Consider the following 51,422-nt stretch of genomic DNA (forward strand, 5'->3'; position numbering starts at 1 on the left):
AGCACCTTCTAAAAAGGGGAAGAGATGGAAAAAGGAAAAGAGGGACAGGCCCCCCCAAAAGGGGAAGCCTAAGAAAGAAAGAAGGACTGAGAGGGAGAAAAAAATGGAAATAAAGGAGAGGAGTAGAAAGTTTGATGCCTGGAGGGCTGAGTGAAGCAGAGAATGGAAGGAAAGGTGGGGAGAAGGGAAGATTTGCTCAGGCAAGGGGTCCCTTTTTCCTTGGGCTGCTCCTCCACCTACCTGCCTGTTAGGAGGAAGGCCCCAGCAGCTCCTCTCTTCCCTCTAGGAAAGCATACCCTGAAGTGATTCCCACAACCCAGAATGTAGGAATGCTGGACAGAGCTAAGAAGGAATGAAAGAAGAACAGAGAAGAAGCGGGAGGCAGGGAAAGTAGTGTGTGGAAAATGAGGAAACCAGGCAAGGGGGCTGGGAAATGTAGGATAGGAATGGGGGGGGGGGCAGGAAGGCAAAGAGGAAACCAGGAGCAGCTTCAGAGGAAAAGGAGAAAATCTTTAGAAGATTGAGACGGGGGAGGGGGGGGGAAGTAAGGAAGAAAATAAATGAGTGAATGACAATATGGATGGAAGGAAGGAAGGGAGGGAGGAAGGAGTGAGAGAGGGAAGGAAGGAAGAAAGATTGAATGGAAAAAAGAAAACAGGGAGGGAAGAAATGAATAAAAAGACCAGATGGAAAAGAAAAAAGGAAGAAGGGAAGAAATTAGTGAAAAGACTTAATGGAAAGAAGGAAGAAAGGTAGGTAAAGGAAGAGACTGCAGGAAGGCGGCAAAAGTGAGAGAGACGAAAGAAGAAGAGGCCTCGGACGGCTGAGGGGGACCTGCAGAGCTGCGCCAGAAATGGAGCGGCATGCTGGCAGGATAGCGCGCAAGGAGGCTGCGAGGGTCCCCGCCGAGGTCACCACAGCTTTCGGCAGAGGGGATCCCGAGTGGGATAGGGACGGGGGAGGGGAGGGGGGAGAGCGCGAATTGAGGAAGGGAGCACAGCAGAGCAGAGGGGGCCAGACTGGCCGCCCAAAAAAAGACGGGTCGGAGGTGGCCGAGGGCGAAGGGTGCAGGTGGCGCGCTCGGAGTGGGTGGATGGAGGGGACAGGCGGGATGAAGGGGGAGAAATCCTGAGCCGCGGATGATGGGTGGGGGAGTTAGGGTGGCGGAGCAGCGTCCGCACTCACCTTCCCTGTCCCTTCCTTTCTCTCTTTTGCAGAGCCGGGCGCTGAGCCGCGGACTCCCTCCTCTCGCTTGCCCGCCCGCCCCGTCTAGAAAGAGCGGGAGCGGGAGGAGGAGGAGGAGGGGCCGCGATGACGCCTCGTCCCCTGATTTGACACCTGCCCAGCCTCGGGGGCGGCTCCCCCGCCGCCGGCCCGGCCCGGCCCGCGCCCCCGATGCTGAGCTCAGTGTGCGTCTCCTCTTTCCGCGGGCGCAAGTCTGGGAACAAGCCGCCGTCCAAGTCATGTTTGAAAGGGGAGATGGGCCGGAACGAAGACAACGACAAGATCGTCATCAACGTGGGCGGCATCCGGCATGAGACTTACCGCAGCACCCTCAAGACTCTGCCGGGCACGCGGTTGTCCTGGCTCACCGAGCCGGACGCCTGCAGCAACTTCGACTACGACCCCAAAGCCGACGAGTTCTTCTTCGACCGGCACCCGCAAGTCTTCGCCTACGTGCTCAACTACTACCGCACCGGGAAGCTCCACTGCCCCGCCGACGTCTGCGGACCGCTCTTCGAGGAAGAGCTGGCTTTCTGGGGCATCGACGAGACCGACGTGGAAGCCTGCTGCTGGATGAACTACCGGCAGCACCGCGACGCCGAGGAAGCCCTGGACAGCTTCGAGGCCCCGGAGAGCCAGGAAGATGAAGAGAGCGGAGACCTCAAGCGCCTCTGCCTGCAGGAGGACGGGCGCAAGCTGGGTTGGTGGTCCAGCTGGCAGCCTAAGGTCTGGGCGCTCTTCGAAGACCCCTACTCTTCCAAGATGGCCCGGGTGAGTCCGAAGGAGACGGGCGGGGTGGGGGTTTACCGTCCCCTCCAAGCGGGTCTTCTTAGAGGTCCTCTCCTCCCCACTGCCCCATCTAACAAGACTGCTTTAGAGGGTGGGATGGGGTGGGGGTTGGGGGTTGGAAGTATAACTGAATTCTAGCACATCTGAGGAATGTCCTGCTAGGAAAGTGTTCTCCTTCACATGCCTGGTCTTTCCCATCTGTGTTTCCTAAGATTTCTAATCCGCCCCCCCTTTTCATTCTTTAGTATCATTTAAGGGGAAATAGACATAGACGGTCTTGGGGCTGTTGCAATGAGCCTGATTCTGCCAATTTGTTGGCAAAGTAAATGAGCACCCCCGTAGGATTCTGCACTCATAAATGTAGACCTCAAAAGAGATAACCGGGTGCAAGAGAGGCTTGGAGGAGGAGACAGATGTGTTGGGTTATCTTTGGTGTAGCACATTCTAGAAGAAGATGTAGCACATTCTATAGGACCAGTGTCACAAAGAGGGACATGGGATTAATGGCAAGCTTGAGTTGTGTAATGGGTAAATGGGTAGAAATCCTAGTACTTCCTCCAAATAGAGTCTTAACTTGAATATAGTCCTAGCTCCAGGTAGCCCAAAAATGTCCATAGAGCAATAATAGTTCTGTAGGACAGCCTTCCCCAATCTGGTATTCTCTGGATGTGTTAAGACTTTAAGACCGCAGGTACCAGAATTGCACTGATGTGTTGACACCACAAAATCAACCCCAGAGGAATTCTTAGGTTGCAATCCTAACAGTGTTAGAGGATATCAAACTCGGGGAGGGTGCTGTAGAAGTTTCATGTAGGCAAGCACCAAACTCAAATCCCGTGCTCGTAATTTGGCACTGCCATGTAAAGTATACACTCTGCAACTAGCTCAGGTTCCGAAGTGAGCTGGAGAAATGGCCCATGAAAAAGGCAACAACTGTTGTTTGATTTTGTAATTGAATCTCGATTCCCTCCACAAGCGGGCCTCTCTGCTTGCAAATCCCGCCCCCTTCCCACAGCATCTTCCGCACTTGTCCTTGAATCTTGAAATTACAATCTTAGGAGAAGAAAGGGATGTGTGTGTGTGTTTGTGTGCGTGTCCGAAGAGGTGAGAAAAACAGAGGGGGCTATTTGGAGTAGGCATGCAGTGATTTACTAACTTCTTTCAAATGCCGATTGAGCAGTAAGCAACAGACAAAATACTCTCCTAAAGGTATAATCTATACATGCAGCATTTGATATGGATGAAAGGATGTGCCAGTTTGGAGGTGTGAGTGGCGCTGAGTTTTTTGGGGGGGGAGTTAAATCATTCTAGGGGGGGGGAGGATGCACCAGCTGTATCTCATGCACAAATTTGGACAAATAATGTGGAAAGGGCATGCCCAGAAAGTGAGCAATGGATCATGACACTCTTTTTTCAATCTGGAAGCCTTTAAAGAAATTGGGCCACAATTCCCATAACCCACGCAGCTTCATGAACATGCTGTCTGGGACAATGGGAACTGTAGTCTGAGCACATATGGAAGACATCAGGTTAGGGTAATGTGATATTGAATTGGGGAACCAAGCAGACATCTACCCCCTGCAGGGCCAACCAAGAAGAAATGGATTTGGCAGTGAAGATTACGCCAAAATCCTTCCCTCAAGGAAATAAGGTTGGAGCTTGGGGCTGGATGGTTGTGTGCCCTAGAGTGGAGAGTGAGAAGGTTATCTGAGTTTCGGAGAAAATGTGCAAAAGGCCAAGGGTGGGAAAGGGAGAAGTGTGTGTGTGTGAGTGTGTGTGAGTGAGTGTGAGTGTGAAGCACAGAGATAATGTGAGGATTAATGTGAGGCAGCAGAAATAGGTTGCCAAATATATGGTGGGGAAGGAAGACTCTAAGTTGAATGCCACAGTACATAAATGTGTGAATGAAAGTAGTAATGTGTAGCGGCAGGAGGGCCCTAATACGCATGCTCCAGAGTTATGACTAGCTTCTCAGTGTTAAGAGAGAATGTCTTCGTTCCCGGCAGGAGGTGCTGCTAGCTCGTTACAAACTCTTTCCTTCTTGTTCCCCACACTGAGGTTTCCTGTCCTCATTCGTGTTCTCTCTACCTCTTTCCCTCACCCATTGCTGTCCTATATACCTTCCCGTCTTAAAATCCTCCTGTCCCACACAAAAGTTTGGGCCCCTCGCTCTCATATACCCATTGCCCCAAGGCCAATCTCTCAGGTTTTTAAGTCTCTCTACACATGCAAATCCTTTACACAATGGAGGGGGGGAGAAACTCTAGCGTTCCTCAGCATTGCAGTTCTGGATTCACGCTCCCCCCAAACTGAAACAATGTCCCTCAAAGTGACCCCCCTTTCTATTTCCAAACACTGCAGTTCAGAATTCTTTGCTCTGCTTCCCTGGCTGGCTGGCTTCCTTGCTTCCTCTCTCTATGCAGTGAACACCCCCCCTCCCTCTTCAAACAGTTTTGCACAGGAACTCAAGTTGCTGCTGCTGACAAGGACCCTCACCTCCCCGGTCCCTCTTTTTCGTATATTAAAGCTTTGCTGTCTTCTGAACTGCAGAGACAGCAGGTTGAGCGGGGGGGGGGGGGAGGGGGCACCGCAGTGCAGTGTGGAAACCCCAGAGTTTGCAGTGCAAGGCAGGCATTTGGCAGCCTGTGGCAGCTTCCCTCCCTCTCCCCCCACCTCCTTCTCTCCCAGGCAGTGGGTCTCAAAGCTGCAAACTCTGTCAGATATCCCCCCCTCCCTCCTCCTTCCCCCACACAGTTGGGAGCACAGCCAGGAAAAGTTGCAGTGGGAAGGAAGATGAAGAGAGAAAGCAGGAGTTTTAGTACCAGGGAGGGGGCCACGGATGTGGATGGTAGGAGCCGAGATTATGAGCTGGTGCTGCATTGGGCGGGCATCAAGTCAGGAGTTTCCATAAATGGAGGAGAACAATTTGGGGGACTAGAAATCACCCTCCTTTGTACAATACTGTTCCCCCCCCTTGTTTGCATTTAAAAAAGATTTGATTTACAGTTTTAGTAGCCTCCCCCGCCCCAACTCACCCAACCAAGAAAAATAATGGGAATAAGATATTAATACTTACTGAAGACTGTGGAAGGAGACTTCATTGTCTAGCCTACTGTTTCTGAAATATATCAGCATGAAAAACCTACAGAAAAAGGCTGCAGAGATTACTTAAGTGGCCCAATTTTAGCATTTCTTCTGTCTTTCTCCCACCCACCACCTGCATCAACTTTCCGACATGGTAAAAAGAAAAGGAACAGAGGTGGGCTAGAAAGAACAGGTAGACAACTAGCTAGAAGAACAGAACAGAGGTTAGGTACATAGAACAAACTCTTCTGCAAAAGATCTCTCCAAAACCACATTTGCTGAGTTTCCATCTAAGAACCATGATGGATGAATTTACGGCAAAGGCAGGATGGAACTTCAAAACTGCATATTTGATAACGCTTATCGGATAGCTGCATCTAACAGCTGGAATATTGAAAAGTTGAGTGTGTACATGGAGAGAACTCCTAGGCAGCTCATGAAGACAGCATATCTATAGATGGATCCTTCATCCCCTCCAATTATCAAGTTTTTCATCTGTTTATGTAGTTTTGTTTACCTTTGTTTTACTTTGTTTCTTTGTGTCTTTCTTTCCTTCCTTCCTTCCTTCCTTCCTTTTTCTTTTCCTTCCTTCCTTCCTTCCTTCCTTCCTTCCAGACACTGTTCAATTCTCAAACTTTTAAAATTCCTTTAAAGAATAAAGACAAATTGTTATTTATATCACATGCATCCCAGAATTACTTCAGTAAATATATACTTCCAATAATGTGGATAAGGGAATAGATTATAGAGCATATTATGCCAGTTGAATTAATTCACAGGCTGTGTATTGCAAATATAAGCATGTTACTGGAAAATAAATCCCATCATACGCAGTAGGATTTTCTTCTCAGTAGAAAGTGGTTAGGGTTATCGTCAAAGTTTTCTTCTCCAGAATATAAATGTTTCCTTTCATACAATAAAGGCATATACTGTACATAGAAAAAAAAATTCCATGGCTTCAGAGACTGCATTTCCTCCACACTGTAGATGGACAACTCAGTATAGGATTGCATGGACCTCTCAAGTTATCTTTCCTTGCAGGTTCCACTTTAGTTTACCTCCCTTTTGAGGTGAAGAATGTATAGAAAATGTAGCATAAGCTTTTTCATACTGTTTAAAATAAACAGGAAATGTCAGGTGCAATCCAAATAATAATAATAAAACAACTGTGGCAAAAGAAAATGAAGATACCACTAACAGTAATAAGCACCTTGGGTGCAATTTCAAAACATCTGGAGCACCACTTGAATACCATCGAAATTGACAAAATCATCATCAGCTGATTACATCCTATGACAATACCTTTAATATTATTAAACAACAACATCTGCCTGTCCCAGATTCTTGGGAAAGACTGAATAGGTGGGCAAAAATGCCAAATGCGGTCTAAACATCTGGCTACTATGCTACCAATCGTCATAATATTAATACATTAAATTTGTATCCCACCCGATCTCAATTATTTATGGGGTTGTATATACTCTTACTTCTATAGTGATCTTGTACCCTTCCCGTTATTCATTAACTATAGCTGTTGTGTCCTCAAAAATTAATAACTGCGTTTACACTGCAGAACCATATTCTTAGTTATGGATGATTGATCATTTGAGAATCCAGTTTACCATCAAAATGTGCATAAGGTCATCTGTATCATTTCAGCAACAAAAACTTTTTAGGGTGTTCTGAAGACATTAAAGAAAGAGGGATGGTTCGTTGATGGTGGTAAAAAAACCAGAAACTGGTCATGTGCGAATAGAATGATAGTAAGAAAACAGTGAAAGAAGAAAACACAAATTAAATAGCCTTAAGATCCCCTTTAATATCTTCCCTTAACTCAATTTATCATGATCATCTTTAAGAGATTCTTCAGGATACGGTATGTGCCATTTTTTAAAACTTTATTAGAAATATATGCAAGAGGAAAAGAAAAGGGGGACAGAAATGGAGGATGAAAAATCAGAAAAAAATCTCAGAACAAATCTGTTTCCTGTTAAATGGGGGACTTGCTAAAAAAAGAAGAAGAAAAAGAAGAAGGTCATCCAATATGCCAGGAAATTTGCATGATGGAAAATAAATGCAGACAGTTATCTTTTCCTAATATTACAACTGTTGAATAGTGGGGTTCTTTTTTTACAGTAGATCTGCACTTTTGACTAAAATAAGGAAGCCAGCGCTAATTTTAGCATCATAAAAAAAATCTCAGTTATTTTTCCCTCTGCAGTACCTGGCTGACCTTGGCTGATCTCAAAGAAAATAAAGAGTCACCTAGTTATAGTATTTGGGTGGGAGACCACTAAGAAATTCCAGAGCGGCAGTTTGCACTGGAAAGTTCGAAAACAAATCAGGAAGATAGTAATAACAAGCTATATCCAAATCATTGCTAACTAGCTTGACTCAAAGCTGTCTTTCCCTTTAACATAACCCTGCAGTTAGAATTCATATCTGATATATTCCTCCCATATATTTGGTTCTGAAGTTGTACTCTGATCTAAGAGTAATTGAGTCACTCAAAATACTAATGCTAGTCCAGCAGAATAAGATCTACCGGAGTTAAAATTATATTTTAAACTAAATTTACTTCTGCTTCTCTACCTCATGTTCATTCACAATATCATACATTTTTAAAAAAAATCTCAAATCTGAAAGAAAAAGCAAATCTTTGGGGCCTTTAGGGGTGCCTCCAATCTCATGACCATGTATATCTCCCTTTTCTGTTTCTCAAATCCTGAACAACCCAACTGTGTACTCTTTTATATTAATTTTTCTATTGTAATCACCCTTGCATGATTAAACAGAGGTGCAGAATTTGTGGTTCAACTTCTTGGGGAATGTAAAGGAGGAACGATGTGAAAGGAGATAAATAAGAGGGTTTTAAAAAGGCTTTTAATGATGCTTGTGAATAATGACTGCAGAAAGGGAATAGATTCCAAACATTGGCAAGAACCAGTTATTCTTATTTATTGCAGTGAAGAGCTCAAGAGGCATTTTGGTTCTTCCAGCACATTAGCTATACACTTCCTCACTCAGTGAACCCACAAGTCTTGACACCCAACAGCCTTTGTCTGAATTTAGCAGTCTCCATTTTACTTCCACAACTTTCTGAATTCAGTTCGTGACCACCATTCTGACCTGCAAGACTGGCGTCCTTCCCAGTCCTCACTGCAAGCTCTCCATATTTTATTGTCCTACTATTCAAAATCGTTCCAAAAAAATCTGTCAGGATTTTAACTCATCCCTCAGACCACTTTATCCCACTTTCCCCAATTTAAAAGCCAGTCATATTAATTCACTTCTCCTAGTCCTTTCTCCCCAAATTCCAATTCCACTTCACAGTATAGTGCCTAACAATGTCATTCTTTTTTTTTTATCCATGATCCTTCTTTGCTACTTCATTAAAGACTCAAAAACAATTACCTTCCTCAAATTCAGAACCCTGCAACTCATTTCTTTCTGTTTTAAATCAACAAATATGTAGAATAGTTTAGATTTCAGTAAGATGATGTATTCTATTACAGATATTTACTTCTTGTCTTGCTTGAGAATCTCAACATATCTCATTAGGTTCTCCACTTTCCTGGAAGACTAGATGTAACTCCGCATTTCTGAAAGTTCAGAAGTCTTAATTTTGCATCATTTCTTGCATATCTTTCATCCCTAGTACAACCGACTAGCCTTTCATAATACCCTAGATCAGGCTAAAAGCTTTCATTGTTGCATAAAACCAACTATTTACCTTAGCATATTGTAGGAACAATTGCATAATGTTAACCATCTTAAACACTCTAATATGGGTTTGGAGACTGGTATAGTATGTGATTCCAGCCATACAGATACTTGGTTGACCTTAGATGGCTTTCACATATGTTTCAAGAACTTTGTACCACTCCCCTCTTCAATTTTATTTGATTGTCTTTTGTTCCAACTTCTTGTTGAAGGACTTACTAATTAGTGTCTGATCCCTTTATTCTAAGGCTTTCCATACCAAGCAAATATTTTCTTTTCTATCTCTCCTACTGCTGAAAATAGAAAAACCCTTTTTGTAGAGCTGAAATTGGGCTACTGCGGGTTTTAATCCAGACTTCTTTATGTTGCTCTCCGTGGTACTGAACTGCAGTATTGCATCCAGCAGTAGCAGCTGATGGAAAGAATGCACGCATAGGAACAAGAACAGAAGCAGAAATGTTCTCCTACTTCCAGACCTTGCTAACTGAGGTTACTCTATCATGCTTTGCATTAAAAATAAGATAACATTGAGGGTTTCGCATAAGGTGTCATATGAGGATGATAAATGCAATATCTCACTCAGCTATTACAGAGAAGAAGAATAGAAAAGAAATAAGGCCAGTGAAGTTCTGGAAAGCAATATTTGTGTGTTTTGTGTGTGTGTGTGTTGTGTGCATATGTGTTTAAAGCACTTGAAAAATGTGTAGTAATCATGGGACATTGTAATTTCAGCATAATTACTTTTTTCTGTATGAGTTTACAATTAAAATCATGGTTTAAAGAACAAAGATAGGACAATAGAGTGAAATCAAAGTGGATGATGGTGCACACGCGCACACACACACACACAAAAGGAGAATGACAAAAGAGGACTGACCTCATTCTTATCCCACTTTTCTAGCTCCTGAGTTCTTTCTTTTGTTATGGCAAAAGGACGGATGTGCAGATAGTCCTTGACTTACAACCACAACTGAGCCCAACATTTATGTTGCTATGTGAGAAATTTGTTGTGAGCCCTGCCCCATTTTATGACTTTTCTTGCCACATTTGTTAAATGAATCACTGCAGTTGTTAAGTTCATAACACGATTGTTAAGTGAATCTGGCTTCCCCATTGATTTTACTTGTCCGCAGGTTGCAAAGGGTTACATGATCCCATGACACTGCAACTGTCATAAATATGAACCAGTTTTAAAGCATCTGGATTTTGATCACGCAACCATGGGGATGCTGCAATGGTCATAAGTGTGGAAAATAATTATAGGTCCCTTTTTACAGTGCCTTTGTAACCTGGAATGGTCACTGAATGAACTGTTGTAAGTCAAGGACTACCTGTACAACAAACTTTGTGGAAAGAATGGGAAAGTCCTAGAGCATTTGGAGAGGTTATCTCTCATTCCTACCCAAATAAAAGTCACTCCGGTTCAGTAAGAAGAAAATGGTCCCTTGTTTATCTAGATCAGGATATGGGAGAAATGGCCCTTTTATGACTTGTGGACATGCATGGATGGCTCAGGAATTCTGGGAGTTGAAGTCCACAAGCCATAAAAGGGCCATCATTCCCCACATCTGATCTAGATCGAATATCCTATGTTTCCAAAGCTTGGTTTGCTACCTTTCACTTCATCTCCTTTTGCAGCATTGATCTTCTTATCAAGCCATAATAAATTAATTAGGTGCCACAAGGCTCTGGATGTTGTTTTTTTACAGCCACAAACAGACTATCCGGGGGTGGGGGTGGGGGATAGAGGCATTGCAAATAAATCACTGGAGAGGGATTATAGTTTAATTGCCGTCAAGATCCTTCATCTGCACTGCATTTGATGTTTACATATTTCGCTATCTTCCTCCCCCACCCCCACCCCACTCGTTTTATTCATCTATTTACTGTTTACTTTGTTTCCTATTTCCCCATTAAAATAGATCTTCTTGAAGAATGGAAAGTACAGCTTTCAGGATCACCCATTGCCTACAGTAGAGATTTAAAGTCATAACACTACTTGCTTATATTATTTCCAGTCATAAGCTATTATCCAAATTTACCTCAAAGTGGCTAGGGGGAGAGACTGTCTTTCCAAGCAATGTTACCTGCTCATCTCTGACAGGTCTGTGCTTATTTGCCTGTTTCAAGGAATCTTATAAGCCTTCCAATATGATCTATCCATCTGCATGCCCTTGTTGGTCTTTCTCTCCTCTGTAGAGAAACCATCCGCCCTAGGCTTCCCAAATCTGTCTTGTTCAGCCAAGATCAGTTCAGGTACTTATACATCCAGGCATCCAAGCTTAATGACCCAAATAGATTCTTCTCAAGCAGTCTGCAACACCTCTCAACCCTCAGTTAATCTCCAAGTAAACAGAGAGAAAGCTAAAAGGAGTGGTAATTTAGAGTGCGTTTCTGATTCCCTATCATCATAAGAAGGCTCCTCCATCTTAAATCTGAAAGCGAAGGATGCTTGAGTTGAAAGTCTGATGATTCAGGGATAAAAACAAACTCTGAATTGAACTTGGGCTCACAGATTTCTTTGGTTAATCTGGAGGATTCTAGCAAAATGATTCCTGAAACACCTGAGGCTTGCTACCCATCTTTTAATGAAACAGGTCCCAGACTTTTCCTGAATATTTAGGAATATTTATTTCCTATTTAGTCTATTTCAAACCTTTTCCTCCAACCGACTTATATTTTAAACCCAAGGAGAACAATCTAAGACAGTGTTGGCGAACCTGTTTGGCACCAAGTGCCGGAAACCGGAAGAGCAGCTCCCTAGCTTGCACATGCATGCTGATCACCTGGTCTTCTGGTATCTGGTGCTCCCGGAAGAGCAACAGGCAACGACGGAGAGATGTCTCTGCATGCCACTTCCAGCATGCATGCCATAGGTTCACTATCATGGATCTAAGACCACGGGCTGCCCAAAAAGCCTTAAGTACATTCATGAACTTCCAAACATGGTTAATTTAAATGTAAGTGACATCAAGGCAAATATATATTTTGGTCCTGGCCATTATTTTTTTGGAACATGCACCTACTCCACATCACATTTAAAGGCCAAGGGGGCCATTTAGCCTTATTCTTTCTCATTAGTTTCTCTTTTCTAGAAACCAAACAAATTGCACACACACGAAAAACTATACGTATCTATTTCAAGCTCCACACTCCGCATCCACTTGGAAAGAATCAAAAAGGCAGAAAAGAATTGTCTGGAGAAAGAGTTTCCATTTTGGTTCTCATATAAAAATGACTGACTGACCAGAGCTTACACCTTACCTAATACTCAAAGAATATCTCACCATATTCATTGGATCTATACTTAGGTTTTCCTCCACTCTCCCTCTCCGCACAAGTTGTAGAATGGAAGCTTTGAACAGCTAAATTAAAGTTAAGGTCATCTCAGGGAATAATGCCAGCTAAGTCAGGCTTTTTTTTCAGAGATTTCAGAATAAAGTTCTATTTTTTTGACCTTGTGCCCTATACCAAATGCACACACATATACGTTTATTTTTTCCTTTCCTTCTTTCCACCCCTGCTGGATCTTCCATCTGCTACTGCAATATGTTCCTTCATTTATTTCAAAAAAGGACTATTCCTGCACTGACAGAAGGGCAGTCATAGCCCTGGGAAAAGAGGGAAGGCGGGGGTTGGCTAGCCAAGGCAGCAGGGCCAATGACAGTCACAAGTGACAGGAATCCTGAGTTCCCTAGTAATGAGTTGGAGGGAATGCATAAGGCCAAAACTTGGGGAGTTCTCTGGAGGAAGAGAAGTTTAAAAAGGTGGTGATGAGTTGACAGTGTCTTTTTGTCTTCATGCCTTTGCTGTGTGACATTGTACTGGTCTCCTTCCTGCCTCACAAACACCTTCCGGGAACAGTTACATGAGTCATATCTATTCTCTTTCCCACGTACTCTGTTCCCAGCCATACCATGGTTCCCAAGAGACAGAAGTCATTATTTCCATCTGAATGATTTGGGACTCCCAGCGCTGCCTGAAGGAGGTCCCACATAGAACATTTCTCATTACTTTTTGCAAGGGCAATGAATGTAGACTACAGCATGTAGCATTGAGGGATGAGGGCACCATTCAGCCTGCTTCCCCAAACCTCCAGCAGCTGGAAAAGCTGCATGTGATATACCCAGCTCTGGAAGTGGGTCAGAACCACGAGATGGTTTCTGGGTAAAGCACTCCTTTGGGAATTCAAAAGATCTGTCCTTGTTTCCCTTCCTTCCGTGGAGAATGCCATTCTTAAAAACAAGATTCTACCCAAATAGTTTCTCCACAGTAGAAGCGTCAACCTAATCCTCGGTTTTCTCCTTCTCCTCAACTCCCTCCCTTCCCTTGAATTCCTTGGCTTTCCCCTTCATCTTTTCCTCCTCCTGCTCTCACCCCCCTCCAGTTCTTGGGCACCGCACTGCGCTTCAAAAAGGATTCTAGGATTTGTTTGTAGAAAGTGCTGACGGGACGGGAATTCTATGCAGTGCAGAGAGCAAGCAGCAAGATTTTTCCCTGCAAGAAAGGAGATGAGAGTAGAGAGTGAAAGAGAGTTTTGCACACAAGCGTAAACATGAATGGGGAATCTATGTACATAGTTGTATAAGCAAGGGCAATCATGCTTGCATTGTACTATGACATGCATACATCTGTGGTATGTGTAGCAAGCTCAAGTATGTGCGTAGCTTCGGAGAGAATTGTGCTGCCAAAGAAGATTTTGTTCTATGCATGTATAAAGGCATATTTGGTGCATAGCCTAGAGCTTTTCTGGGTGCATTAGAGCAAGCAGTGTATGGGAATATAAATTCATCTTTATATGAAATATAGTGTGTATATGTACATATGTGTGTACACACACACACACAAATATATATAAATATACTCTCAGAAAAAGTTTGAGTATACCAACAAACATTTTATATAGAATGTGCTAATATCAATGAAAGGGAGTGTGTAGTTGTATTTAAGTGCAGATATATGCGAAATTTTGTTTGCCTGTCAGTCTGCAGTTAAACCAACTTAAACTTAATTGAAATTGGTAAATAAAGTTCCATTCAACAATTACCTTATTTGTACTGTAAAGTAGATTGGGGCATGGTGGTGCATGTGTCAAACCGCAGAGAAATATGGGCAGGCAACGTGTTCTGTAATTTTCAAATTGAGTTATGGAAGGAATGAATAAATAGGTATAATCTCCCCAGAGCCCATATTCATATAGGGCCTATAAAATTGCATACTGTACTGAGATGAATATGTTAAATAGTGGTAGGCTGGCTATGGCTGGGAGAAACCTAATTTGTGGAAAGAGGGGATTTATGTGTGTGTTCGTGTGTGTGTATGCATGCATGCAGTTGAAGTTGAAGTGAGAAAATGATTTCTGCACACTTGTGCACATTAGCATTATTTCAAAGCCTGGGGGAAAGTAAGTTGAAGATTGCCTGAAAATATTTACTTGTACATAATTATACATGGGACATACCTCAGAGGACAGTGTCAGATCCCACGTGGTGACAAAGCATTTGGTAATGATGTAGCAGCTAAAACTCATGGACAATCAGAGTTTGTGTGAGTTGTGTGCATACCAATGGAGGGATGTGAATGAATGTGAAGTGTTCAGTATATGTGCAAGGGAGCACATGACTGTTTGCGTCATTGCTTGCTTTCACTGTTTTCTCAAGGGACTAAAATAGGAGAATGGTATAACAGAAGGCACATGAATGCCGAGCCTGAAATCTCAGCAGAATCCTTTCTGTTCTGGGCTCTTTATTCATTCATCCAAATTACTGATGTTAGGATAGTTAAAACATTCAAAATTCTGCTGAAAAAGAGCAGAAATTCAAGAGTGGGGGGAGGAGGAAAAGTTTTACCATCTCAAAATTCCCTTGTAACAAGGTTTTAAATCCCCAGCTTGCTCCCTAAATGGCACAATGGTTTATGGCCAAGTTGCAATGGTTCCTGTTCTTTTACAACCTATAATTCCCAGTGTGAAAATGCAACCAAAAAAATGGAACAAAGTTGACCTCAAAAGAGCTGTGACAGAATCACTGCAATTCTGCCCAAAAATAAACCAAAATTCACACCAAGGGAAGAGACCTGCAACCTGCATTCACTATGCAGATTAAAGAGCAGATACAGTCAGAAGGGTGGGAAATTTCCTTGTTTTTTTTTTTAATTCAGGCTCAGAGTCTCAAATCAAAATGTTGACTTTCGTGTCACCTAAGCAAATTATGTACCTGCATAATGCAACTGTCACTTGGTGAATGCTAAATAGGTATTATATTGTAATAATAGATTCCAGTTCCTCCAAGGAATAAAGCAAGTTCTTTTTGGTTCTTCCCTCCCCAGTCATTTATTACATCAGTTTTACAAGGTAGATTAGTCTGAAAAAAGAATAATTGACCCAAAATCATGGAATGAATTTCATAATTGAGCAGCTAATGGAATCCCTTTTTTTTTCTACTCCACCATCAGCTGAGAATTAATACAGAATGAATGGCTAGCCCAGAGGCGTCCAACCTTGTCAACTTTAAGACTCGTGCACTTCAACTCCCAGAATTCCCCACTCAGTCATGGCTGGGGAATTCTGGAAGTTGAAGTCCACAAGTCTTAAAGTTCTCAAGGTTAGATGCCTCTGGTTTAAAACCTTAGGCTATGACTGGGGAAGCATACTTATGAATCCTTTGTTTGCTATAAATTCTCAGAATGATCTTGATCATAGAGGAATATGAACTCACATCAGTCTCTTTGGAATAAAGATAAGACAAAAATGTAAAAAAAGAGGATATTGGGCAATAGTCGTATTATAGTTCCAGGAAAAACTTCCTTCAAGAAGGCTGCTTTAGAAGGTGGCCAGACAAACATTTGATTGATGGCTATTAAACATGGTGACCAACTATTACGAATTCAAGGAGGAGGCGTTGTTGAGAGTGGAGATTTGATGAAAACTCCACATCCAGTCAAATGGGAAGAAAACATTGGGAAAGACGTCCCACCAAGGAACCATGATCCCCAAAAATGGGCAGACACTAACAAGCTAAAACCTGTGTTGGGAAACAATCTGGATTTATTGGTAGACAGGCAATAGATTAGTTAGAGTTTTTGGCTTTTATGACAGCAAAAAGAAAGCATATGTATGCAACATACATACACAAACATGGTTAGCACCCCCATCCATAGTGAATCAGATGCAGATCAATCCATTTAATTGGTTATAGAATGTAATGAATGAAGTACAATAAGCAGATAAGCCACTATCTCAGGATACTACTTAAAATAGATCTCTGTAATGTAGGGGTTGATATACAACAATGCAGAAATGATAGGGGGGGGGGGAAATTACTCACTGCTACATCATTTTGGGCTTTTTTCTTCCAACAGTTTTTAGACCTGACTTAGATATATTAAGATGGCAGAAACGACTGCAGGGGATACCATTTTTAAATGCAGATCCCTCCATTTGCTAAAAAAAAACAAAACTTTTGCATAAGAAGAAAAGTAGGCTAACACATCAGTATCTAATCTAATTGTCTAGCTAAAGTATGAGGATTTTTTAAAAAGTGGGCTACAATTTAAAAGCGAAGTATGTCCTTCCCTCTTATCCCATACCTCAGTTTTCCCTCACTAACATTGGGATAAGTGGGGTATTTGCTGTCTCTTGGGATATACTTAATGGCTATTTGTTGAAGAGACAGTAGTTATTGGGAAGGGGCTGACTTTTGTAGGGTAGGTTGTTCCTTTTCTAGAAGAGTTTGTTCTTTTGCAATTATGAGTTAGCACTAATGTTTTCCTTCCCTGTCCTTTCCTGTCTGACATTCTCGCCTCCCTGCTGTTCCTCTTTGTCTGCTTCTTCCCCATACGTTTGTCCTTCTGCATCTCTCCAGTATGTGGCCTTTGCCTCCCTCTTCTTCATCCTCATCTCCATCACCACTTTCTGCTTAGAGACCCATGAGGCTTTCAACCACTTCAAAAACAAGACAGAAATAATAAAGACGGGGAACAGTACCAGCGTAAAGGTGGACTATGAAATGGAAACAGAACCCTTCCTCACCTACGTGGAAGGGATGTGCGTCATCTGGTTCACCTTTGAGTTCCTCATCCGGGTCATCTTTTGCCCAGACAAAATGGAATTCATCAAGAGCACCCTCAACATCATCGACTTTGTGGCCATCCTGCCCTTCTACCTGGAAGTGGGCCTCAGTGGCCTCTCATCCAAAGCAGCCAAGGATGTGTTGGGCTTCCTGAGGGTGGTAAGATTTGTCCGGATCCTAAGGATCTTCAAGCTGACCCGGCATTTCGTAGGACTCAGAGTCCTAGGTCACACGCTGAGGGCCAGCACCAATGAGTTCTTGCTCCTCATCATCTTCTTGGCCCTAGGGGTCTTGATCTTTGCCACCATGATCTATTATGCTGAAAGGATCGGTGCTGACCCAGATGACATAACGGGCAGCAAACACACCGTCTTCAAGAACATCCCCATTGGGTTTTGGTGGGCTGTAGTGACCATGACGACTTTGGGCTATGGTGACATGTATCCTGAGACTTGGTCAGGCATGTTGGTGGGAGCACTGTGTGCCTTGGCTGGTGTGTTGACCATTGCCATGCCTGTGCCAGTCATCGTCAACAACTTTGGCATGTATTATTCGCTGGCTATGGCTAAGCAGAAACTACCAAAGAAAAAGAACAAGCACATCCCACGAGCCCCCCAACCTGGCTCACCCAACTACTGCAAACCGGACATGCAGTCCCCGCATCGCAGCAACCAGGGTGACTCATGCCCCTTGGCTCAAGAGGAGATAATCGAGATTAATCGGGCAGGTAAGGGGGAGACAGAATGGGCAGAAATAGTTAAATTAATTACATCTGAGTTAGATCTATATACTGTTTGTGATTTTCAAATATTCTAGCATCTAACAATTTCTCTTCCTGCTAAGAAATTAAAACTATAGGGGAGGAGGCACAGGTAGTCCTCAAACTTGCAACCAGAATTGCAACCGTAATTTCCGTTGCTAAGGAAGGTGGTTATTAAATGAGTCATGCCCAATTTTGCAACCTTCTTTCCACAGTCAAAACAAATTGCTGGGGTTGTTAAGTTAATCAACTGTCATTAAGCAAATTCAGTCCCCACCCCCATCCCTCCTTGGCTTTGCTTGTTGGCTGGAAAAGTCACAATTGACAATCACATGATCCCAAGAAGTTGCAACTATTGTAAATATATGCCAGTGGCCAAACTCTTGAATTTTGATCATATGATTGTGGGAATGCTGCAATGGTCGTAAGTGTGAGGACCTATTGTAAATGAATTTTTTTTCTGAATCGTACATTCAAATAGTCGCTAAATGAATGATTGTAAGTAGAAGACTACCCGTACACAGAACCAGGTAGATTTAGGATTCCTGAGAATCTTAAAGAAATGTTTTTGGTTCACATGGGCTTTTTTACAATGTTGAGTCTCACTTTTGTACCACTTGGGAACAGAGGAGCACATCCAAGAATTATTTCTGCTTCCCAGCACTTCTCAAGCAGGCTGAAGGTGAAGAGGTTTGTAGCCCAACAGTGTCTGGGATACTAAGATTGCCCACAAGTGTATATGCTAGTTTGTGCCTTACAAGAAAGATTAATAGGAACATTTTCCAGGTGAGTTTACTATTAGCACTGATGCCTCTCATTGAAAACATCTTGGTAAATGTGTGATAAAATTTTACGTCAAAAATCAACTACCGTGTGCTTGCACAGACCACAACTATCATCCTCAGAAAGTTATCTTCATCCCTCAAATTACATTAGGGTTTTTTTTAATGAAAATTTGTGAAATTGTAAAAATGTGGCAAGATTTAAGTGCAGTTTGCCCAAGAATGTTATACTCATAAAATCTTGTATGATAGTGCAAAAAGTTCATGCAAGAACTTACAGCTTTGTAAGTTTCTAAAATAGGTAGATTTTTTTTTAAAAAAATCAGATAATGTTGCTTTTTTTTCAAACAAAGCTGAAATTATTATTCAATCTGTTTTGGAATGGAGTTATGTAACGCATTAGATTGCTAACCATAACAACAAAACAATAATCAAGAGCAAAAAGATAATGTCCCATGTATGTAAGTATAAATATTATAAGCTCCTGTTTGTGTTTCAAGTGCAAAAGTTCAAAATGCATAGACAGCATAGAGTTTCTTCTGTGGGAAACTGTTTAATTTCTTAAAGCAAATTATTAACCTTTACTCATCATTAAGTGAATCTGTGCCTCTCCAGATGTTGCTAAAATTCACCAACCTGGGCAATAGTGACGGATGTTGGGAGCTGTTGTTTTAATTCAGAACATCTGGAGACCATATCTATTTAAGATCATGAAGGCATAGCTGGAAAGATCTTGCCAAGTAAGAGACAAAGAATAAAATTTTCCGTGGCCCAAGGATGGTTTTTTTAGTTCCTTACCTTGCTTCCAAGGACAATTCCTTTGCCCTTCCTACTCTTGACATTTTCAAATAGTGACATAAATGTCCCCAGGATTCTATTTCTCATTCTTCCCTTGCACATTTATCTTTTGTAGCAAAGAAAGCAACCAACTACTAGCCACTGAGCTGGTCCGATGGACTGTGAATGATGGAGGGAAACCCTCCATCTATATATATGACGTTGTATGCCCTTGAGGAAGTTGGGAAATGTGAAAAATAGGGGGCAGGAGAAGTTGGGATCTACTGGCAATGGAAAGCTACTTGACCTGCAGCACTTCAAAATGCTTCCAAACTATTTCTCCCAGTAATCTTTCTGGAGTATCTGCTGAGCTAAAAGTTAATCATCTCATGTGAGAAGATCTCCATGAGCCACAACAATATGCAGACAAAGAAGACTGACTGCAACATTGGATTGGTACAGCCCTTACATATGGAAGTGCCCTTTTCAAGGCATTAAAGAGGAAGCATTTGAAGCTTCTGTTTTCCTGTTAATCAGAATTGTTTTTACAGGAAATTAAAGATGGATTCTTATTCTGTAAGTAATAATAAGTAATATGAGACCCTAACATCTGTGTTAAATCTAGCCCAATTATTAATCAGTGACATAGAGGTTAGTTGTAACACTGAATATTTTACAACTAGTCCATAAAATGAAACTCTTTGACACTGTTTTAGGCATACCAGCTTATTTGGAGGATTGCAATAGTGGCAAATATCTGTAGCTCTGGTGTAGGATAAGGGTAAGGGTTTGAGGATTCATTCACCCAGCTTGTGGATTGGTTTCTGAATGGTTCATTACCAGGCTGGGTAACATCTTCTGCAGAGTTTAGGGGATGTCAGTGTTCTTCTGTTTTTAAAGGCTTCAGGTGTGGGTTTGTCAAGTGAGGGTCAGCTCTGAGTCATCAGTACAAGACTCACTAATGACTCAGAGCTGACCCATCCCTAGACTCTCACTTGACACCCACACCTGAAGCCCTTATAAACAGAAGAACACTGACATCCCCTAAACTCTGCAGAAGATGTTACCAGCTTGTTAACAAAACATTTGGAAACCAACTCACAGGCCCAGAGAATGAACCCTCACCCTTACTTGGAGGACACAGCAGAGGCAAAATTGTGCCAAGGCTAATTTCTGATCCTTTCCTCAAAATCCAAATGCCCTGCTATAGAGCTTACCCATCACTTTCCCATGGTAGATTGGAATTCTCCCAAATGCAAAACAATAGATTCCTTTACTCATTAGCTATGAAGCAAATGCTGGAAATATGAAGCATTTTGAAGCAAAAACCCTTTGGAAACCAAAACATATTGAGCATCAAAGCCCTCTTCATGGATTATAAAGAGCTGGCTGTTTTCCATACTGACATACTTAATGGCACTAAAATCTATTGTCTTGAGCAGCATTTCTCAACCTTGGCAACTTTAAGATAGGTGGACTTCAACTTCCAGAATTCTCCAGTTGAAATCCACCCATTTTAAAGTTACCATGGTTGAGAAACAGTGGTTTTTTCTTATCTTTATTATTAATACCTCATGGCCTCTTATCTCTTCAGAGAGAGAAAAAAAGAAGGGATGGTTAAGAACCATATTTAGATTAGAAACTTTTCCTACACTGGTAACTTTATAATACATCCCATAGATTGTATAATATCACCCCAGTGTAAAAGAAGGGGATGATGAAGGCCATGTTTGAATTAGAAAAATCTTCCTAGACTTATTTAATTTATTGAATAGAATTTGGATTGGAGGGATAGCTATATTAAAGAAGGTTGACCAAAGGTAGGGCTGACCTGTTATTTGATAGAATAAGGCAAACACGGACAGACATCAGATACAGGGGAACAGCAACGGCACTTAAGGCTACAGCTGTTCCCTTCTGTTGCAAGACAGATGCATTGGCTCAGGACCTTGGCCGTCATCCCAGGTGATAGGAGTGAAGTAATGCCCAACCAGCAATTCACTCAATTCCTGTAGGTGAAATATTAGAATGGATTCCAAACTATCTTGGGCCAAGCTTGTCCAAAAGCCCTAAGGCAGCTAAAGAAGACTGTCTCCTATTGAAGGTGATAAAATATAGGCAACCCCCCCTCCTCCTTCAGCATTATTGTCTCAAAGGTGCTTTTTCATAGAAAAAATGATAATAAAGGTTATCTTATCTTTTTTCAAAAGGCAATTGGACTATCTTTGTTTTGCTTGAAGACGTTTTACTTTTCATTCAAGAAGCTTTTTTAATTCAGAAATGAAGAAGCTTCTTGGATGAGAAGACACTTTTTTTCTCAAGACTTTTATCAATTTTCCTGACAGTGTGTCTAATTCTAGCAGGCATGATCAGCTCCTAGAAAATGTAAAAAAAATTCCTCAGAGCATAATTTCTTTGCAATGCAGTTGTGAATTGAGAATTTTGTGTGTAGTCAGTAATTTGAAAGTAGTAGCCAATGCTATTTTTTTCTCTCTCTTTCTGACACCCACAACCAAAAACTCTTTCTCTTCAGCTATCTTCTCTCTTTGTATTTTGAACTGCTGACTCTTGGAGGTGGCATAAAAACTACTGCTGCATAAAGAGACCTACGTGTTGTTCCAGAAAGCAGTTTAGGTTATCCCACCTTGGCTATGGATTTGGAAGGATTTGTCCTTCCAAAATGACTCATACGTAAAGATCGAAGGGCCTGTTTTGGCAATTCAAGCCATTTTTGATTGAGAATTAGTATTCTTTTTCTTCCGTGGAAAAAAGGGAATGATATTGGCAATAATGCTCAGAAATAGGTGACTTAGATTCATGGGAACATTTTAGCTCTAGTGGAATTGTTAGTGATAGGGGCTAAAACATTCAAAAAATAGTTGCAGGAATTTGGTGTGTCTAGTTAAATGAAAAGAAGGACTGGGGAGTGATATGATAGCCTTGTAAGGGATTGCCACAAAGAAGAAGGAGTCAAGCTATTCTCCAAAAGCATCTGAAGGCAGGACAAGAAGCAATGGATGGAAACTAATCAAGGAGAGAAGCAACCTAGAATTAAGGAAAAATTTCTAAAGAAGAATTTCTAAAGAAAAAAAATCTTTAAGGCCTCTTCTTTCTTTGAGTAGCTAAAGAAGATTGCTGATCAGGGTAATTGCTCTGAGAAGGACAACAGAATAGTTCTTGTCTACAACCCTTCTTGTCTTGAGAAAGAATATCCCAAATAGCCAGGATATTCAGGGTTGGACTAGTATATTATGTGCTGGCAAGAACAGGAAATTTACTAATAAAATCCCAGACGGGAAGTGCAATGCACCTCCTTAGTAAACGCTGAGAGTTCAAACAGTGTTTCTCAACCTTGGTTGGTTGAAGATGTGTAGACTTCAGCTCTCAGAATTCCACAGCCAGCATGATGTGAAATTCTGAGAATTGAAGTCCACACATCTTCAATCAGCCAAGATTGAGAATCATCAATAGGATATTTGGGTTCCCTAACAACAGAAGAGGAAAAAATCAATAGGTAACTTTCTTTATTTTTTTAGATTTATATCCTTCTTTAAATAAGAGTTGCACAAGTACTCCTCTCCTATTTTTCTCCAAATAATAACAATAATTCTGTTATACTTGGGTAGGCAGTGACTGACCTGAAGTTATCCAGTGAGCTTCTGTGGTTGAGGATGGGTTTGAACATGGATTTCCTCAGCGTCAGTCCCTTAACCATTACGTATATCACTGTTTTTCAGCAATAGTTTGTTATTTCGGAGAGAAGGTTAGTTATGGTTGATTAGCAAGGCTTTTTGAGTTCAAGATTAAAACAGGACTGCCTTTATAGAAAAATAAATAAAGAGGGTTAATTCTTTCAAGCAGAACAGAGCTGGGTAGACAGGAAACTTAATAGCCCTGGAACAATCCGGACGCAGAAGAAATTCAGGTTTGCGGTGGAGGAACCCAACTGCAACCTGAAGCAAAGTGATCGCTACAACCACTACACATCCTTATCCAACACATTTCTTTGGGGTTCACTCATTAAAAGGATCCTGAAGACAGAACGCAAAGCAGAAGTGGAAGGAAGAGAAGACTGTGTGATGACAGGCCTGCAGCGTCTACAATCAGTTCCTAGCTTGCTTTCCATCTGCTCCAGGTCCTTTGGGTCCAGGAAGCCCATTTGCAGCAAATACAACGGAGGAGCAAGGATTCACTTAATTTAACAGGCTCTTGGCTATGCACTGCATAGCAGGGGAGGCCAAAGGGGATGTGGTTGCTGGAGCTATTGCTGTCAGGGCACGGCACAAACAGCATCTGACAACTGCAACCTCAGTCTTTATGCCCAGCTTAATTTTACCTTAGTCTCTTTTTTACTTCACTAACAGCCTTACATTTTCCACTTGAGTTGCCTGATAACCCAATGCTTTTCGGTTTCCATGGCAACAAGTTGCCTGCAAATCCTTCAACTCAATTTATGCGCTCATTTCAATATATGAAATGATTAATATAAGTGGTGAGATTGCCTCGGAAGGCCTTTCCTTCCAGCATTATTTACTATTATTATACATGCTAATTTTTGTGGATCAAAATTGATCAAAGATGAAGTAATCTGAGCTTCTTGCCTCCTGTGGTATTCTGAGGGGCAGCCATTAAATGTAGCAGAGTGCTTATATAGGAATTTTTATTTTCTTTTTTTGGCAACAGATTTTCCTTGACTAGCCCTAATGCTCCATGTCAGGCTGCTATTCGCAGGAACAGCAATAACCATAAAACCATAAAATTGGGCAATCTTGAGGTTGTGAATTAATGTAATCCATTTAATTATCTTTGAAGCAAAAAAAAAAAAAGATATTCACTCCAATTCTGTAAAGAAAAGTTCATTCTAAATAAATACAGAACTGCCAGGACTTATTTTGGAAAGATCGCTATTTGGAATGGTCATTTAAAAAATAATCTATGAACATTTAGCGAATGAGTGCTTATTTGGAAGGATCTGAGAAGAAAGGGGGAATTAAAATGTAAAAAAATCTTGGAAAACAATAGTAAAAATGGTTCCAGAAGATATCAAAGATTTATTTAATGAGTTCCTTTGAGTCCATACTGCCTATGGCTACTAGACAATTACCAGAGAGCTTTCTGTATCTCTCCACTACAGACCAAATTTGGCATCCCAGTTTTGGTAGCCTTAATACAGCCTTATGTGGAACACAATAATCTGAATAGCAATGGAGATAGTAACTGAATATATGTGGCTCTTTGAATACAGTTAAAACAAAATACCTATGCAGGAGAGGCATAATTTGACCTATGAGTCTTTATAAGCTCTACACATAAATTTAATAAATAAATGAACAAAGAAATATGTATAACAATTGCACAGATGGCTTATAAATGCTTCTCAAATGGCATCCATCTTTTCAAACTTCACCTTAGGGCTACAATATCTTCATCAAAACATTTCACAAGGTTAGCAAATTCTCCTCACTCCAGCCCCCTCTGCCCCCCAAAAGGCATAGTGTTTTATAGTACAATCCTAGCCATTGTTTAAAGTTGCAAAGAAACCAAACCACTCTAGTTTGCCATGTATCAAAATTGATGGCCATGCCATTGTGGTACCATAATTAAATCATTCTTCTATTTCAGATTGAATGGAATTGATTTCAAAAAGATACAAAGAGTTGAATATGACCTGGATATCTTGCCGCATTCCACATCTTGTTAAAGAGAGATTAATGTACATCTTGTTACACAGAATGATAATGTATTTTATTTTGGCTTGGTTACCGTTGAGTTGGGATAGCTTATTTAGCTTTGGGCACAAGAGCATAAGAAGGTTGTTGACAAGAAATTCTAAGAATAACTATACAAATGCTAAAAGTGTCAAGAAGACTAATATATGAGAAAAAGTTGAGAGAATAGGATATCTTTAGGGCTCCTTGCAGTTTTCAGGGCCTTTTCTCTGGCATTAGGGAATTCCATGGAGATGTGCAACATCTGCTCAGCTGACAAATCAATGCAGGCTGCAGAAAGATTTCTGGAGGGCAAGAACTATAAAATCCATTACTTTAGTTTGGGGGGAAAGCCTGGAGGAGACGCATAGATGAGACAATTTTTCATGTGAGGAAGAATGGAAAAGTTATTCATCCTATCTGCTAAAAGATCAGTGAAAGAGGCAATAAAATTAAATTTAGGAATGACAGAGGTTTCATGTCAGTGTGGATAAACGTGCAGAATACAAAGTTGTTTATTGTGGCCCAAAAGCCTTCCAGAGATCTTTGCTCAAAGAAGCATATCTCTTTCAGCACGAAGAGCTTGCTAGTGCTCAAGCATGTATTTTGTCACTGGATAAATGGGAGCTTTTAGCTAGCGTTTCAGTTGCTATTTCAATTGTTGTGTAAAATATGTTTGCATAAGGGTCATAGGCTATACCCCATTATGTCCATCGAAATCAGAGACTGTACCACTTGAACAGGGGTGCTCCTAATTCTGTACAAAGCAATGCCCTTCCACTTCAACAGTGTCTCAACATTTCAACAAACTTTATCCCCTTCCCTAAGAAAAATTGTTCTAACAGCATTGGATCATTCTAGAATAATTTCCTCACAAGTTACAACATAATGATTTTTGACAAGAACCTCTGATAGCCTCATCTATTCAAATGTCAAGTCATATTATCAGGTTAAAAATAAAACCAACAATAGATTCCTCCACAGGATTGCATGATTATAAGAGCCTGATTATATGTTGCTTATATTAAAGATCTGGACAAGATACGAGAACGCAGCTATGAAGGCCAAACACTGTATTTAGAACACTGTCTCTAAATGAAATAAATTTTCTATTTCAGACTATGATAATTCCCGAGGAAACCCAAAATCTCTTATATATGTGCTTTGCAGCAAACTGCAGTGACACTGTGTGTGTGTGTTGATGTCATCGCACAAATGTGACTTACTTGAGTCACATTGTCTGATTCAAGAACACAAGTCATAGCATTTGTATAATGACATCATTATGCATGTTTTGTTTATATCCTACCCATGGATACTTTTATTTGTACATTTTAAAAATTTGGTAGCCAATTTCAGGCAAATTGTTTTGTCTCTTTAGAAATTGATTAGTGAATTATATTAAAAATGCTCTTTTGGGCTTGCTTGTTTAATTGATTGGACAGTTGGACAGAAGTCTATCTGTCATCATTTCCACTACAGGACCTAACATTAGACTGCAATTCCTGAGGTAGATTCCTCGGGAACCTAATCATTATTTTTAAATAAATATTAGAAGAGCTGTGACCTATTGGATCATTGCTTCAGCGGTATTTCCTTATGAAACTCTTCTGTGCCTTTAACCTTCAACAATGGCAACGTTTCTAAATATACTTGAAAAGTTCTTAAAAATTCATGGAAATATTCATGGATGTAACTGTGTTAAAGGTAACCCATGTTAAAACGTATAGCACAGTCAAACATCAGGAAATATTTTATGACATTTTGCATTATGTCATAAACTGGTTTATGATAATGTTTATGTCATAAAACATTTTATAAAATTGATCAAATTTCTATTCCATGGATGTCATGGGTACTGGTCTGGACCAGTTTTTGGGATGCATGCTATAAATTAACCCATTTGAGGTACTTTGGTTGAAAAAGCTTTATACCATTTCTCTCAGTCACACACACAAGAGTTTTAGTAGAATATAGATGGGAATCCATTCTCAACACAAATCCAATTGAAAGACATGATAACTACCTTTATTTTAGTGTTCTTGAGCCACAGACTGGGGTGCAAAATCATGGCTAAATTGGTATTTAATATACAGCGACTGAACTGAGTATTGCCTAGGCCAAACTGCCAAAGCAGTTAAAGATAATTTTCTGAGTGGGGAAATATAGTCAACTTTAATTTTTGAACATAGGTTACACTTGAACAAAATCTTCTGAAACTTGACTGTTAATTGCTTGTCACTTGTAATTATAAGGAATCATTTACATCTTGGATTTGTAAGAAATAAAATTAAAATTAAATGCCTCGCTTCCCAGTAATATGTACTACTTTAAAAAGGTTTAAAGTATTTGGGTTAGGAGACTATTCACTGGAATTTTCACAAAGCAATCTGAAAAACAGTTTAAATTTTCCCCTAGATTTTCAAAACATATAATGTACTTTTAAAAACATAAGAAGAAGCAGAGTTTTTCTAGATTAGATCAAAAGCCTATTTAATCAGCATTCATTTCTTCAAAGATGTATCAGAAGCTTCTGAGACATTTGTAAAACATGGGCATCAAATTTTGTTTGAATTCCCTACTGGTTGATATTTAGATTTAGAAGGTATTTCAGTGATCTTCTTAAATCTGCTCTATATTTTTTTCTTTCCCTTTCCCCTCTTCATTTACAGATTCTAAGCAGAATGGCGATGCAGCGAATGCAGCTCTGGCTAATGAAGATTGCCCCACAATTGATCAGGCCCTGTCACCTGAGGAGAAGTCACCTGTCACACCTGGTGGCCGAGAGCGCTATAATCGTGACCGAGCCTGCTTCCTCCTCTCCACGGGTGATTTTGGGCAGTCACCTGATGGAAACATCCGAAAAGGTACGTATACATACATCACCATCATTTCCCCCTGCCTATTTCTGCAAAGCTTGCATTCCATCCTCTAAGCTTATACCCAAGTACGTTATTTTCCACCCTTATCACTAATACCACCATAACCTTTGTCTTAATAAAATGTAGAGCTGCCACTTTTAGGGGATAAAGAGGACAATTGCAAATATGTTACTGACTTAAGTAAAAGTCTAATCCTGAGATAAAAATGGACATAATGTCCTAGCAACTATCAAGATCTCCATTTGTTCCGCTCTAGTATCTTAATAACAGTATGCATCGTTCAAGGGACAGCAATATCTAGCATTACCTTTCCCAACCTGGTGCTTCCAGACATGTTTGACCATAATCCAGAGAACGCATTGGCCAAACTGATTGGGAATTCTGAGAGCTGTAGTCCAGTCTATCTAAATCAGTCTTTCCCAGATTGAGAAAACCTGCCACAGTACCTCCTTCCAGAAGACAATCTATGAACACAGCTGATTTTGAGCAGTTGAGATTTTGGGGAGAAGCTGGATTCTCTACCAGCATCACCAGTCAAAACTCTTGTTACATTATCTGCACACTTCCCCAGCTTCATTACCTCCCCCTTCCCCCAAACAAAGTTATATTTCCCTTATAAGCTTTTGCTTTTTCATCAGTATCCCCCATCCCACCACGTTTTCTCCCCATGTGTATCATTCTGTCTCACAATATTCGGCTGCAGTTGCTCTTCAGGTGTTTCAGGTTGTTCTTTTAAGGGAGGTTGCAGCAAATGACAACTAGTTATTTTACAGGAGTTTATTGGAAAGTCAGAGAAGTGACCATAAAGTGTTTGAGGTTATTTCCCATTCTCCAAATTTGTATTACTAGAAGGGGGAGGGAGTAAATCTTGGGCTTAATTGACTTGCTTCAAATTCCTGCAACATTTTCATCTGAAACATAGAAATAATAAGTCTCTAGTCAGAGATCTTGTAATGGAAGATTTTCCCTATTGGAAACCTTGGGCTGGTTTTAGACTAGTGAATCTCAGCCTTGGCCACTTTTAGATGGATGGACTTCAACTCCCAGAATTCCCCAGCCAGCCTTATCCTTAGCTGGCTGGGAAATTCTGGGACTTGAAGTCCACCCATCTTAAAGTGGCTAAGATTGAGAAACATTGTTCAAGACTATAAACCTAATTGAAGACCTACTGGCCTAAGTGAAGAACCACTAGCCTGAGGTTCCCCAAACTGATAATTATCAACCTCCAGGGGCTGAGGGGAACATCCAAGGGTTTGTTGCTGGGAAAGACTGAAGGCCAAAGGAGAAGGGGATAGCAGAGGATGAGATGGTTAGATAGTGCACTCACGCAATGAACATGAATTTGGGCAAATTCCAGGAGGCCGTGGGGAGAACAAGGAAACCAGGGATGCTATGATCCATGGGCCACAAAGAGTTGGACACAACTTAACAATTGAACAACAACAAATATTTACTAAATCATTCCCATATAATAAATGTTTGGGGGGGGGGTCAGTGAAGAATTTGAAGCTTCATGAAGAGGTTGATAAGCTGGCATTTTGCAACTCTTGCATTAGTCAGCCATAGCTGACTGTTTTATAAAATAAATAAATTTCCATATAAAAGAGAATCATGTTCCTTCCACTCAGCTTGCTCGCAGGTAGTCCTCGATTTATAACTTCATTTAATGGATGTTCAGAATTAAAACCACACTGAAAAAAGTGACTTATGACCAGTTCTCTCACAGATGACCATTGCAGCATCCAGTAGTCATATAATCAAACTTTGGGTTCTTGGCAATCAACATGTATTTTACAATGGTTATAGTGTCCCTGGGACTGTCTGCAACTTTTGCAGTCGAGCCTCTGACAAGCAAAGTCAATGGAGTAGGCTAGATAATGACTGCATGATTCACTTAACAACCGTAGCAAAAAAGGTTGTAAAATGGGGCACAACACACTTCACAACTGCCTTGCTTAGCAATGGAAATTTTGGGCTTAATTGTGATTGTAAGTCGAGGACTACCTGTATTCTGCCTTTTCCTATTCAAAAACCCTGCAGACGCCAACTCCCTTGAGCTTAACAAGGATAGGTCACAAATTCAGTACTGATATTATTGGATAGGAAATCTCTACCAATACCCAAGCAATGCTTCTTTCTCAGTTTCTTCCTCCCTGTTTCCTTCAAAGAGTTCCCCTGTCAAAACTTCTATTGTTTTTTAGACACAGGTGATTCTCAAGAGAGAGATGTCAGGAGATTTCAGACTGCTAATTTAGGGTCAGGAAGCTGAATGCTTAGTGCTTATCCAGGAACCGTGTATCATGCTGGGCAAGTAACGTGGAACCGTATAACAAAAAGGCTGAAAACCAAAATCTCACTTCTTTTAATATTAGGGCTACAATATCTGGCTTGCAAAATGCTGGTTAGACATTAAAAGGTAAAAGGTTCCCCTCCCAGATATGTGCTAGTAGTTCCTGGCTTTTCAAAGCTGAAGAGCCAGCGCTGTCCAAAGATGTCTCTGTGGTCATGTGGTCAGCATGACTAAATACCAAAGGCACACAGAACGGTGTTACCTTCACACCAACGGTGGTTCCTATTTTTCTACCTGCATTTTTACATGCTTTTGAACTGCTAGGTTGGCAGAAGCTGGGACAAGTAAAAGGAGCTCACTCCATTACACGGTGGTAGGGATTCGAACTGCCGAACTGCCGACCATTCTGATCGACAAGCTCAGCGTCTTAGCCCCTCTAAGCTGTCATCTAGGCATCATCCAAAGTTTTACAGCTTACATACAGTCTCTCTGCAGTACAGGTAGTCCTCGGCTTATGACCATAATCGGGACCAGAATTGCTGTTGCTAAGCAAGGTGTTAAGTGAGTTATGCCCGGGTTTGCAATCTTTTTTGCCATGGTTGTTAAATGAAAGATACAGTTGTTAAAACTGGCTTCTCCCATTGACTTTGCTTGACGAAACTGGCTGGCAAATGGCAATTACATGAGCTAGGGGTGCTATAATTATCATTAAATACATGCCAGTTGCCAAGCACTCAGATTTAGATCACATGACTGTGGGGATATTACAATGGTTGTAAATGCAGTTTTAAGTTACTTTTTGTGTGTGTGTGTTATTGTAACTTTGAATAGTTGCTAAACCAATGGACAAAGAAAATGTCTATGGAGATTCTCAGTCATCCAGGTCACGGTTGTCCCAAAGGTTCCTTTTTTTCAAGAGGACTTTCTGTTTTTTCTTTGAAGATGTTTTGCTTCTCATCCAAGAAGCTCATCCAAAGCTGAAGAAGCTTCTTAGATGAGAAGCGAAACATCTTAAAAGAAAAACGTCTTGAAAGAAACTCCAGTTGCCTTTTGAAAAAGCACCTTTGGGACAATGGATGACGACTACATGTATTCAGATTGACTTCCAAATCAGTTCCAAATTTATTGATCAATCATTAAAATTTTTCATAATTTTTATTAATTCTGCTATTCTATTCAAAATTCCCAGTCCATATTGTTGTTGGTTTTTTTAAATCACTCATGCTAACTACATAACCAAATAACTGGTTAGGAAAATATTAGGTTGTTGCTATTGTTAACTCTGGATATAGTGATAATTAACTTTAGACTGTCAATCACACATCTGAAATTAATATTGCTGGAAAAGTTGTTGGTCATTTTTATGGAACTTTGCATCAACACTTTGCAGTCCTTCATTCTGCATTAGGTGAGACTTGACTGTAATTGTGTTCATCTCTCTGTGTGAAAAAGAATAAGAGGCTGTGATCCCTCTAGTCCAGAAGTCATTGTCAGCATGTTTGTGTGCTGTGTAAGTTCTGGTCTAGCATCTGTCAGAAACTGATCTTAGCAGCAGGCAAACTTTCAAACAGAGACAGGGTTGCCCCTGTCACAGCAGGCAAACAGGAGGTGACAGCAAACGAAAGCTTACAATGACTTTAATTCCACTAAGGAAGCGAGAGCTTTCATGGTGTTGCACAGTGGAGAAGACCAGCAAGCAATGGACAAGGAAAAAGCACAGAAGTGGAACAATCATCACAAAGTCCAAATTCTGACAATCGCCTTTCTATTCCAGATGCGTAGAAATTTGACCCAGGATTAAGTAGATTACAAAATATTTTCATTGGCCTTATTTCTGTTGGCATAAGGGTAGGCAGACTTTTAAGTTCATCCAGTGAATGAAGGGAGTCCTTCATATAAAGAAGCAGACAGGGTTAATCAAATCATTTTTCAATGAACGAGTCAGTTAAAACAGAAACAAAAGTTCTGAAGGCAGAAAGACAATTCCCTTTGATTTTAAGTGGGATGTGCATATCCAGTACAACTGCACAGGATTCAGAGAGCCTTTTCTTCCTGAAGGAATGTAGTCTGATAGTCAAACCAATATTGATGAGTAAACCCAACCACTGTATTTTATGAGCCCAATATTCAGCTAAAAAGAAGTATTGGAAATATTTAACATTTAAAACAATAGAATTGCTCTATCAGCCTATCTACCGTATTTATTTATTTCTATCTCTCTGTCTGCATTGATCACTTTCTATCTATCTATCTATCTATCTATCTATCTATCTATCTATCTATCTATCTATCTATCTATCTATCTATCTATATCTATCTATCTATATCTATATCTATATCTATATCTATATCTATATCTATCTATCTATCTATCTATCTATCTATCTATCTATCTATCTATATATATATATATATATATATATATACTGTATTGATCTCTCTTTTTAGCTATCTACTACAACTATCTTCTTATCTCTATCACTATCTATTGCCCTTACTCCTTTTTAGTTGGAAGTTGGACCCATATAATGTACTGGTTGGGTGTACTCTTCAATTCTGGTTTGTCTATAGCAAATTTTCCACCTAGTTGGGAAAAAAAGTTTGGATAAGCATGGAAAAATTGAAGCAGTTATTGAAATACCATTCAGTACCACAGGATAAACTTAAATTCATGGCAAAACACCTTTAAGGCCAAAGTCTGTTCAGTATACACTATTGAACAGGTTGCCTGTTTAAATAGATGGGGCACTTTCTAAGTACACATATTGCTAGTGAAGAAGAAACAAAAGGATATTTCAATTTATCAGAGTGTTCTTTATGCAGCCATGCTGGTCTCTTTTGAGAGCTGTTATTTTTCTTCTTCATTGGTATGGTGGTAGACTGGGCTTTTATAATCTTGAGTTGTTTTCCCCTTGAGGATACTCATCCATGGAATCCTTCCCAAGCTCTAAGTTTATTGAAAGGTCTCTTAAAGTCAAAGACTCTAGTTTGACTTTGTTCTATTGCTTGTGCTTGCATAATGTTGAATTCCAATATTGCACTTCCCCCCAAAGTTCCTGTAGCTTCAACACCTTCTATCATTTTATTTCTGTTAATGAGAATTAAGTCCAATATGGCTGATCCTCTACTTCCCTTCTCTATTTTTGGGGAGAAAAAGTTTCTGTTAGATTTGTCAGAACCTGTTTGATTTTGCACTTGAGAGTTTGTCTCCCAATTGATGTCAGGATAGTTAAATCCCCCATTACTATTGTGATTTCCTCCTTCACACCTTAGCTAATTGACCAGCTAAGGTGGTCAATTGACCACCTTAGCTGGTCAATTAGTGGAGAAAAAATGTTGCTGTTCCCATGTGTTGGCTAATTACTCCAAATGTATGCAGATTAAATCTTGTGAGGGGGGTAAAGTATTGTTCAGATGCTGGTTTTTATTAATTGAAGTACAAAATCTAATTTGACCCAGGATAGGCTACTAGCTAATGTATCAGTGGCTTGTGCTGATTAAATGCATTTAATGAAGCTGGCTGGTAGCCTTCCAATATCTTGCAAACAAGAAACCTTCTCTTCACCAACATAGCTTCCATGTTTACTGTATATTTGCCCCAAACTCAGCTGCAATGATTCCGTGAATATTTATGTCTCATGGGTTCCTCTTTCCCAAGGACCATCCCTATTTGTGACTAGTCACTGTGTGGGAGTTGGATAGTCATATAAATTTGATCAATCGATAAATAAACGAATAGTTGTGCTCAATGAACAAAGATACTATTAATGACTATGAAGAAGTATGTAAGTTATTGCTTGTAGTATGCATTCCCTGTGTTGACATTTTTCAGAGGCTGCCTTCTTCCCTAGAAGAGATAATTTATGCACTGCACTAGTGATAAATCTATATTGTTGCCAGTGAACATAATATATAAATAATTCGCTATATGTGACACTATATACATAAGGAGTGTCAAATCTTGGCAACTTTAAGGCCTGGGGACTTCAACCAGTGGTGGGTTCCAAATCCTGTTCCAACCGGTACCTGCCTGAGACGCCTCCGCAAGCCTCCACGACGCTCCAGCTGCTCAGCGGAGCATTGCGTAAGATGCCGTACGCACCATGCATGTTCGTGGAAGTGGCAAAGGCGTAAAGGACAGGTAAGGAGCTCAGGCGGGCGGGCAGGCCCTCCGGAGCACCATACCGGAACGGTACCTGGTGCTCCAGACAGGCTCCGGTACACCCGTACCGGGGCATACTGCTTGCAACCCACCACTGAGTTCAACTCACAGAATTTCCCAGCCAGCCATGATGGCTGAGGAATTCTAGGAATTGAAGTCCAGAAGTTATAAAGTTGACAAGGTTGGATACTCCTGATGTAAAAAGTAAGGTGTGGTAGTGTATTACTATCCAGTGTTATCTCCTTGATTTGCAACCTTTTTTTACCCCAGACATTATCTGTCTGGAACCTCTTTATAAGCTAAAATCAGGTGGAGCAAAGCAAAGTGCAATCAAAATGGGAGGGCGGATGACAACTTTGAGGACACTTTCTTTCTCAATCTATTTCTCTTCTGCCTCACAGGAGAGGGCTCAGGAAGCAAAAATATTGTAACTTTTACCAGAGATCCTATACCTACTCCAAGTAGAACATAAATACTGCTACAGCTTCTCCATAGATTCATTGGCAAAATCCAATATTTTCATCAAAATGTCTAAAGTACCACAATAATTCTGCAGTACCAGAGGAGCCCTCAACGCATATAGCCACACACATACAATTCAAATGGAAGTCTAGATTGGTGAGTTGCTTTCAATGAACAATGCTTCTAAGACCTGCATTGGCAGGTACAGTAGCCCTCGACTTACAACCTTTTGTTAGTGGCCATTCAAAGTTATAATAACGGTACTGAACAAAGAGGTTCACCACCAGTACTTACAACCATCATGACATGTCCATGTTCACATGTTCAAAATTTAGACATTTGGCAACCAGCATGTACTATATTTTTCACTCCATAAGATGCACTATTTTTCCTCCCAAAAGTGGAGCATCTTATGTAGCGAATATGGGCAACAGGTAGCACCGGCAAACAGTGGCAGCGATCCCTGCCACCTGGAACAGCTGATTGGTGGTATTCCGTGAGGCTGATCCAACCGTCAATCAGCTGCCTGGTGGCAAAGGCTCCAGCATTCCCCAGCAAAGGCAGCAGATACGGAGGAGGCAGGCTGCTTGCTGTTTGCTGCAAGGATTCTTGCCAGATGAATACTGGATGGACAGTGGGAGGCAGAGGCAGATTTTTTTCTTGTTTTCCTCCTCTAAACCTAGGTGTGTCTTATGGAGCAAAAAATACAATAGTTATGATAGTTGCTGTGTCCCAGGATCATATGATCATTATTTGAAACCTTCCCAGCCAGCTTCTGACAAGCAAAGACAATGGAGGAAGCTGGATTCACTTAACTGCAGTGCTTCGAATACTTGCAGCTCAAGGTTGAACTGTGGGATTCTTAGTGCTCTCTGAGCTGGTTGCACTGATGATGTTACCTAGTTGGGTAATAAAACATCTGCAAGAGAAAAAAGGATAAGCTCAGGGAGCACTGGGGACCTTGCAATGATTTGCTTCATAGTGGAAAAAATAGTTGCAAAATTGGGCACAACTTGTGTAACAATTGCCTTGCTTAGCAACAGAAATTCTGGTGTCAATTGTGGTCATGTCAAGGACCACTTGCAAATTGTTTTTGGAAGGTTTATCCCACAATTCTTAATATTTTTACTGAAGAGCTTCTGATCAGCTTCCAAAGAAACGTGCAAAGTTGGGAACGTAGTTTGGGTAATATGAAGAAGGCTGATTTTTTTTTTTAGTAAAATAAAATAAATGGTGTAATTAGGTAAGTGTAGGGAACCAACAATATCTTTTAAAGGCTTGCTTCTAAATTTTTCAGTTTCTTTTTTTAAATTTTCATCTACATGGAAATGTGCTTTAAATCAGCTGAGGGAAAAATCATTATCAATTTTCCTATTTGTACGTGTGCATATTTTAAAACACATTGGAAATAAGGTCAACTGTCATTTGACAAAAGGTAACTATAAATTCCTATTTCAATTTAAGTAGCTGTTCCTGAAAAAGGTGACAATACAATTAGAAAAGGTATCTGAGTATAAGAGAGCACATTTTAAATAGCACTGAAGAAACTGCTTGTACTACATTTTTATGATTAACAAACATGATTTCAAAAATAGGGGAATTCAGGCTGACTTCAGTTGTAGCCCAACTTAAAAATTAAGTACTCTGTGGATCTTAATCCAAAATAAAATGAGAAATAGATCATTGCTGATTTGCATATGGTGATTAATCCACATATGCGCAAAAGAAAATTCCATATTGCTTAGCCCCAAGGCTAAGAGTATGCAGACAAAATTTATATGTAGCTTAAGGCAAGAGCTGATAGCTTAAATCTCATATTAGGGGATGGGAGGCTATTTGGATTTTCATTTTCTTTAAAAATGTTTAAAGGTTTAATTTTTCACCAGTCAGGTTGAGTTTTTAGAGGAAACCCCACCAAAAGTCAAGGACACAGTCTGTATTTCACATTTATATATTTATTTATCTCTTTGCTTGCTTGCTTTAAAAAAAAAAAAATCTATTTCATGGTATTTGTAACCTGCCCGAAGCTTCAGACTCAACTGCAGGGTGCCACAGAAAAAAATCAGAAAATAAAAATTAAAAGAGAGATTCCTCCTCCTCTTCCCCAGATAGCTACATTAAACATTAAAAAAGCATGGTTAAAAGCATAGTGGAATGATTTTCTTTTAACAACTTTATAAAATGATGGGATGGAAGGCAGAGATATCCACAGTTTGGCCTATCAAAACTATAGTCTACTCATCCTCGAAAGTGGCCAAGATAGCATTAAAAAGCCGCCCACATTATTTTTATAATTTTTCTTTTTACCAGTATCATAAAGAATAGTTTGGGTTGAACAGTGTCAAGATAGTCTCCATTACTCTAGGACAGTGTTTCTCAATTTCAGTGACGTTAAGATATGTGGCCTTCAATTCCCAGAATTCCCTAGCAAGCCATTAATAGAAAAGTTTCCAGTTCATTCAGGTAAATGAAGATTTAGACCCAAGCTAGTGAGGGTGAACTGCTGTCTCAGAGATTAGTGTAGCATGATCTGATAACCCATCTGATAAGTTGTAAACAGCAATAAATAAAAATGCTGAGATTGATTTAGACTTCATTACAAAAATTTAAGGAAGAGTTTTATTGGACAAATTAAGAAATTCAAGCACCATCAAGCAGTCATGTTCCTATTAAAATGACAATATTATATTTAAAAGGAATGCTTAGCATAGTTTAAATTCAAACTTTATTGAATCTTCCTCCAAACCTTGCCTGTTTGTTATTCTCTGAATGAAAGAAAATACTAATGATGATTTGATATTGGAACCTCTGGGAGTCCAGAAGATAGAGAGACTGGATTTCTAAACAGAAAAATAATATTTTTCTTTTAAATATTATATTTTATAGATTCATTTCTTCCATAGGCAGCAGAGAAAAATCATGAGCCACTTAATGATGTTATCCTTATGACACCCAAATATTTCCCCAGTAGCCTTTTTAGGACCAAGAATGAATTAGAACCCCGCCCGAATCAAAGCTAGCATTCCTAACCATGGCATCATTCCATTTAAACAGGAGGGAAGGAAAGATTAAAAATTAAAATTAATGGGAAAAATAATAACAGCTTTCTCCGAACTGGCACTTTCCAGATTTTCTGGAACAGCAACTCCCAAATTTTCCAGCCAAGAGTCTTACTAGAGACCTTGAAAATTACCATTCTGGAGGCCTGTCAGGTTAAAAAGGATTGGTGTAATATGATAGAACAAGTGAGCCAAGCAACAGGCTGGGAGCAGAGCAGGTAAGCGGGCAAGTGGTTTCTACAGCCATGCCTCCCTTGACTTCATCACATGCTCATTTTCAGTGCCTCCTCCTCCTCACACCACCTCTGTCTGTTTTTCCCACCCGACCCCCTTTTCATCTCCATCCATTGCTCCTATCCCTACCCCTCCCTTTATTCCACTGCCCACCAAATCTGGGCCCCACAGGCGCCCGCCGCCTGCCACCGACAGCATTTGACTCCTCTGCCACCTCCTGGTACCTGCATGACTACAATGCCAACGCAGCTCCTTGGAAGCATGAGTAGGAGGCCTGGAAAGCAGGGAATTGGTGAGTAGGCTTTCCCCATTGCTCTCCATCCCCTTGACTCACACTTTCAGTTTGGTCTACTTGCACTTTGTAATCCCCTCCAAAAGAACATTTGACATCAACTCTGAAGTTTCCTCTTCCTCCGATTCAGGTTCTTGGTTTCATTTAGGCTTTTGTGGCAGTAGAATAACAGCAAAAAGAGGCCATAAGAACTGCATTGTTGGGAGGGAAGTCATTTGAGGAGAAACAAAAAGCAACAACAGGCTAGGCTAGATTGTCCTGCACAAACACTGTTTTTCATTTCTTTGCTGGTTTTCTTTTTGCAAAAAGTTTTTGACATTTGAAAGCATTACAAATGTAATCATCTCTTTGTACAGGTAGTCCTCGACTTACAATCACATTTCAGTCTATAATTCTGTTGCTAAGTGAGGCAGTTGTAAAGTGCGTTCTGCTTATTTTAAAACTGTTTTTGCCACTGTTGCTAAGTGAATCACTGCAGTTGTTAAGGGAATCGTATAGTCATTAAGCAAATATGCCCCTCCCCATTGACTTTGCTTGTTGGAAGCTGGCTGGGAAGGTTACAAATGATGATCACATGACCCCAGGACACTACAATTGATTTAAATACATACAGGCTGCCATGCACCCAAATTTTGATCGCATGACCATAGAGATGTTGCAATGGTAAAAAGTGTTAAAACCAGCCATAAATCACTTTTTTGAGTGCCGCTGTAATTTTCAATTACTAAACAAATGGTTGTAAGTCAAGGACTAGCTGTAGTCTAATACAATGCTATCAGCTTTTCAATTCACTGGCATCTCATTCTGTTTCATGTTTCAGCCAACCTTCGGATGTTCCCCTATGTGAAGTAAAGTGGACAGAATCATATTCCTTTTTTTAGCACAGCAGACTACATATAACATTAAATCTTGGAGTAATTTTAGGGGTCACAGAACTTTAGTGAAGGTATCGCGTAAGTCATTACTAAAACCTTCTACTTAGTGCAAGATACAGCAGTTATGATTTCAGGGGTTTGCAGTGAGTTAATTTTAGAAATAATTTAAAAATAGTCATAAGTATGACTGAAGTAGGGGCCTACATGATTGCAAAGCTCTGCAGAGGATGGCAGCAAAGAGATACAGTACAGAAAATCTATTTCTTGCTTCCCTCTGGTGGTTGAATAGGGGTTTGATTGATTGATTGAACTCATATCTGCTATTCTTACAGAAGATTTCAAGAACTCTAATACAGGTAGTCCTTGACTTACGACCACAATTAAGCCCAAATTTGTTGTTAAATGAGACAATGAGTTTTGCCCCATTTTAGTCCTTTTTTGCCACAATTGTTAAGTGAATCACTGCAGTTGGTAAGTTAGTAAGGGAATCTGGCTTCCCCATTCACTTTGCTTGTCAGAAGGATGCAAAGGGAAATCACATGACCTTGGGACACAGTCACGGTCATAAGTATGAACCATCTGAATTTTGATCACAGGATTGTGGGGATGCTGCAACTGTGAAAAACAGTCATAAATCATTTTTTTCATTGTAAGTTTGAATGGTCACTAAATGAACTGTTGTAAGTCGAGGACTACCTGTAGATTGGACCAATTATTTTTTTAAAATTTTACATGTATGCTGCCTAATTACAAGACTAATTATTATTCTTATATAATCCTGTAGCATTTTCCCCTCAAAGGCCATTTTCTAGATCATTGACCCTGTTGCCCCCTGGCAATGCTAATTAAAAATACGCTGCTACTGTATTGGACATGAAATTTCCATTCAACTGCAATGGCCAAAGGCTATTAAAATGTTGCTTCTGTGAGTAGGTTATTCTTTATCCTCATTAAAGCCATTTAAATTGGAAGTGATCATCTGTTGTACCACTAATAGCCTAGTGTTATCTCTGTCAACCTATTTATTACTATAAAAATAGTTCTCCTAAACGAGAGACCTTCTAGTATTATAGGAAAAAGGAAAAACCTTTGTGTAATCACTCTACTGTACGCCATTCTTGTTTTATAATTTTTAATTTCAGAATTAGCTGCTTGTCCGGTTGAAGGACTCCAAGGGTTTTGTTCTCTACACTAATCATTTTTGTACATTTTATAGAATCTGTAGCATAAATGTCCACTTAACGAGTTTAATATTTCTTTTAAGAAATTATATGCTGTACTTCACTGAGCTATGTGGGACTGACAACTTATGGACTATGTTGGACCCTTTTATGTCAAACCTTTTTTATATGCTAAATATATCACAAATAAAGGTTCAATTGTATTTGGAGAGCTGTTGGAGAACAATCCACTGAAGGCGTTTTCTATTAATTAGCTGTGTTTCTCAGATCTGGCAACTTTCAGACAGGTGGACTCCAATTCCCAGAATTCCTAGCCAAGGCAAAGTTGCCAAATCTCAGAACAATGAATTAGTTGCAGAAGCTACCTTCTTTTGGAATATTAATAGGGAATAGCATCAGGACAACCTTGTTTGAGCTTGGAAATCAAGCAGGGTCTGCTGTAGTTAGGACTAGAGCAGGGGTGTCAAACTCAAGGCCCGAGGGCCGGATGCCCAGGGTTGCTTAGATATGGCCAACAGGGCCACTCTGGAAACAGCAAAGGACTACCCACGGAGCTTCTGCCAGCTCCGTTTTTCCTGGCAGAGCATTGCAGGAGGCAGTTGCAGCCAAAAATGGAGGTTGCGATGGCCGTGAGTGGCCATCCCGAGTTCCTTTTTAACTGGCAGAGGGTTGCATGAAGCCGTCACAGCTGAAAACAGAGCTCAGGAGCTCATTTTCACTGGAATAGCACTTGGGCCGCCACAGGCGCCCCTGACACAAGTGACGTCCCACTGGTCACACCCACCCTAGTCATGCCCACCCTGGCCCCCCAAAGTCAAACACAATCCTGATGCGGCCCTCAGTGGAATTGAGTTTGACACCCCTGGACTAGAGAAAACTCAGAAGATTCAAAATCTTTCATTGGAAAAAATGGTGTCCAGATAAGGAGGGCAGAACAATAACTTTGCCCATCAATAGTTAGGATGTAGGATGAATACACGGGATACTTGACAAACTCTTTTTCTCTTACAGTAAACCAGGACCTGTTCAGTGCTGAATTGATAACTGGCATATTCATTACTATGGAAGAGAAGCTCATTGGTTTTATTCAGGCAGAAAGGGTATTATACATATCCGTTTATCACTGGAAGGGATTGTGCTGGGGGTGTCTACAGGGAAGTGGTAAAAAAATAGTCACTATGGCAGCCGCAACAATGGGTTTGAAATCCTGTCTCCTTTTTTACCTAGGATCAAGATACCACAAAGTTTGAGAAACCTCACAGTACAAGTAGTCCTCGACTTACAACAGTTCCTTTAGTGACCGTTCGAAGTTACAATGGTACTGAAAAAAGTGACTTGTGACTGTTTTTCACACTTATAACCATTGCAACCATCCCCATGATTATGTGATCAAAATTCAGATGCTTAGCAACTAGTTCACATTTATGACGGTTGCCGTGTCCTGGAGTCATGTGATCACTTTTTGCAACCTTCTGACAATCAAAGTCAATGGGGAAGTTAGATACTCTTAACCATGTTACTAACTTAATAACTGTAGTGATTCACTTAACAACTGTTGCAGAAAAGGTTGTAAAGTGGGGGGAATCACTTAACAAACATCTCACAACAGAATTTTTGAGATCAATTATGGTCATAAGTCAAGGACTACCTGCAGTGATTTCCATGTGTGTATTTATATAGAGAGCAGTGTTTCTAACCTCAGCAAATTTAAAATGTGTGGAACAGGCTGGGGAATTTTGGGAGTTGAACTCCATATATCTTAAAGTTGCTGAACTTGAGAAAAACGAATATAGAGCAGTATATGCAAATATGCAAACCAGCAGATTTTTAAATCCTCTTTTTAAGCAGTGCTTTTCTATTATTGAAGTGATGCTATTTATACTGTCACTGTAAATCTCTGTCAAAAGCTTAGATACACACAAACAGGCAATGTGTTAGTATCAGGCAGTTCACTTAATTGCACCACCATTTTATATAATTTTGGAACATGGGCACTTATGTACATTACACACTCACTAGTTACCAGCAGAATTTTTCCCCTCTCCAATTTCTGAAAGACATACCAAAAAAATGTATCAGGCTATCTCTTCAATCTTGTCTACTCTTGTCTTCTATGGTACAGATAAAATAACAATTAACTACTTTGGGTTAATCACAAGCCATAGCATATCATGTTAGTCCCTTGCCAGACCTTTCTTCTTACTTTTAAATTAAGAGTTTATTTGTGTTTAACAGAAGACCGACAAAAAGCCTCAAATCCAGTAAGGGACACACCAAAGGAAAAGAAAGTGACCAAGAATGAGCAGATGTGAACAAATTGTAAGAACGTTATTTTTAGGCATGCCGTTAATTTCAGTCTCAGAGCTCAAGGTAGTCTATTCTATATATAGATTTCTCCAACCCAGGGTGCTCCGGATGTGGGAGGCCCTCCAGAGGTTGGGTTGGGAATTACAAGAGTCAAAATTCAGCACATGGAAATGGCACCATGATGGGGAAAAGCTGCTTTAATAGGCATATAGACAAGTTGTAGCCCTCCCCACTCCCCCTCCCCCTTTTTTTTACAATCAGGATTAAAATTTAAAAGAAACAGCAGCAAAGCTGGGCCAAGTCACTCAAAAGTTTGCCAGTTTGTGTTAGGTGCCAATATCTTCATTTCTATTCTTCTCACTTATCATATGTATAGGCACAGACTCATACATACCTTCCTAATTCCCCCTCCTCCCCCGCTTCCATGTCCTATGTGCTTTGGCTTTATTTCATTATTATCTGTTTTCATTTTCAGGGCAAATATTGCGCCTGTCCGTGGAAGAGAACGATGGGGAGCCCCACATCCCTAGAACTGAGAGTTGGGATGTCAAATAGTACCTGCTCTTAAAGCATAGAAAGGAGGGGAAAAGAGAATGCTCTAAAAAGCAGTGTTTTTCAAACCTGGCAACTTTAAGATGTGTACATTTCCATTTTCAGAATTCCTCAGCCAACCATGCTGGCTAGGGAATTCTGGGAGTTGAAGCCAACACCTCTTAAAATTGCCAAGTTTGAAAAACGCCTCTTTAAAGGGACATTGAAGATGGACACCATTAGGGAAACAAATTGATGGAGCATGGGGCTATGGGTACAGAGCTGAAATGAAATTGGGAGAAGCTGAATTGTTGAAGGGGTAAAAAAGCAGACAAGATAATCTGTGGCTTGACTGAGTCGCAGAGTAACATCTCAACACAGTCCATCAAGTGACAAAAGTTTCTTGTTCCTGGCAGAGATGGGGCTTCCCTCGTGTTCTTCCCAGGGGTGGGCTGCATCAATATTTGATTCCAATTAATGCCCCATTTCATACGTCTTGTAGGGTCTACCCTGTATTCTCGTAACGCCCCGACTGCGTGAGCCAGGTACGTATCTGGTGCCATACACCTCAGCCTGCTTATTTATACACCTGGGGGTGAATGGGGGGCATTTTCCATTTTTTACAGGCAGCTGATTAGAGATGTCTGGATGAAGCTGGGGCTTCATGCCAGCCTCTGGTTCAGGGGTTGGGTGGAGAAGGACAAGAATCCAAAACAGTTCCATCAAGCAGCCTTTAGACTTCTTGTCATGGCCTAATTGCTTATGCCAATATTTGTAGCCCCACAGGATTGAAAAAATTAAGTCACGAAGATTCTGTGCATTAGATGCAATTCTTAGGGGATCCTAGTCTTGGTTGCACAGTTTCATTGCCAGGCAGTACCATGGTTCTCATTTTATGCTTTCCATTGGATCAGATTCAAACAATGTTGTCCATCCAAATTCACACCTTTTAGTTTTCCTTTGTGTGCAAATCAGTGCTCCTCTCTTTTTTCCATGTGCCCATTGTTTTGCATATGTTTACCTAAGCTTCTGTCTTATGAGCATATGCAAAACCCCAAATCATGGCCAAGGAAATAAATGAGTGGCTTGCCCTGGTTGCAAAATTGAATTCTGGGTGTAGACAACAGTGTGTGCAAAAGCAGGTAAGTGTCAAACGGAGTGGCTGGTGAAATGTTTGGATATTGTTGCATGCCAAGAAAGCTCGTCTTCCCATTTGCACACTCAAAACTAGTGCTAATGGGACAGAAACAATGCAATGCATTTGCATGCATACCCGGTTCGAGCTGCAGATGAACCTAAAGGGTAAGCGTGCAATCTGCTGCTTAATTGCGTTTAATTTAAAGAGTTGCACGTGAGAATAAACTGGATAGTCTCCTTGCTTTTAAGTTTCGCTTCATTCAAGTAATTCTGGACAATTTTAAAGAATTGTGCAGTAAAAAGTAAAAGTTTACTTAGTGTGAGCGAATCTTAGAATGTGCAAACTGTTCCTGTGCAGGTAAAAATGAACCGATGAGCACAGAAAATCTGCACTTTGCACGTGCTGTTATTTCTTTTGCTCCATGCAGCGTGTCAAAAGAAAGGGTGAGCACATGCTGATTATATGCAAAACTCTCCTTCTTCTGCACACAAAGGAGTGAATGTTTGCTTGCACAAGCTATCCTGCTTAGCATTTCCAGCCCGTATGATCAGGTATTTGTGTCTTTCTTTGTTCCCAGCTCTGATTACCGCCTGAGACTGGCTGGGCATGTGAACTCCAGCGCTCCCTGGAGGAGGTCAGCCTTGCTCTGCTTTCACTCCAATCTCACTTGTTGCTTTTGGTGTGGGGATGGGGGCTGCTGATGAATAAGTAAGGAAGCCTGAGGGCATGGTCCTGTCTTTAGTCAGGATCATTTTCTTTCTTCTGCTCAGGACTGAATTGGGGCATCACACGAGATCTATTTAGATGTGTTTGCATGACCCCTCTAGTTAACTTATTAAGTGAGTTGTGGAATCATACAGTAATCAAATTAGCTAGGTTAGCACATCTCTGTTAGGCTAAATCATTGTCACCTTGTTTCTGATCATTGCGTCATGTGAACACACCATGTGTGTAGCAGGGCTGAGCTGCAGCCATCTCTGACATGGAATAACTCTTTTGCTTGACAGTACAGGTAGTCCTCAATTTACAACCTTTCATTCATAGTTATGAAGGATTCAAAAAAGATGTACTGACATGACCCTTGTACCACCCCTGCAAGTAACATGATCATAATTTAGAGACTTGGCAACTGACTTCAATTTATGACCAGTTGCAGCATCCAATCATATGATTGTGATTTGCAAGCTTTTTTGCCAGATCCCAGCAAAAACAAAAAGCTAGGTAACCTCAACAACTGTGTGATTCACTTAACAATTGTTTGATTTGTTTAATGACAGTGGTAATTTGCTTAATAAACAATGTCATAAAAATAATTGTAAAATCGGGTCCAGCTTGGTATACAACTGCAATGACTTATAAATGAAGATGCCAGTCCCAATTATGGTCATACGTCAAGGACTATCTGTACTGAGGTATGAGAGAGAAAGAGAGAGAGAGAGAGAGAGAAAGAGAGAGAGAGAGAGAGATTGAGTTGGGCTTCCACATGCTAAGAAATTGCACCAGGTTTGTAATAGATTTAGTGCAATTTTCTGATCAGAAAGCTAATGCCTCTCTGTTACACACTGAATATGTAAACGCATGATCATCTGATAATAGGAGCATGCTTTGTAGAGTATCCCTGGGATGACTGTAATGACTTACTACCTGCATGCAAACATACAAAAGCATTACATACTATATACCATGTCATATAGGTCTGCAAAATGCACACTGGTATATGGGATGATATACTTTACATGTAGACCATGCATACATGTGTACATGTATACCTTGAATTGTCCAGTTCCAATTCACAACAGTCTGCAGTAGGTATTCTGAAGTGCTGCAGATAGGCTATACAAGCACAACAATGGATCTCCTGGTATTCATTTGTATTGGTCTAGATCAGCCTTCTACTATTTGGTGGTCTTCAAATGTATAAGATTAAAATTTTCATAATTCCCAGACAGCATGAGTAGTTTAGTAGTAGTTTAGCTAAAGAATATCAGGTTGGAGTTGGATAGGTGTATGGATAGAATGGATGGATAGACAGACCAATATCCAACAAACATACATACTATACTATATTTTCATAATATAATGTATGTACCTCAGAATAGCATTTGTGGGCTGTGTGTTCTCCACTACTTTCTTTTAATGGAAGGGAGTATAGAAGTGTTTTTAATAAAATAAATATTAAAAAAATAAAACAAATTCCATGCATATTAACAGTAACATATACATTGTACCAGGGTTTTTCAAACTGAATTCTGTTTGAATTTGATGGGGTTTCCTGAGAAACTTTGTGGGGGGGGGAACGGGGGGGACCTCAACTAACTTGAATATAGAAAGTTGCATAAATAAATTCTAGGCACCAACTTTATTTTATTGGTAATGTTTATCCCTAGAGTTTTGCCTTTTGATTAGGGATTCCAATGTTTTTTAGCAGATTCTACAGCCTGAAAAAATTTGAACTCCCCCTCCCCTCCCACCCTCAGTTATATGACTCGTGTGTCAGCAGGTTTAACCTGGAACATATATTTAAATTATGTTTCACATATACCTTCATCAAATAGCATATTAATTACATGCATTACATTAATATTATGAATCTACTTACAATGATTTGACCCTCACATGCACCATTAAATGGAATAAACTTCCATTTAATACAGATCATGCTACCAAGAGCCTGTTGTGAGTTATAACCAATGAATCTCCAAAATTCTCACTGGGAAAGACCAGGCATCCTTAGGCCTCCTCACTCCGTCCCAGAACCAACACCATTTTCAGAGCAGCTACAATGAATCATGGCCTTTTCTCACTGTGATTAGCACAATGAAATGTTCCTTCCATTGGGAGGAGGTGTATGGAGACAAAAGTATGGGGCCCTGTGATGTAGGATGAGGGCCCCGTGGGGCCAATGGGATGGCAAGCAAGGCAGGAGATGTGAGAGGCTTTGAGAGGCCCAGAGTAGGCCACATGTGAGTTAGGAAAGTACTGCATTGCAGGCCTTGGCTTGCGCTAGGCCTCCCAGGGCTTCCCCTACCTCTGAGTAACCCAGGCTCCATTTAACGACCACATCAGAAAAAAGGGTGGAGGTTGTTAAGCAGAACTATCACGTGATTGCTTCCAATAGATAGATAGATAGATAGATAGATAGATAGATAGATAGATAGATAGATAGATAGATAGATAGATAGAGAGAGAGAGATCTCGAGTTACCTTATTGTAAGATAGGCAACCAATACATTTTATAAATAAAAAATAAATATATAATGACTTGCCTGTATGAGATATGCAAAATACTTCAGTCATAACATGTTCTAGTCCCATGCATCTCCTATATTGTCATATGAAGCAAGTGTGGCTGAATGGTTTTTTCTGTGTTGCACAATCGGCTATGAGTTGTGTAGCAAGCATGAAAGTAGTGACACTTAGGATCTTCTACAAGGGGAAAAACAGGTTTTTAGGAGAGGGGACAGAATGGAAAGTCATGGCAGGAATTGCTTTGGCAGCAAAAGGGTTTTTCAGATTAAATTCCTCCTCCTCTATTCTATCTGTGATCCCTATAATTATCGGCCTCTCTTTCTTGAGGATAAGTGCATTTTTTGGAAACATTTTTTGCAAAGTTTTTTCCCCTTTTCTTATGCAGGATATGCCCTTTATTTTTTTCTCCCCGCATTTTATATATTTTGGAATGTTTGGGGCTGAGAGGGAATTATATAGATGCCAAACAGAATTATAAATCAGATGAATTAGGGAAAATCAGTGTTTGGGAATATTTTGAATAGCTTTTTTTCTGGCATTCTACTTTTGGATGAAGATGGATCTTATTTGGAGGAACCATTCGCATCTGGAACAGTTACAACTCCATTCCAGAGTTGCCCAGAAGTGGGAAGTTAAAAATTAAAAAAAATCAAGATGGTAGCCAAAATTGTATGATTGAAGCCCCATCTCTTTTTCACATATGCTGAAAGAAACTTAAAAGGGGCAAGGTTTCAATTCACATGTTTGTGGCCACCCTGTTGATTTTTTGACACCCCTCCCCCTGGGGACACCTTTGATGGATCTCAGATTGATAAAACAAAGGAGACGGCTTTGTACTCCTGAGTTCCGCTTCCTACAGAACAGACTGTCCTTTGAAAATAGGAAAAGCTAAGGGGAAAATGACGATCTCTGCTGCTCACCCCTCTAACAATGCTGTGAGAGCCTGTAGGACAGTCCTTTTCAAACTTGGTCATTTTAAAATGCATGAACTTCAACTCCCAGAATTCCCCAGCCAACAAGGAATTTTGGAAGTTGAAGTACAAACATCTTGAAAGCAGCCAAAGTTGAGAAATGCTACTATAAGGTGTAATTTCTGAAGTTCTGGACCAAAGCCAGGAAAATCAGAGCTAATAGTTTTCAATTCATGTGGAGAGCATGGGGCAGCCCATTTCCAAATTTGCTATCCCAGAGTTCTCCCCTTGATGGTAATGATAGCAGCCAGACAACCCAGACCCAGTAGGATTGTGAGGTTGGATGAGAAATTAATTTATGGCACTACTGGGAAGGAAGGAAGAAAGAATTCATTTGAAGCCCAGATGATACAATATATACCAGCCTCATCACTGATCACTAGATAATTACAAATATTGTTTTGATTTAAATAATTATTACTTAAGGTTTTTTTTAAACTCAATTATTATACAGTTCAAAGTTGAGCTTTGTATTGAATATGGCATGGGTTTGTCATGGTTGGTGGTTTGAGATGCAGGCTAAGGTCTAAAGTGAAGGAATCGAGGCATTTCCAGACATTGTTTTCAGTGGGCAATTATTCTGCCTTATTCATAGCATTTTAAAGAAACAGAAATCCAGATGACCCTGTTTTCTATAGGTAAATATCTACTTTAAAAAAAACACTGAAAAAATAATGAAAGAGAAGATGGAATTGTTGCACTAATGCTTTTGACTGGCTTTAGTAGGTCACTCCACTGGAAATATCTTCAACCAGATTTAGCAGTTTTATATAGCTAGTTAACTGTTGTATCTGCTGATCTAGGAACTTCCCTATAGCTGTCTAGATAGCGGTATGGAAGTACTGAAACAGCATCAAGTTTGGTTTTAGAAGGCCCCAATCCGCACAGCCATTGTTGAGAATTTCAGGGATGGAAATCCACTCACTTATAGTGTGCCAAAGTTGGGAATAGACACTAGTATTCAGGGGTGATTTTATAAACCATAAACCGACATTCCTCAACAACCACCTTCCAATTGTGTTAAGAATCAACTTCTAAAGCATGCCAAATTGTGGGAAGACTGCTCTAAACCTCCACAACGTGCGACTTAATATAAGTAAAAAGCTGTTTTAATTAAAACAAAATAAAATCGGAGTGCCCCAGTTTGGACCATACAGCCAGCATCTCTGCAGCTGATGAAGAATTAGGAATGGAGGAGAAAAAGCTGCTGCTTCAGAAATCATGATTATGAAACCACAGATTTTTTAAATGCAGCCAACATTGGGGTAAATGGAGCAGATCTGAATCAGTGTAAAGTTATCAGTGAAGCATAGCAGAAAGTAGCTTTTTCCCCTCTGTATGCTATTGAGATTGCCTGACAGAGTGCCTTTAAGTCTTAACCGGACATGTGTTTTGTTCATTCATTCACTTCTCTCGTCTCTCTTTTTCCTTCCTGACAGCACTCCCCACAGGCTATGAGAAGTCCCACAGCCTGAACAGCATTGCTGGTCTACCTCCATCTCCAGCACCCCCTTCCTTTGGCTCACCTGGTTCCGTCCGACGTCCTCGCTCGCCCATTCCTTCCATACTCTAGAGACACACCAGGAATGCTTGGGGTTAGCTTGTATGTTTGTTTCTTTAAAAAAAAAGAAGAAGGAAAAGGAAAAAGAAAAGGTAATGCCAAAAAATAGGGGGGCAGAGTTAAAGGCAAAGAAAACACTCTCTGCCAAATGCATTGGAACACACGAAATGCGGGAGACACCCATAGAGGTGGTGTTGCACTAAATTTGCACTTTCTGGAGCATCCATGAGAATTCTGAGGCCCGAAGCCTTCGATCCCCGTAGCTTTGAATCAGGAGTACAGCTTAAGCATCTACTGCGGGAGGAAGGGTAAGGGATGGTTTGCTCTGAAAATCCAAACACTCAAAAAGCAGGAGAGGAGATGTGTCAAGGACAAACATTGCAGGAAAGAGCCCAAGGCCCTCCTGTCTGGATTCTCTGCATCCTTCCCTTCATCCACCTTACCAGACTGCACAGTATTTCTCTGACCCTGGCTTTGCAGTTTCTCTCTGTTTAATGCTCTTTCCCTTTTCATCATCTTACTCAGGACTTTAATGAGCCATAGAGCCTTCCTTCCTTCCTTTCCTTCTGTTTTGTGTCTCTCGGTCTGCACCTTGTTATCTACGTTTGATTTCTCTTTCCTTCCTATCTATCTCTGAACTTTTCCCATAGAAATATCTATCTCTCTGTTAAATCTTCCCTCACAAACGACATGTTTCCAGTCTTTCTACCTGTCTCTCCCTTAACTTTCCTTATTTCCTTAATGAGCGGTTCTGGTTCTTTAAACACATGGACCCTCCACCGTTCCTCTGAAGAAGGCCATCCACTCATCTGCCTTGGGTCTTCTGTCTTTCCTTGGAATTGTTCTTCTGTTCTGTGCATGGATCTTCCATCAATCACAAGCAATAAGGTCAGACTCTCCCTTCTGCCTGGATGCATGATAACGACTTTCCTATGATGTAGATAATCCAAGAATAACCAAGTTCCCACAGATGAAACAGCTGAGGGTAAGCGCAGAGACCAGGATGGAGTCTGGGAGAAGGCAACTTCAACATCTGACTAGGTTTGAAGGAGAAGCTAGAGAACCATCCTCCTTCTTTTGCCTCTCTCTCCTTTCTTCTCTTTTGTTTGTCTCTTTTTCCACACACAGAAAAGGACAACGGAGCACTACTTGTTGAGGTGGGTGCTTTCACTGTGATTTTTTTCCTGTTTCCATCCAAAGTTGAGATGGGATGCTCTTTTGATCTGATTGCAAAAAAAAAAAAAGAGTGGGGAAAACAAAGAGATATGAGAACAACAACCAAGAGAACGCAGGAAAAAGAAATCTATTTTTC

General features: G+C 40.5%; 1 protein-coding gene across 1 annotated transcript; it reads left to right on the forward strand.

The window, feature by feature from the left end:
- The first annotated feature begins 1,395 nt into the window (after nucleotides 1-1,395).
- On the forward strand, nucleotides 1,396-50,122 carry LOC116522808 (potassium voltage-gated channel subfamily C member 1-like). The gene is made up of 4 exons (XM_032237845.1): nucleotides 1,396-1,995; nucleotides 16,683-17,616; nucleotides 27,589-27,783; nucleotides 50,001-50,122. Exons 1-4 carry the CDS (start codon nucleotides 1,396-1,398, stop codon nucleotides 50,120-50,122), a joined length of 1,851 nt encoding a protein of 616 aa, XP_032093736.1.
- Nucleotides 50,123-51,422: the final 1,300 nt, after the last annotated feature.

The sequence above is a fragment of the Thamnophis elegans genome, chromosome Z (genome assembly GCF_009769535.1).
Source record: "Thamnophis elegans isolate rThaEle1 chromosome Z, rThaEle1.pri, whole genome shotgun sequence".
NCBI lineage: Eukaryota > Metazoa > Chordata > Lepidosauria > Squamata > Colubridae > Thamnophis > Thamnophis elegans.

What these genes read in the sequence shown, in the direction of transcription:
- LOC116522808 (XM_032237845.1), top strand. Translation starts at nt 1,396, where the DNA reads ATGCTGAGCTCAGTGTGCGTCTCCTCTTTCCGCGGGCGCAAGTCTGGG. An exon ending in ACTCTTCCAAGATGGCCCGG is followed by an intron (nt 1,996 to 16,682) that starts GTGAGTCCGAAG and finishes GCATCTCTCCAG; the next exon opens with TATGTGGCCTTTGCCTCCCT. An exon ending in AATCGAGATTAATCGGGCAG is followed by an intron (nt 17,617 to 27,588) that starts GTAAGGGGGAGA and finishes CTTCATTTACAG; the next exon opens with ATTCTAAGCAGAATGGCGAT.